This window comes from Gadus morhua, chromosome 7 (genome assembly GCF_902167405.1).
Source record: "Gadus morhua chromosome 7, gadMor3.0, whole genome shotgun sequence".
Lineage (NCBI taxonomy): Eukaryota > Metazoa > Chordata > Actinopteri > Gadiformes > Gadidae > Gadus > Gadus morhua.
The window spans coordinates 27,586,870-27,658,506 of record NC_044054.1 but is presented as its reverse complement, the minus strand read 5'-3'; the positions used below and the strand labels follow the sequence as shown (position 1 = coordinate 27,658,506).

The 71,637-nt window shown below is 41.7% G+C and overlaps 8 protein-coding genes across 11 annotated transcripts; all 8 read right to left on the bottom strand.

Annotated features, from left to right (window-relative positions):
• Positions 1–3,766: 3,766 nt before the first annotated feature.
• timd4 (T cell immunoglobulin and mucin domain containing 4) lies at positions 3,767–11,737 on the bottom strand. Its single transcript, XM_030359946.1, has 8 exons — positions 11,567–11,737; positions 8,558–8,736; positions 6,580–6,742; positions 6,103–6,183; positions 5,795–5,874; positions 5,215–5,326; positions 4,521–4,554; positions 3,767–4,251 (listed from the first exon to the last, which is right to left on the bottom strand). Exons 1-8 carry the CDS (start codon positions 11,640–11,642, stop codon positions 4,167–4,169), a joined length of 810 nt encoding a protein of 269 aa, XP_030215806.1. The 5' UTR covers positions 11,643–11,737; the 3' UTR covers positions 3,767–4,166.
• A 7,598-nt stretch (positions 11,738–19,335) lies between these two features.
• Positions 19,336–20,301, bottom strand: LOC115547118 (odorant receptor 131-2-like). The gene has a single exon (XM_030361086.1). The coding sequence runs from the start codon at positions 20,299–20,301 to the stop codon at positions 19,336–19,338; it is 966 nt and encodes a 321-aa protein (XP_030216946.1).
• Positions 20,302–22,235: 1,934 nt separating this feature from the next.
• Positions 22,236–23,186, bottom strand: LOC115547117 (odorant receptor 131-2-like). Its single transcript, XM_030361085.1, has one exon. The coding sequence runs from the start codon at positions 23,184–23,186 to the stop codon at positions 22,236–22,238; it is 951 nt and encodes a 316-aa protein (XP_030216945.1).
• Positions 23,187–28,832: 5,646 nt separating this feature from the next.
• On the bottom strand, positions 28,833–29,967 carry LOC115547116 (odorant receptor 131-2-like). Its single transcript, XM_030361084.1, has one exon. The coding sequence runs from the start codon at positions 29,805–29,807 to the stop codon at positions 28,833–28,835; it is 975 nt and encodes a 324-aa protein (XP_030216944.1). The 5' UTR covers positions 29,808–29,967.
• A 5,716-nt stretch (positions 29,968–35,683) lies between these two features.
• On the bottom strand, positions 35,684–36,841 carry LOC115547115 (odorant receptor 131-2-like). The gene has a single exon (XM_030361083.1). The coding sequence runs from the start codon at positions 36,839–36,841 to the stop codon at positions 35,813–35,815; it is 1,029 nt and encodes a 342-aa protein (XP_030216943.1). The 3' UTR covers positions 35,684–35,812.
• A 9,240-nt stretch (positions 36,842–46,081) lies between these two features.
• Positions 46,082–47,074, bottom strand: LOC115547114 (odorant receptor 131-2-like). Its single transcript, XM_030361081.1, has one exon. It carries the CDS (start codon positions 47,072–47,074, stop codon positions 46,082–46,084), a length of 993 nt encoding a protein of 330 aa, XP_030216941.1.
• Positions 47,075–59,885: 12,811 nt separating this feature from the next.
• On the bottom strand, positions 59,886–62,140 carry LOC115546849 (odorant receptor 131-2-like). The gene has a single exon (XM_030360624.1). The coding sequence runs from the start codon at positions 61,632–61,634 to the stop codon at positions 60,621–60,623; it is 1,014 nt and encodes a 337-aa protein (XP_030216484.1). The 5' UTR covers positions 61,635–62,140; the 3' UTR covers positions 59,886–60,620.
• A 187-nt stretch (positions 62,141–62,327) lies between these two features.
• On the bottom strand, positions 62,328–68,559 carry LOC115546850 (hepatitis A virus cellular receptor 1 homolog). Of its 4 annotated transcripts, none has more exons than XM_030360625.1 (8): positions 68,412–68,559; positions 67,931–68,030; positions 66,132–66,476; positions 65,813–65,887; positions 65,597–65,658; positions 65,346–65,430; positions 64,978–65,014; positions 62,328–63,847 (listed from the first exon to the last, which is right to left on the bottom strand). In XM_030360625.1, the coding sequence occupies exons 1-8, from the start codon at positions 68,466–68,468 to the stop codon at positions 63,760–63,762; spliced, it is 849 nt and encodes a 282-aa protein (XP_030216485.1). In that variant the 5' UTR covers positions 68,469–68,559; the 3' UTR covers positions 62,328–63,759. The 4 variants fall into 4 exon arrangements, with proteins under 4 accessions (XP_030216485.1, XP_030216486.1, XP_030216488.1 ...); XM_030360626.1 differs by having other exon boundaries at positions 65,597–65,655; XM_030360628.1 differs by having other exon boundaries at positions 67,931–68,034; positions 68,412–68,509.
• Positions 68,560–71,637: the final 3,078 nt, after the last annotated feature.

Here is a 71,637-nt window from a genome sequence, read left to right as displayed (position 1 = left end):
AGCTTACAGGAAGGGTTGCAGCAATCTTGCACAGTCTAAAGAGCGCAAAGGAAACTTCCCTGTTCTACTGTTCTATCCTCATTCATTGACAGCTGCTATAAGAACAGCAAGTCACGTAAGAAAAGAAGCAGCAGCACAGTGTTTGGGTTAGCCGCTCTAAGTTACCCGTGTAGAACGTTGCGTCAAATTAGTTCCGTAAAATTAGTAAAATCATAGTTATTTTATTTGGTCATCACAGGGGGGCCACAGGGGGGGCCAGGGACATGTCTAAAGGGGCACTGGCCCCTGTAGGACCCCGTGTAGAATCGCCATTGATGGCCCGTGTTGTAGCAATGTTCACTACCATGATAAAAGCACCCTGCAAATTCGTAGGCTGTGTTTGTACTCGGGGCATATCCGTCTAGGAAGAATGGTCCTTATTGAACCTCACCATGATTGAGAACATGGTGAATCTCCACAATCCAAACCAAAACTCCAGGCAGGTTGTCAGCCCGACATCTAGCCCAGAGTGCCATCCATTTAAATAAATAAATTAGAATCAGTTAAGTTACTATCTATTGCTTAATAAGGTAACAAAATGGTGATTTAGCTTATGGCGCACTTATGAAAGCCCTTGTGCAATAATATTAATTTTACTAGCCCTAACCCTAACCCTTAACTGGGTGCTGGTGGTTCCCCACATGTGTAAAATAATATAATAATTGCAAAGCAAACAATTTCTGTTCCCTCTTTCTTCATTTGTCACGTGAAGTCGTTCCCCATTTTGTTATACTATTCCATCATTGCCAGTAAGTTTTTTTTTATTATTATATCAATATTAATTTAAACAAAAATATAATTATATATAAAGAGAAAAGTCGACTCTCTCCAGCTTTCTATTAAATCCTGTTATTTGTTAGTTTTAATCTGACTGCACATTACTTTGAAAGGATGAACCTCAGTTTTGTGATTTAGACCTCACTTGGCCTCACTCCCAGAGGTCTACGGTGCAATGTTTTTTTTCACCACTGGGATGCTGACGGCGTTTCCAGCCTACATTTCTTTCCTTTGGCGGCCCTCAGTCAAATTTTGGGTTCCTAAATTGGCCCTCAGCTGTCAAAACTTTGAGAACCCCTGCCCTAGGGTCTTCGGTGGGGGTTTCAGTCCGTCTGTGCACGGCACCTTCTCAGGAAGCAGGTGCGCCTGCAGCCAGAGGGGGTGCCAATATGCCAATTCCCCATACAATGTTATGATAGGCCTACATCATAGAAAACCGCTTCGCGGCGCAGATGTTTTTTTGTTTTTTTTCTAACTGCTCGTTGCGCACCCAACGTGGCAAGAAAGAATGGCGCCCCGGGCGGTTCGGCTGTGCCCAGAGCCGCCCCTGGTCACTATGCAGGAGTGGAGAAGGCTATGTACCAATGCGTGGCTGGGTATAGATAACAATTTTACACTCATATTTTTTTTATCTTAACTGTTCTCTCATGTGAAAACAGGGACTGCTGCACAGCCTTAAAGGTCCTGAATGCTAGGCCTGATGTGGTTCTCTTGTGGGATTTTTTGGAAGGATGTGCTATAGTGGCCAAGGTGACTGGGAACTTCTCGTATAAAGAAGTACATTTTTGACACGTCAAATCTGTGTGAATCATTGGCAGGCTGTATTTTATCATTTAATATGTCTGTGCTAGTACTGTGCAAAAGTCCTGACAGTGCAATAAATAGGAGACTATTAATGACTCACCTGTTATATATTGTCTGGTCATGCTCTCTCTGCATCACGCTTTCCTGGACCAATGTCCGTTTTTGCCTTTTCAATTTGCCATAGACAGGACAACAAGGCCATTTAGTGGATCTCTGAGATGTTTTGGATTAAAAGTTCCGTTTGAACTGCATGCTACAAATCAAGACTTAAATTGCCAGACACATCCTAAGGTGTCTTCCAGAGAAATATCTATATTTAGGCTACATAAACAAGGGCACTGATTTATTATTCGCAGGTGCATGAATATCATAGCACCTCCGGCCACTCTGCCCATGCCATCACCAGCGCAGCGCTATCCACCTTATTTTATGAAAATGCTCATTTTGGACAATAGAGGGAGCCATATTCAAAGGAAAATATAAAATTTTAAGATGCCTGATTATCAAAACACAAATCAACCCTATATGTTGGTCTGCCATAAAATCGTCATAAAAGTGTGTGGCTAAAGTCGTGTTCGAGATGCATCGTTGAATTTTCTTTTGTCGCGACATTGGAAGAGTAGCAAGTTAGCTAACAACTACGAGTCTTCAAAGTTAAATTAATAATTGGTCTGCAGGTTTAGAGTTGTATAGTTGCTTTTAGTCGTTTTGTGAGTGGAATAAGTTTAATGCCAACTGCTTAAAATCAACCATTCACATGGATATGGTTGAAGTGGTTCTCCGGCCAAAATAAATGACATGCGGTTACGTAACCGCAGAATTCGTTTTAAATTTCACAGTTCGTAATCGGACACAATCATTTAGGCTACAATATTTCCTAGATACTAGATAGAACTAGAAGCAAAAAACCCAGAGCAGTCATGCAATGAAAAGTAGACTATGTATCCTTGTCTTAGCCATCAACTGATTTATTGTTTGTAACATTTATTTTCATCATGTGTGCTTTGAATACTATGGGGTCAGAACAGTCTCATCAATAATGAATGCTCAGAGAAGGATTCACAAATGTATTTTGTGGTTCCTTATAAATTACTCTCTTCTCACAAATACATTTAAATGCACACACAAATGGATATCGATCGGTATGTTTAAAGGTAAAATAAATCCATAAACAAAAATATGTTTCACAAACACATTTCTGATCCACACACAAATGTGTCTTGTTTTAAATAAATGTAATATAAATCCATAAATATATGAATAAAAAAAATATTTGCAATTTTCATAAAAAATGTATTTTGATGTTGTTACATTGATATAAAACTGTTAAACTTCAATTAACAAGACGTTTTTCATTTGTGAACTTGTTTGCATTTGTGTGTGAACTGGTACTTATATGTGGATTTTGAGACTCCTGACGCGGCTGGATTCACAAATGCATTTCTTTCAACAAGGAATTCTCTGTAGCCAATCAGCTGCCTTCTCTCGTTTTCAGCCAATCACATGACTGCAGGGAGCCTCCCGGTTCCCTCGGTCAAATGTCTATGGGAAATAACATGGGGTTTTTGAAAGATCGTACATAACAATCTCTAGGTGGTGAAGAAGTAAACGCTGCGTCACGTTTTGAACTACACACTTTTTCAATCTAGTTTCAACTGGGTTTTGGGATTGTCGGTGCCGTTAAAGTAGTAAACGATTATTAATGCTACTTTAACGGCACAGACAATCTAGACACCCAGTCACTGGAGTAATGTGATTGGCTGAAAACGAGGGAGGCATCTGATTGGCTACAGAGAGTTCCTTGTTGAAAAAAATGCATATGTGAATCCAGCCGTGATCCAGCCACGTCCGGAGTCTTAAAAATACAGGCCAGTTCACACACAAATGCAAAAGGGTTCACAAATGAAAAGCGTCATTTTTGATAAAATTACAAAAATATATATATATATATACATTTATGGATTTACATACCATTTATCTAAAACAAGACACATTTGTGTGCGGATCAGAAATGTGTTTGTGAAACGTATTTTTGTTTATGGATTTATTTTACATTTATACATACCGATATCCATTTGTGTGTGCATTGAAATGTATTTGTGAGAAGAGAGTAATTTATATGTAAATCACAAAATACATTTGCGAATCCTTTTCTGTGCTTTCATTATTAATGAGACTGTTCTGACCCCATAGAATACAAGCAGACTTTTTCCATTAGGAAACACTACAGGCAGATGCGTGACAAAGTTGGTATTTTGTGAATGGCGGCTCAACCCGCGAGTGTGTTAACCATGTGTTCACAGACTAGTGGGCACCAGGCGTCACAGTGTCTTGAACTTTGGCAACCGGCAACGGCACAAACTCAACTTCGCTTGACTATGTCATCACTGTCTCCTTCATTAACGCAGATATAAAAAAAGACAACATAAAATAGTGTTTTGAGCTATGCCTAAGATCTATACACACAGGATATGATCAGGTCAAACAGTCGATCAGAGCAGTACAAAATGTCGGGGATAAGCAATCTCAGAGCGTTGTCTCAGACCTCAGTCCAAGGTGTAGATGTTTTCTTGAATGGGCCTCCTCAGGCGTATCTCGTAGATGATGTGAGGGGGTTCCCTGGTTGAGAAACTGGAAGAGAAGAAGATGTTATACCAACCAGAGGAGCTCTACTACGGCCTCCGTGAACCATTACTCCATATCATTTACTACCAGCTACCACAGCTAATTATATTGTATAAATATATTATTTTGTATATTTTTTTGTAAATTTCACGATATTCTTAAAATTCTAAATTTGCCATCTGGGAATCAAGTTCACTGTATATTGATGTTTATCTCCACATTATCTTATCTGTGCAATTCAAAACTTTTGCAGATCACTGAGGGTATTTTCTCACCAGCCCTTCATTGAAGCTCTTCTATGGATTCCACCTGAGGAAAAAAAGATGCATACAAATATATCATGCAATTAAGGAGAATTTTGTTACAGACGATTTAAAGCTATTTCAACTATTATATTAGTTTTGGCATGTAAGTGTTAGAATAGAATATATGTTCCTTTTAACTTCACTTTCTAGTGAATGGCAGATACATGCTTTGTGCCATAGTCTTCCATTTGCTGCTGGAGAGCCGTTTAAAACCAGTTACAGAAGTGTCCTGTTGCTCTGTTGTAACCAACAGCGAGACAGATACTACGCAGATATGTTTACAATGAAGTGAATTAAGGTGTTAGGCGTAAAAAAATTATTGCGTTATTCGAAGAAGGTTTCCATTTAATTTGATATAATTTACAAGCTGTATTCATGTCTCATCTCTCATGCCATGTGTTTTCGGCGTTCTCTTAGTAATTTTTTCATTTAACAGGACATGTTTTTCCATGTGTTCAGCTTAACATTAAAGCTGGGGTTCATGTTTTTTTATTCGTCAGACTTCGACAGACGTCCAGCGGAATTTCTGTTTATTCCGATGTGATAATTTTGTGTAGTTGCTTGGGAATGCATTTTGCCTTCTTTTGGCCACTTGTTGAACTTAACATGTTCAGTGTGCACGTTGCAGTGTGTCTGTTGAGTAAAGTCACATGTAGGGACCTACATTTAAAGGCAAGGACAATCAGTGTTCCGGACACCAGGAGCAGCAGACAGAGGGAGAGGGAGAGCACGGGAACGTTGATCTGGAGAGACAGAGTGGGCACAGAGTCCTCCATCTAGCGGAGACAACATGGAGGAAACGGGAAGGGATTGAAACGAGGTACTACAAGCCGAACGACGTCGAGTGATGGAAATACATTTGCAGTTTGACGTTTGCATACCTTCTTTGTCGGTTAACGTTGCATGATTAGCAAGCACAAACACACAACACAACACACACGCACACACACACACACACACACACACACACACACACACACACACACACACACACACACACACACACACACACACACACACACACACACACACACACACACACACACACACACACACACACTTGACTCATCATAGCATCAGCTCTGTGAATATATAACACAGATGACAGAACAACGAGAGAACACACATTATTATTAAAGGATGCCCATCCCTTGTAGGAATGGAATGGACTTCTGTAGGTGTCTAACCTTTTATAGATCTGATATTATTATTATTATGATATTATACAATCTATTGTTACTCACAGTGATGGCTCCGGAATGCAGGGGGGTGGAGTTTCTTCTGAAGAGCTCGAGATGGGAGGACAAGATGTTCCTCCACGTTGCTGGAGCAATGGGACACAGAGGAACACCGCACACACGCACACACACACACACACACACACACACACAAACACACACACACACACACACACACACACACACACACACACACACACACACACACACACACACACACACACACACACACACACACACACACTTTTTTTTTAAATAAAATGTGTTACAAACATATTTAACCTTTGGCTCAACCCAACACATCATGGACTCACTGGTGGAAGCCCATGGGGCCGTCGTGACGCGTTCAGTCATGGCGGTGGTACTCGGTGTGGTGCTGGTGATTGACCCTGGTACTGAAGGGATGACAGACGTCATTTCATAAGTAAATAACGACCTGGTGTTCCTAGACAGCAATCCAAACATAAGGCTATTCCTTGATATGGAAATCAGCTGTCTTTAGTTGTAGTCTATTGTATAGTTACTTTGAATATTAGGTTGATTACATAGAAAACATATAAAGAAGTTGCACAGCAAATGGGGCGTTATGCACAAGGGATTATTGTTTTCCATTGCAACATACATATGAATCAAGTGCAAAATGTCATGGACTAAAATGTAACCTTTGAGGAATTATGCTAGTTGAAGACAATCTTCGAATATGTATATCTTTCTAGGGCATATACACAACAGAAATACACATCAGGAAACACATATTGATTCATCAGAGCTGCTGAGGTGCCTGCATGTACCTTTGACCACACGCAGGTTCATGACCACCTTTTTGTCGTTGAAGATCCCATTGATGTTGACCCTGCAGCAGTACGGGCCGCTGTCCGACCTCCTCACGTTCAGGATAGACAGGTCCATCTGTCCGTCCAGCACGTCTCCCGTTAACCTGTACCTGTCCGTCACCTGGGGGAAGCAGAGTCATGGTTGTACACGAGGCTGTGGGAAGTAGGGGTGCAGAGGGGTGCTGCAGCACCCTCTGGTGAACGGTAGAGCACCTGCACGATCACAACTATAATATATATTTAAAAAAAATTATGCATACCAAAATTTTGTTGGTCATGTTCTACATATTCTTATAATATTTTCATTTCAGTCAGAAGTGGCGGTTCCACATGTTCAGTCCGGCGGGAACGGTCTCACGTGAACACACCATAGGCCTTTGGAATACACACTTGAGCACACCCAGTGGCGTCAATAGGCTGTTTTATTCAGGGCTAAAGCCCCGGATCTTTTTTAATTAGCACCGAATCTAATTTTTGGGAAAAAAAATAAATAAAATAAGAAATCAATTCTTTTTTTTTTAGGCATCCCGAGAGCAGGTTTGGTTAAGCTTGGAACATCTGCAGTGTTTGGAGGGAACACATCTGTTCGGTGTGTTAAGCTGTGTTGGAAGCTTTTGGAACCACTCGGATGGTCCGATTCAACTTGCAAAGTCTGAGAGGGTTGGCGGGTGAGGATTGGCTACTCTGACAACCAGCGAATCAGCGCGCTGGATGGACTAGCGCCAAAAGTCTAGCACCATCCCATGTCAAGGAGACTTATTGCATCTCACACAAGCGCAGTACATTCTGTGTAGTTGGCAGTAGTATTCGCGGTATGTTTCAATGCAACTTTTCTGCCGAAGGGTCTGACGAGCGGCAAAGGAGACAGTGGTTGGATAAAGGCAGTTAATGTTGCTTTGAGTCGGGCAGTGTGCGTGGGCCCCTTAATGGGCCCACGCACCCAACTAAACAGTAGCGTGTAAAGTGTTGATTATGGTCCCACGGTCATGAAACACAAGGGGGTTTCGGACCCGTAACATCCTTGCGGACCCTCCTTACATCCACTGCAAGTGCCTGATGTGTGCCTCCCAAAAATTGTTACGTTCCGACCGTCGAGGTGACGCAGCAGCAAGGGCTGTGATTGGTCCTCTCACCAAAACCCGACGCAGAATCAAGACAGGTTCACGACTGCGTCGAAGCGTCTGCATGGTGCTTGCGTTGCGTGAACGTGGGACCATAATCAGCCTTTCAGTCTCCTTAAAGGTTGGGTATGGAATTCTCTTTTTTGGCCATTTTTGCAAAATTACTCGAAATCCTTATCATAACCCACTTACAGCCACTGAGTTAGAAGTACTGACATGAAAATTAAACAAGTCAATCATCTGTGGAACGGGCAGGGCTCGAAAAACTCCAGCCAATGATTTCCAGACCCACCGAGTGGCATTGGACAGTAAGTACATCAATCAAACGGTCGTACTACGCGACCCCTCCCCCCGTGCGACCCCTTCTTGCACGTACTCAAAGCTTGTGACCCAGAGCAAGCTTCTGTTTGTTGTTATCCTGCGGTAGCTACTGGAGCTAGCTAACTAGCTAATGGCTCGCTCTCGTGCATCTGTTCGCTCGTGCATGATTGCGCGTCCATGTACTTGGAATGGGTGGAGTCAGATTCAGCGTTGAAGGAGAGGGGGTAGGACCATTTGAGCTGTGGATTTTCAAAATCTGCTGGCGTTTCGCAAATCCCATACCCAACCTTTAACATCGGGAGGGGCTAGTCTCACACTGCGCTGATTCGCTGGTTGTGTGCTAGCAGCATCCAACTAATAAGAGCATCCAATGACTCCAATCCTCAAACGCCAACGCTCTCAGACTTTGCATGTTGAATCGGCATGTTAAACCTTTCAGATGTCCAACGGTTTGGCTAGTGTGTTCCACGCTTTATGGGTTAGCCAAGTTTCACCTTAGAGATAATGCCGGTCTCGTCGGTCTGGACCAGGATGTCGCTGCACCAGAAGGTTCCGCAGCTCCGCCCCCAGCACACGCGGCTCAGGCCGAAGCGCTTCACGGAGTACTGACAGGACAGCGAGGCCACACCCCCCTCTGACACTTTGAAGGAAGACACCAGTGGCGACCAGGGAGCTACAGGACGATTGATAAAGATTACCTTCATCAGCTAATGATCACTTATGATTGACGATTAGTAATCAAGCAGGCGCTTAACCCAAAGTGACTCAAAGTGAATTGTACATAATTCAGGAGCATATAGTCGTTAGGCATATTGTGCAAGGGTAATAATTACATTCATCATCATCATCCTTTGATCAGCTATGTAAATTAAGTCAGGTAATCACAGTTAGGGCCCTATCTTGCATCCGGCGCAAGTGACTTAGTCACTGGCGCATGTGTCGTTGCTAGTTTACAACTGGCGCAGAGCGTTCTTTTCCCACCACCGCCACTCGCCGGTAAATTAGGGATTGATCATGCGCCCCAAGGGGCGGTTCGGCGGAAGGAGGAGGCGTGTTCTGGCGCAAACGGTATTTTGCCGTTTCTGAATACCATTGCGCTACTGACCAGGAAATACCTGGTTTAAAGTCAGTGGCGCGTTGTTCAGATGCTATTTTAAGGGCGCATGCATACATGCGCATGCGATGCATACGGATTGCTTGTGCACCTCGCGCATACACTTTGCTTCTCCCATCTACCTAGCCGCACATTCTTTGTAAATTATTTGGGAAAGAACAGCTGATGCAGCGGTAATAAGTTGTACTTTTAAATCAATGCGTCTGCAAACACCGTACAGCAAACACATATTTTCTTGACAGAGACATCGTGTAGGCCTACATGCCCATAACTTTTAGGATTGATGAGTATTTGAACATTGTTTTACCGCGAGTGAGTGTTAAAAAGAATGAATGAATGCGGGCGCGCGTGTGTGCTCTGTTTAAACACACGCGAACTAAACACGTAACGCATAATACAATCAATGGCAATGTCTATTACCGCGGGGACACATGCATATTAGGATAGCATACAATACTGATAAGAAACAATGTTTATAATGTATTGCGTATATCATTAAATAGAACCACAGTTACCGCATATCATATGTTATGTCATATACGTTTTCTTTGCCGAAATTTATTTGAGGACTCAGTATTTCTGAAGTTGTGGAAGAAAACCCTTTATTCCATGTGTGAATTAGGCCATATTATTTGGCTATAAACTGAGCCTTTTGCAGTTTGAAATTCCTGTGCATCTGTCTCATCGGAGACTTCAGACGCGCTGTCAAAATACCAACTCGTCCCATTCAAATGCGCTCATGGCTCTTAAAGGGGATGGGAGCTGGCACTCTCATTGGTTTGTTGGACGTTACGCCCAAACCACACCTACGGGTAACTAGGCTGCTTCAGACCAACCCTTTTGACACTTGCGCCGCGACGCAAGTGTCATTTATCCGCCTGTAAAATAGCGATAGCGCCGTAGAACCGCCCACAAAGCTACTTGCGCTTTGCGCTTCCCACTTGCGTTTCAGACCGTTAAAATAGGGCCCTAAGTCTCAAAACAGTCACTCACCTCTGTAGACTCAAATGATACACAAATGTTAGTTTACTACTAGTGTCCCTACTAAGTCAGTAGGACAGGCCTTAGCAACTACCTCAACAGCTTTGAAGATCCAGCCTAGTTGAATGCTTTCTGGAGATCGTGGGATTTCCCAATCTTAATAAATAGCAACCCCTCCAAAAATATATTAAGCTAGTAATGCCGTGTTATGGGTAGAATCAATGGTGTAGTAGGCCTACTAATCATATAGGTACACTCTGGAGATTGGGGTTTGAACCCATGAACATTGAGCTGGGAGTAAACACACTGAGCACTACTACACTAAACCTACGCTGCCCGTCAGCATTATAATTAGAATGTTAATTAGGATTTATGATAATAATCATAGTTTCACTTTTATTAATTAAATTACCTACATGCGGAACGTCAGCAAATACTCAAAAGCTCATTGGGAGTCCATTAATTATGTAAAAATCTATTTGCTGTTTCCTCGACCCAGAAACATAGTAGGCCCATAATAATACATATAAGGCTAGGTTATTTAAGAAATGAAGGGTTTGCATCCTAAAAACCTAACAGTCTGTCTACTGTTTTTGTCATTTGTCTATGCTTTGCAGCGCCTTAAGAGGCTACTTCCTGATAGTTAGCTACTGTTAGCAAGGCCATCCAGCATTTGCATACGTCTTTGTGATGAACAAGCACCTGCAACCCAAACAGCTTTGAATCCCGGTACTGTGTGGGAATTTTGATTTGTGAGGTGCGCAAAATGCATCTTTGTGGTCACATGTGGCTTCCAAAATACATTGACCAGAGGAAAACACGATTTTAGCAGCAGCAGGTCTATTTAAGTCATTATATCTGCAACCCATGGCCTCTGTTTTTTGCACTACTGCTACTACTAATAGGCCTACTTCTATGACTGCTATTATAGATAGTAATAAAATGATAAGATGTTAACCTTTAGTGTTTGTGAGGCGGTTATGACAAACTCACCTACTGGGTAAGCTAAATGTGCTTAAAAATATTTGCATGATTCTATTAATTGTTAATAGGCCTCAAGGTATTTAGTATACTTCTAACTGCAAGAGTATGACCAAATCAGAGCCCTCTTACGAAAACAATGGAACATATCACAGACTAAAATGATAATGTATGGGGAGGGATAAACCGGTATCTAACTACGTAAATCATGAAATTATATTATTTGTTCAACCAGCTCAAGGGATGGACTGACTGGTCTAACTTAAAACCCTAAAGCATCCATCATATATTCCTAAACAACAAATCCAACAAAATAGATGGAAGAACTACCCTTCCCATCTAAAATCAGCTGCATAACCTAAGAAGAGTGCCCATACAGGCAAGCCTGCTTGCCCTACGTCACAATACAGTTAGGTAAATGTCTTGCCTGAGAGGAGGGTGAAGGTCGTCCAATGCAGGAGAGAACCAGCACACGTGGAGATGGCCATCCTGCCTACCTCCATCTGACTCAGTGTAGGTGTGTGTGCGTGGATGTGTCGTTGTGTGTAGGATTCGTCTTGGCGTGTAACACTGCCTTTCTGTGTGTGTGTGTGTGTGTGTGTGTTTTGTGTGTGTTGTTTGGTGGTCCCTGTGGGAGGAGCTATAGTGAACCGTATTGAAGAATGTCAATTGATACCATGACGTTTTTGTGTATTGAAAGAGTGTGTGTGTGTGTGTGTGCTCTTTCTACATATCTGATAGATAACATTATGGAAATAGATGGAGAGGCAGACTGAAACAATTTGAGAAAAGGATTGTAAATAGTAAAATAAAAGGTCTGTCCAAAATGGGGCCATATTTTATCTGGGCGCCATTCTATTTATATATATTTTTAGAACAGATGCAGCACAGATGAAAACATAAGCTGATCATGAACAAATCATATGAAATATTTCAGAATGCGAGTAAGAAAGATGCTTCTCTGAGACAGAAATGAGGGTAGAAGTCAGATGAGTGATGAAAAGGGGGGAAAAAAACAGTGAGGGGGTCATTTGGATTCATGTGGAGAATGTTGTGTTCCAGAGGGGTGGTCAGCGACGTCACCGTCGACCAGCATCGCTGTTGATAAAGAACCAACAGTGAGTTGGAGAAGGAAAAAAAACGAGAGAAAAGAGGAGAGCTGTGTGTGTGTGTGTATGTGTGTGTGTGTGTGTGTGTGTGTGTGTGTGTGTGTGTGTGTGTGTGTGTGTGTGTGTGTGTGTGTGTGTGTGTGTGTGTGTGAATGATTTCTGAGCCATGGACACAGACGAATTGTTCTCATGGTTTTCAGCTGTGTCTGTTAGAAAACTGGAGGGTCTGTCTGAACCATGTACTGTAAGCTACTTAGACCCCTTTTGTCCCAAATACTACGAACGGTTGAAGATGTGAAATAGGGCTTTAAGACGTACTTTTGACGTTTATATTAATGAAATGATAAGACAGTTACGACCAAATCTGTCACTGGCTACAGACAGTACACATAATATGCTTTACAATATTTGGATGATTGTTCTAACACATAGGCCTCTCAATGTAAGTTAAAGATTAACAAGACCAGAGGATACACACAAAAAGTGTGACATCACTGATTAAAATTACCATGATCAACAAAACTGACATTGTTCTATGGGGAAAACCAAATACAAAAAACAAATGATATGCATAAATTATAAAGGCAGAAACATAAGACCTACTCTCTTTTCAACACAAAACTGAAGATGAATAATAAAGTATGCAACCTTTTCCTTTAGAACAACTACACAAAGAAACAGAATTATAGAGGCCTTAGAGTCTAAGGCCTCAACGTCAAACATATTTCCATATGTCTAAGGCTTAGACATATGGAAATATGTTTGACGTTTGTTATTTATATAGGCCTACTACAATACCACAATACAATTTTTGTTAAGGAGTAGCTGCTTATTAATGTACTTTTGTATGAGACTACTTTTGTTAAATATTAAGATGCTGCTATTTAAATACTATATAAGATCTAGATAAAATATAAGGAAACTCATTCAAATGTCAATCTGATGCCTCTATAATCAAAGTATTGAGAGTTTTTTTCTCTTCCAGACAGTATGTTAAAGCTAAAGTGCTGGAAGGTGTCCTTGTCAAGGCAAGGCAAGGCAAGGCAACTTTATTTATATAGCACCATTCATACACAAGGCAGACTCAAAGTGCTTCACATATAAACATTGTCATACAATAAAATAAAATAATAGATAAGTAAAAGAAAACATATGCAAAGAAATGAGTAAAATAGAAAGTGCAATGTATTTAAGATCAGATCAACAGTCTCTCTGGTAACCGCGTCGGGACTCCAACCCGACCTAAAGGAACTTGGTACTTTCTCTGGGACTCCAACCCGGATTCTAGTAAACCTTATCCTTTCTCTCTGGTATCAGATCATGTATCTTTCTGGTAAAAGTAGAAAATTAACTAAACAAGGACTCTAACCCTTATACAAGTGCTCAGTGCTTTGTTTCATGAAATTTCTCAAGGCAGACTACTGGCATCAATGTAGAGCTGGGCGATTAATCGATTTTAATGGTAATTCGATTTGATGGTAAAATCGAAAAAAAATAAGTAATTTTTTTTTTGTAAAATGTCAATGTAATGGTTATAAATATGTGTTGCAGTAAAATGTTTAGATATAGTTGATGCAGTAAATAAGTAAAAAATGCTTAAAAATGCAAAACAAACTTTTCACTATTATTATCTGTTACCCATTGCTCCTCTCTTTTCAGGTATAATCGGATGCTGGTGAAATATGCTTTTGTTTATTCCCATGTTTATCGAAAAAATGCATCATTGTTTATTTGCTACAACATTATTCTGAAGAGCAAAATTAGGAAAGTTGTTGCAGTGTTTCTCATTTTGTTTATGTATTTATGTTTCAATGCTAGGGAAAATGCCGAGAGGGTTATAGCCGTGCATGGAATGTTTGAAAAAGTAGTTAGGTTGAACACGGAGGAGTCGCTCTGCCGTAGCGTGCTTGCTAGCAGCATCACACGAGCAGGCGTGTGGTAAGAAAGTGTCTGCCATTTCATGACAATGCGTGCTGGCGCTGTGTTAATTTAATGCGTAAAATATATGCCAATGTGTTATTGAATATGCTGGCACTGTATTCCGTTTAAGTGTCGTTAGAGTATTGTCAGTGTGTTTTAGCTGAAACAATGTTTTATCGAAAGATGTGTCATGGTGAAAAGCTTAAAATGTAGTATTTAGTACTCAAACAATGCACACTTTAATATGCTGTTTATTTACATGTTAAGTTGAAAGTTGTTTAAAGGAAAATTGCTAATGTGTATTGAGTTTTGCATATTGTGAAAATACCATTTTTATGAATAGTGTACAGGTATTTCTAATATTTGAAATTGCATGAAAAATTCACTGTTTATTGAACTTTGTGAACATCATTACAACTTTGGACTTCAACTGACAATACTGCATCCTCGTTGTTCTTTCTATACCCCCCTTACAGGGGCGTAACCAGTGGCGATTCTACGTCCAGTTACGCCCCGGGCAAGACTTCCTCCAAGGGGGGGGGGGGGGGGGGTTGTATCATGACCCTACGGACTTCAGTGTGGATTTCATTCCATCTGCCTTCTCAATGAGCAGGTGTGCGCCTGCAGCCAGAAGGGGCGCCAAAATACAAATTCCCCACACAATGTTATGTACTTCATTGAAAACCGCTGCGTAGCGCTTTTTTTTTTTTTTTACTGCTCGTGGCGCCCCCCACAAATATGGCGCCCCGGGCGGCTGCCTGGTTCGCCCGTGCCTAAAACCGCCACTGGGCATAACATTTGGAGGCCCCGCTGGGATGTTGCGATGCTACTGGTCACTCCCTGTCCCGTGCGAGCGACCTTTCCCCGTTTAAAGCCTCACCTCCAAACTGTCTTTGTCCCCTCATTCGACAACCAGCAAGGAAATGCTCGCTGCTGCCACACCTATAACAGTGCATGCCACCTGCTGGCGGTTGCTGTCGAGGCGTGCACAGGGGCTGATGCATGTACTCTCTGATTTGAGACACCTCAGCTTTAAGTTCTTTGAGCATAGCCATTTCAGACCTTATTTCCTCAAGCTGAGACAGAACATTAGGGGAGGTTTTAGAGTTTTGTGTAACAGGTATTTTTTTCCTTTTAGATTCCTTGTCCTTTTGTTTCTGTCTCTTTGTTTGTCTGATCCAGGGCCCAGTTCAGTCAGTGCATGCAGAGGTCCAGCAATGTGGGAGAAGTTCTTTATGTAGAAGCTCAGTAATGTAAATGTAAATGGATGAGCTACTGCCGCCCCCCCCCCAGTAATCCCATGACTAATCTCAGCTCTCCCACAGTACCTGTCCTCTTTGGTTCCTGTTGGTTTTCAGTTGAGGTAATGGGTAGGTAGGGAATTTATTTTATTTTTTTATTTTATTTTTTCCAGCGGCAGCGAATGATAGGTAGGTTGTTTTCATTTAAAAACGAGAAAAGTCGCTCATCCTTGTACAGAATGAAGAGGTGCTGTACAAAAACGTAATCATAGTTTGCATCATATTTTTTTTTTTTTTTTTTTTTTATAAAGCTCATAAAATAATTTGGGTCGCACATATATTGACAGGGTCGGTCGGAAACCGGAACCAAACAAAATTTATTTTTAGGCCTAATGCTCTCACGGCGAGGGTCCATTTGACTGCCCCCAGCCGACACTATGCGGCCCAAGCGGATCTTATGCTTGAAAACTTCACACTTGCTGGGATTCAGCTTTATTCCGTGCTGCCGAAGTCGCTGTAACACTGTCCTCACATCCTCTACGAGGTGATCCTCGAAAGATCTACTAAAGACCAGTGTCAGAACGGTGGTGGAAGGTCCTGGAACGTCTGAGCTGTCCAGTACTTTCTGCGCTCCTCTTATCAACGCACTATGCTTATTTTTTATTTTTTATTTATTATACAGGAAAGTATTAGAAGTAACAAAGTTACAATATAAAACGGGCCTGTTTCAGTAAAATAGCTGATTTCCAGCAGGTTCCTGTTCTGCAGCACATATACACATAACGGGGACATAGCACGTCAAACATCAGTAGGACAATCAAATGGACAGCAGACTGAGCATAGACAGTGATCTATATAAGTCAGTGTTTGCAAGTGTATGTGGTGAGGAGTAACAGTTTATATGCTTTTTTTTTTTTTTTTTTACTTCTCCAGCTCCTGGTTGAGCAGGTCACAGTTTGGACGCCCAGTCAGTGCTGGGGTCCTGCAGGTTCTGGGGGGAGGACCCTTCTGGCCACAGGCTTCGGGTTTGGTTTGAAAAAAATCCATCGCCCAGCCCTACATCAATCTAGAGCAGCCGCCCCCAAGCTAGCTCAGTTTGATCGATACCATATTTGTTTCAGAACAGTCGGAATAATAGTAGACCCTTTTCTCAAGAATTGCGTGTACACTGCCAGAAGTTGTAGACGATAGACAAGCTGTTTCCTCAGACCGTACTAGATACCAATTGGGTGTTATCTCATGCAATTTCTCTGAATTGGTGGGGAGATTTATTTTGGCACGGATGTGATTGGCAAAAATGTTATTCTTTGGAGCAATCTAATTGGCTAAATTAATTATTTTATCTAAAAATATATATTTCAGTAATCTGATTGGCAATTAGTAAAAAAGTAAATATATATCCTCTCTTGCAAACTATTCCGCTGCAAGCCTGCATAAAGTTGCCGATCCCTGCTCTATGCCAAACTGCTGCAACACCTCCCGCCCGAAGAAGCTCTGGTCTGTTGACCAGCTGACCACAAAAGTATTTTTTCTCTGTGAAAATAAGGACAGAGAGAAGCTGGGTTTTGGCTTGACATATAAAATATGGTATGGAGGACTGTTCCGATCAAATACATAATATATTAAACTCTGAACTAACCCTAACCCATATTTTTACAACTACAAAAATATGTGATAGGTTTTGAAAGGAAAAACAAAACAGAGACACATTGCGACAGTAGTATTGTAAAAGTTTTAGTTGTTTACAATTAAGGTGCAGTTGAGGCTTGTTGGATTGCTAATACCCAAGGCTGTAAGGATCCATGTCATAGGGGATCCATCAGAACTGTTGAACTTCTTTAACCTCTCCGCTTGAAGCTAATGGTGTGTTCTTTAAACCAGTCCCCTGCCAGCTCATTAGGACACATTAAATATTAAAATGCTTACCAAGGAGTTCACTATTGTATTGACAGAATAGATTGGCCTAGCTTTTGACGTCAATTTAATATGGTTTTAGTTGTCTGGGAAGTGGTGCTGTTATCAACCAACAGAAGTAACTGAAGAACTAAACAAGTTAAACTTTGTCTACAGCCGTACAGCTTGTTTTTATACATTAAAGTTGCAAAACATTTCAACAAGCTCGTAGCTTAAAGTAACCAGGACATATCTTTTGTCAATTCTTATCAATAGTGATATCAATAGTGATTTCAATAATGTTCTAAATAAAATAACTGATAAATGCTGGCCAACCCGTACCTCTCTCTTGCTGCAAGCCTAAATGCTCACTTTGAAAAGATCAAATGTGATTTGTGTTCTTCACTGTTATGATCAGATTTGTGGCACTTTTGCCTGAACGAGGCTTTTGTTTACAAGGATCTTATTTTCAACATTCCTAAATAGCCCTCCCACTCACCCATCCAGCCCGCAAGCTACGCTATTTGCATCACAGTTGCCAGTTTGAGTTTCTTTACTCCTAAAGTTCTTCCTTCTCAAACTGTAAAATGAGTAATGCTACATAATACCTAGTTGGCTGCCATACTCTGCAATGAAGTACTTCTACTGGGCTCATCTGAACAAGGAAACAGGGTGGTGGTGTTGGAAAACCCGTTTATAGCAAGTTTGTAGACAATAATGCATGACCTGGTGCTCCATGTTGCCATTCAGGAGATCTCACAGTGTGTGCATTGATGGCTGGTTTGCTGCACAATGAGGGTTCAATTCGCAAAAGGTGTGCAGCCTCACCGAGCCCCTGAGTCCAATCAGTCTGGTTCAGGCCAGGTGAGGCTGCTTAAACCAACTATCATCCACACACTCTCACATACCCCCAACACCACATTGGGGCTGGGAACATTCCCCAGCAGAAGCACATTTGATGTGCTGCTGGTCCATCGGGCTGCTCTCCGCAGATTTTTGCTATGTCCAAAGTTTCATATTCCAGTTTGTATCCGTTAGCAATGACACAAGGCCTACATGTTGATTCCTACCGATCTCCGTGGCAGGGAAGCAAATAAACTGTCCGGATGCTGAGGGCATCTCTCTGGTGTATTACAGGTCATGGGCCCATTGTGGTCTGTGAAAAGTAATATGAAACTAGTGGGAAGTGGAGCTTAGTACTTGCTGCAGTGGCATCCAAATATCTGTCAGTGATCAATAAAGCACAATCTTATCTTATCTTTATTAACTTGTTGAGAACTACATATTTGTGTTTGGAAATGCATTTGGATACTGCTGACCAAAACAAGCTTCTCTGCTGGCTGCACATAAGCTTACTACTGCGCATCTCTGGCTGGGTGATAAGGTTATTATGGGTGCCCATTTTTTAAACCCTGTTGAGTACCTATCATACATCTTTCAGCTCATGAAGGAATGACAATCCACACTTGTAGGATGCATGCAGATTACCTAGTGCAGCTTTAAAATGTGTTAAATTAATGACTGCGCTGATATTATCAAAATGTATTAAAGACAATTAAGAGTATACATTACAATTTCACTAAACAAATTAAAACAATGTATATGAAAATATACCATATAACAATATACAATGAGTGATATAACCTAAAATATAAAATTAAACAACCAACTATACTGTAGCTATAGTTTAACAAGCCATTTATATTCCAGTTAAAACATTTAGCAATTTCAAATCACATTTTTTTTCCAATCAATCTTTTTTCTCACACAAAAAACACAAAATAACATGTTTTAAACCTTTAACATTCAGACTTTTTACCATATATAAGAGTCAGAGGGGCACTTAAGCCGATGAGGGCAAAGGGGTCCCCTGTTTTCTGACGTCAATCCAAAACAATCGCCGCTTGTTAAAATCTGTTATCTCTAGTGCAAATAAACCTTTTTCAAATAAATATGAATTTTTTCACGTATCTAGACGTCTAGTTTTTGTTGTTGATTTCATGGTGATTACATCCTTGTTTTGACATCTATAGTTATGTGGGGGCCAAGCTTTCAAGCTGACCACAGAGCCCTTTCAAGAGGAGAGGTCTGATGGTTTGGTCTCTGAGCCCATAGATAAGAGCAGTGAAACACCTGGATAATAGATTAAAAAATACAAAAAAACTGTTGTAGAGACGAACCAAAGTGGTTCTGTCCACTACTCTTGCAAGGCTTAGGAGCATACTAGAGTAGATGGTAGAGATTAGAATCAGCACCAACTGAATCATATGAAGTAAAACAGTTTTTCCTGCCTTGCCAGCAGAGGCTTTGTCTCTCGAGGCTGACCTGGCTACCAACGTCACACCAACATAGGAAAGAATAGCTACCATTCCCCCGATTGCAAACACGAAAGCGTGAAATGTTTGATCAAATACAATCGACTGCGGGGCCAGGAACATTATCTCTTTCGAGCAGAAGTCTTTAGTGTCTGCATCCAAATTTACCCAACCAACAAGTATTAACCCTTTTATTAGAACATTGCCACCAGAGATGGTCCACACAACAGCGATGGCTGCTCCTGTGTTCCTGACGGTGACAAGGTCTGCATGTCTCATAGGAAAGCACACAGCCACATATCTCTCAAGGGACATCACTGCCAGAGTAAGAGGAGAGACGATGTCTTCTAAAACACCAAGGCTTATAAGCAAACCACAAACATACAATTTCAGCCTCAACCTGAAAGCAGCAAGTAAGTAGAGCAACAAACTTGTCACAAGAAAGGCAGTATCTGTGAAGAGAAGGTTAAACAACAGAATGTGACGGGACGTCTCACAAAAAACTGGCTTGCTCCTCAAGATGTACAACAGAACAAAGTTTATGTAGAGAAAAGTGCAGCATATCCCCACAGATAAAGTGCAGAACACAATCATCTGCTGTGAAGTTTGATACTCCACGGTACCACTAACATTGACCCTCAGATGTCCTGCACTCTGCATCACAGCTAAAAACCGGAAGGTCATTAAGGACAATGTTGAAAAGGACCAATAAGACAACAACAAAGTGGTCCCCAAACAATCCTATAGACACTCTGTTAAGTACGTAAAAGGAAGAAATATACATGCATACAATTGTTCTGAGTACAGAGTGGATAGTATAGTGGTGAATATTCTCGGAAACCCAGGGATGCTCTGACCATTTTCCTGCCAATTCTTCCAATATATCAGGTCTCTTTTCTTGACCGGCAGGTGATGCGATCATTTGACATCATCACAAGTGTAGGCATGGTGACAATGCCTACACTGGGGATGACGTCATGTGAACATGTGACTCCTTCACAAGCCACTCACATGTTTGAAAAACAACTGAGATGTTAAAGCAAGGGTAGAACATTTATTTTAGAAGCATTTTGTAATGCTTGTTCAAAGTATCCTTACATTATGACAGCACTCAATAAATTAAATGCACTGACGAAATTGCATGTGGCAGTCGCAGGCCTGTTACAAGCCCTTGTCAAATGTGTTGATGTGAGGGATCTCAGTATAAACAGATGGGATTTCTGGTTGGAATAAATGGAGAGTGGTAGTTATTTATTTTTTAATGTAATATAATTATACTAGGGCTATGTTTTTAAAATAATGTTTTTTAAATACATCGCAGATATTACACAATATTGTTGTTTGCGAATATCGCATTATTTGACATATTGAAAGGAGATAATAACCTTGTAAAATTCCTGCATTGAAGTAAGGACAAGGAAACTAGAGTTGGATGATTCCACAGTTTTCTGAGTCATTTCCCCGTCACCCTTAAAATGAAACATTAAAAAGTATTTTGTTGTGCAGGTCAACTGTTTGTTTTGCACTTGCACTAGGAAAGTTAAAAATGAACATTAAGCCAGCATTATTGAAGGCTTTTGGCAATGATTGTGTCAGAAATGTAGAATGCAGGTGGCTTTCTATCTTGACGTCAAAGTGTATTTTAGTAGTTTCCTCTCATTCCTTCCATTTTAACAAGCATAAACCATTTATATTCCAGTTAAAACATTTAGCACTTTGTAATCACATTTTCATTTCCAATCAATCTTTTTCTCTCACAAAATAACTTTTAAACCATTGACATTCTGCAATGCTTTGGGATGTCACTAGGTATTTGCATAACTAATCACTTTTTACCATACATAACTTTAGCGAATGTCATTAGTTATTTTCTCAATTGATGTTTACCAAGAGTCAGAGGGGCACTTTAGCTGGTGAGGGCAAAGGGGTCACCTGTGATCTGACCTGAAACCAAAACTAGTGCCGCTAGTTAAAAATCTGTCATCTCTAGAGCCAAATAGACCTTTATCAAATAAAGTTTAATCTTTTCATGTATCTAGACAAGATTTTTATTTATTTTTGTAGATTTCATGGTTTATTGTTTAATGTTTATTGTTTAAAAGGATCCCCATTAGCTGTCACCCAAGCGGGACAAGCTAGTCTTCCTGGGGTCCACGCAGAAAGACACAAAACATAACAATACACAAGACACAAACCGTAATTCAGTTAGCAATGATAATCTAAAAGCAGTAAATCATTATAGACATCATCAGAAATTATTCAGAAAAAGTTATTACATTCATGGGTATTATAATCATTATTGCATTCATTCAGTGTATGTCCATTGATCCCTACTCACACATTTGAAGAGTGCAATCTCAAATGGTGCTTGAAAGATACTTTGCTACTCAATTTAGGTATATTCAGTGGGCAATTATTCCAATGATTAATGGCATGATAAATAACTGTTCTCTTTAAAGCATTTGATTTTGGACTTGGTAAGATGATCTGGTCATCATTGGCTGACCTAGTAAAATGAGAATGAACCTGACTACATCTAACAATGTGGTAACATAAGAAAACGGGTTCAGAAAAAAAGACAAAGTGATTTGATTACATGGTTGTTTTGACATCAACAGTTATGTGGGGGCCAAGCATTCAAAATGACCACAAAGCCCTTTCAAGAGGAGAGGTTTGATGGATTTGTCTCTGAGCCCATAGATGAGAGCACTGAGACACCTTGGAAATAGATTCAAACACACAAAAAAACTGTTGTAGAGACGAATCAAAGTGGTTCTGTCCACTATTCTTGCAAAGCTCACAAGAAGGCTAGAGTAGATGGTAGCGATGAGAATCACAACCAACTGAATCATATGAAGTACAACTGTTTTTCCAGCCTTGCTGGCAGATGCTTTATCTGTCGAGGCTGACCTGGCTACCAACATCACACCAACATAGGAAAGAATTGTTAAAACTCCCCCAAATGCAAACACAAAAGCGCAAAATGCTTTATCAACTACACCGGACATCGGTGCCAGGAACATTGCCTCTTTCGAGCAGAAGTCGGTCATTTCCGCTTTTGGATCAAAATTACTTTTCCAACCAACAAGAATTAACCCTTTTATTAGAACATTGCCACCAGAGATGGTCCACACAACAGCGATGGCTGCTCCTGTGTTTCTGACGGTGGCAAGGTCTGTATGTCTCATAGGAAAGCATACAGCCACATATCTCTCAATAGACATCACTATCAGAGTAAGTGGAGAGATGATGTCTTCTAAAACACTGATGCTTGTAAGCAAACCACAAACATACATTCTCAACCTCAACCTGAAAGCAGCAAGTAAGTAGAGCAACAAACTATTCACAAGATAGGCAGTATCTGCGAAGATAAGGTTAAACAACAGAATGTGACGGGACGTCTCACAAAAAACTGGCTTGCTCCTCAAGATGTACAACAGAACACAGTTTATGTAGAGAAAAGTACAGCATATCCCCACAGATAAAGTGCAAAACACAATCATCTGTTGTGTAGATTGATACTCCACGCCACCACTAACGTTGACCCTCAAATGTCCGGCACTCTGCATCACAGCTAAAAACCGTAAGGTCATTAAGGACAATGTTACAAAGGACCAACAAGACGACAACCAAATGGTCCCCAAACAATCCTGTAGCCACTCTATGTTCAGTACGTAAAAGGAAGAAAAAAAATCCCTTCCACATGCATACATACAATTTTTCTGAGTACAGAGTGGATAGTACCGTGGTGAATATTCTCAGAAACCCAGGGATGGTCTGACCGTTTGCCTGCCAATTCTTCCAATATATCAGGTCTCTTTTCTATTGACCGGCAGGTGATGCGATCATTTGACATCATCACAAGTGTAGGCATAGTGACAATGCCTACACTGGGAATGATGTCATGTGAACATGTGACTCCTTCACAAACCACTCACATGTTTGAAAAAAAAAAACTGAGATGTTCAAGCAAGGGTAGAACATTTATTTTAGAAGCATTTTTGTAATGCTTGTTTTGAGTATCTTTACATCATGACAGCACTCAATTAATCAAATGCACTGACGAAATTGCCTGTGGCAGTCGCAGGCCTGTTACAAGCCCTTGTCAAATGTGTTGATGTGAGGGATCTCAGTATAAACAGATGGGATTTCTGGTGTGACAAAATGGAGAGTGGTACTTATTTATATTTAAATCTAATATAATTATACGAGGGCTATGTTTTTAAAATAGTGTTTTTTAAATACAATGCAGCTATGACACAATATTATTGTTTGCGAATATAGCATTATTTTACATATTGAAAGGAGATAATAACGTTGCATTGAAGTAAGGACAAGGAAACTAGAGATGGATGATTCCGCAGTTTTTAGAGTAATTTACCCGTCACCCTTAAAATAAAACATTCAAAAGTATTTTGTTGTACAGGTCAACTGTTTGTTTTCCCCTTGCCCTAGAAAAGTTTAAAATGAACATTAAGCCAGTATTATTAAAGGCTTTTGGCAATGATAATGTCAGAAATGTAGAGAAAATGTAGAATTCAGGTGGCTTTCTTTGTTGACGTCAAAGTGTATTTTAGTAGTTTCCTCTCATTCCTTCCATTTTAACAAGCATAAACCATTTATATTCCAGTTAAAACATTTAGCACTTTGTAATCACATTTTCATTTCCAATCAATCTTTTTCTTTCACAAAATAAATTTTAAACCATTGACATTCTGCAATGCTTTGGGATGTCACTAGGTATCTGCATAACTAATCACTTTTTACCATATATAACTAGCGAATGTCATTAGTTATTACTCTCAACCATCCACCGAGGAATCCTCTGACACTCTGCTCTCATCCTTCTCCTCCTCTTTGGACTCCCTCTGTCCCTTCCACTCCAGACCTGCGTGTTCCTAACCAACCCCTTCTTGGCTTTTCGAATCTCTGCGGACTTATAGAGCAGAGTTATGGGCAGCTGAGAGGAAATGGAAGAGATCAGACTGTCCTAATGATCTATCTCAATATATTCGCCTTCTCTCAGATTTCTCCTCCACTGTGTCAACAGCCAAATCTGCCTTCTACCGTACCAAAATCAACTACTCCGCCTCAAACCCCAGGAAACTGTTTTTCATGTTCTCTTCCCTCCTCAACCCTCCTTCCCCTCCACCTCCTTCCTACTTCTCTGCTGATGACTTTGTTACCTACTTTACCCAGAAGGTGAAGGACATTAGCTTCTCTTATCCTTGCCACCATCCTCCCTCCTCCCCTCCCCATCTCTGTTTTTACCCAATTTATCCCTCTCACCTCCGAAGAGGTCAACAGAATAATAACATCTAACCATGCCACCACTGGCCCCGTTGACACTATCCCTTCCTCACTCCTCCAGGACGTCTCGAGCGACTTCCTGCCATGTCTCACAGCGCTTATCAACTCCTCCCTCACTTCAGGCATTGTTCCAGCATCTTCCAAGACTGTCAGAATAAAGCCTCTCCTCAAAAAACCGACCCTTGACACCACCGACATTCAGAACTACAGACCGGTATCTCCTCTTTCATTCCTCCCTAAAACACTGGAACGCGCCATTGCAAACTAACTTTCCTCCTATCTGTCATCTAACCACCTGCTTGACCCTCACCAGTCCGGCTTCAAGAAGGCACACATCACTGAGACGGCTCTCCTAGCGGTGACTGAGTCCCTCCGTGCTGCCAGATTCTCATCCCTCTCATTAGTTCTCATTCTCCTCGACCTGTCCGCAGCATTTGCCACTCTTGCCGAACTTGGCATTGCTGAATCTGCCCTTTCCTGGTTCACATCCTACCTGACGATTCGCACCTATCAGGTAACATGGAATGGCTCCTTGTCCAAACCTTCTTCTGTTCTCCCTCTATACCAGATCTCTGGGCTCTGTAATTAAATTACACAGCTTTTCCTTTCACTGCTACGCAGACGACACTCAGCTATTTCTCTCTTTCCCCTCCTCTGACGAAACCTTGATTGCAATACGGATATCTGGGTGTCTGGCAGACGTCAGCACTTGGATGACTGCCCATCACCTGAGCCTAAACCTCGAAAAGACTGAGCTCCTCCTAATGCCAGGGAAAGATTGCCCACAAATGGACTTACTAGTCACCGTTGAGAACATCACTGTATCTCCTTCCCCAACTGCCAGGAACCTCGGTGTGGTACTGGACAATCAGTTATGCTGCACCGCAAACATCACCGCGGTGTCACGATCCTGCAGATTTGCACTTTACAACATCCGCAGGATCCGGCCCTTCCTCACAAGGATAGCAGCTCAGTTCCTAGTTCAAGTGCTGGTCATCTCCCGCCTCGACGAATGCAACTCGCTCCTGGCTGGACTCCCTGCCTCTGCGATTAAACCTTAGCAGCGTATCTGGAATGCGGCAGCGCGCCTCATGTCCAACCTACCTAAGTTCTCCCATGTGACCCCCCCTCTTCCGGGACCTCCACTGGCATCGCCAAGAGCAAGCAAAGGTCGATCAACAAAGTCACAACTCTTCTCTGTTTTGGGACCTCAGTGGTGGAACAAGCTCCCTGCCGATGTCAGGATCGCAGAATCGCTCACCAGCTTCCGAAGATGACTCAAAACTCACCTGTTCAGAGTTCACCTCGACTTTGCATAGCTATCCAGTCCCTTCCGGCCACCATTATATGTTGTACGTCCTGGCACTTAATGTACGTACTTATTGTACGCACTTAATCTACGTTGTACTTATTAATTGTGTAGCATCTGCAGTAGTTGCTATCATTGCTGTACACGGGGAATGGGTTAGCCTAGCGATTGTTAGTACTTGCACTTGGTTCTATGAACCTCTTTACTCTACCAACACGATATATTGTTTCACTTCTTATGACAAATGTACTTATTGTAAGTCGCTTTGGATAAAAACGTCTGCTAAATGCCCTTAATGTAAATGTATTTTCTTTATTCATGTTTACCAAGAGTCAGAGGGGCACTTTAGCTGGTGAGGGCAAGAGGGGTCACCTGTGATCTGACCTGAATCCAAAACAAGTGCAGCTAGTTAAAAATCTGTTGTCTTTAGAGCCTAATAGACCTTTTTCAAATAAAGATAAAACTTTTCATGTATCTAGACAAGGTTTTTATTTATTTTTGTAGGTTTCATGGTTCATTATTTTTTGTTTAAAAGGATCCCCATTAGCTGTCACCAAAGTGGGACGAGTTAGTATTCCTGGGGTCCACTCAGAAAGACAAAAAACATAACAATACACAAGACACAAATCGTAATTCAGTTAACAATGATAATCGAAAAGCAGTAAATCATTATAAACATGATCAGATATTATTCAGAAAAAGTTATACATTCATGGGTATTACAATCATTATTGCATTCAAACAGTGTATGTCCAGGGATAACTACCGTATTTTCCGGACTATACGTCGCTCCCGAGTATTAGTCACATCAGTCAAAAAATGCTCCATGACGAGGAAAAAAACATATATACGTCGCATCGGTGTATAAGTCGCATTTATTTTTAAACATTTAAACAGCGGCAGTTTCTGACACACCGTGGTCCGTGCTCTGATAGACAGATGGTTGCGTTGCATGAAGCGATAGCACCAAGACGACGCTGAAGTTGGCATCCGATTCGCAGCATCCGATTCGGCTTGAAAACCACTTAGAATCTTCAAATCGGTCCTGATTGAAAACCACTACACCTAGACTCTTCAAATTTGGACTACATTATCACAGTGAGGCTATACATTATGTAAAACATAGTTTCAGATTTGTGAAACCTTTACCCTATTTGTGAAAATGCAATACAGGCTTATTTGAATGCTTTTTTAGGGGTCCAGACCGCATTGCATTTTCACAAATAGGTTAAAGGTTTCACAAATCTGAAACTATGTTTTACATAATGTATAGCCTCACTGTGATAATTTAGTCCAGATTTGAAGAGTCTAGGTGTAGTGGTTTTTAATCAGGATCAGTTCTAATGCGGTCTGGACCCCTAAAAAGCATTAAAATGTGCCTTTATTGCATTTTCACAAATAGGGTAAAGGTTTCACAAATCTGAAACTATGTTTTACATAATGTATAGCCTCACTGTGTTAATTTATTCTAGATTTGAAGAGTCTAGGTGTAGTGGTTTTCAATCAGGACCCGTTCTAATGCAGTCTGGAGTGGACCCCTAAAAAGCATTAAAATGAGCCTGTATTGCATTTTCACAAATAGAAAAAAGGTTTCACAAATCTGTAACTATGTTTATTATAATGTATAGCCTCACTGTGATAATTTAGTCCAGATTTGAAGAGTCTAGGTGTAGTGGTTTTCAATCAAGACCGATTTAAAGTGGACCAGCTACTGAATCGGATGCTGCGAATCGGATGCCAACTTCAGCGTCGTAGCACCAAGATGGACCGCCAGCAAAATCAGTGATATTCATCTCCTTGGCAACTACCTGGGCATGGAGACGCAACTGCACCGTTGATAAGCCCCGGCCAGCAGCACGCTGTTCAATGACCCATCTGTGGACTCGTTCCTCCAGCTCTGGCCATCGGGCTTTCAGCCCCCGGTCAGCTTTCTTTGTTTTTTTCATCTCAATTAGAGTTTCCTCGGCTTTTCGCCGAGTTTTTCACTCACCCCAAACTTCCTTTCTGTTGCTCGATTGCCGTTTTCGGCTGCATAATCTGCAGTTTAAATTGTGCAGTATAGCTTTTTCTTTTTGGCGGCATTTTATTTTGTGTTCTCTTTTGTTTTGTCTACGGTCTAGTTTATTTATAATTTATTCGGTGGTGCAGTAGGCTTGCAGCGTTCAGTTGTAGGCCTAATGAATGACGGTGCCATCTTGCGGCCGAAGATTATGTAGCACAATTTTGGCATATAAATTGCTTCGAAATATAAGTCGCAGGGCAAGCCAAACTACAAAAAAACCGCGATTTATAGTCCGGAAAATACGGTACATAAAATGTTGAAATAGTGCATTCTCAAATGGTGCTTGAAAGATACTTTGCTATTCAACTTACATATATTCAGTTGGCAATTATTCCAATGATTGATGTCACGATAACTAACTGCTCTCTTTAAAGTAATTGATTTTGGACTTGGTAACATGATCTGGCCATCATCAGCTGATCTAATAAAATTAGTATGAACCTGACTGCATCTAACAAATTGGTTATATAAGAAAACGGGTTGAGAAGAGAAGGCAAGGTGATTGAGATTACATGGTTGTTTTGACATCAACAGTTATGTGGGGGCCAAGCATTCAAGATGACCACAGAGCCCTTTCAAGAGGAGAGGTCTGATGGTTTGGTCTCTGAGCCCATAGATAAGAGCAGTGAAACACCTGGATAATAGATTCAAAAACACAAAAAAACTGTTGTAGAGACGAATCAAAGTGGTTCTGTCCACTATTCTAGCAAGGCTTAGGAGAATACTAGAGTAGATGGTAGCGATGAGAATCAGCACCAATTGAATCATATGAAGTAAAACAGTTTTTCCAGCCTTGCCAGCAGAGGCTTTGTTTGTCGAGGCTGACCTGGCTACCAACGTCACACCAACATAGGAAAGAATAGCTACCATTCCCCCAAATACAAACACAACAGCACAAAATGCTTTATCCATTGCACTGGACATCGGTGCCACAAACAGTGCCTCTTTCGAGCAGAAGTCTTTCATTTCCACATTTAAATCAAAATAATCTTTCCAACCAACTAGTATTAACCCTCGTATTAGAGCATTGGCACCAGATATGGTCCACACAATAGCGATTGCTGCTCCTGTGTTTCTGACGGTGACAAGGCTTGCATGTCTCATAGGAAAGCACACAGCCACATATCTCTCAAGGGACATCACTGCCAGAGTAAGAGGTGAGACAATGTCTACGAAAACACTAAAGCTTACAAGCAAACCACAAACATCAAATTTCAGCCTCAACTTAAAAGCAGCAAGTAAGTAGAGCAACAAACTTGTCACAAGAAAGGCAGTATCTGTGAAGAGAAGGTTAAACAACAGAATGTGACGGGAAGTCTCAAAAAAAACTGGCTTGCTCCTCAAGATGTACAACAGAACACAGTTTATGTAGAAAAAAGTACAGCATATCCCAACACACAAAGTGCAGAACACAATCATCTGCTGTGAAGTTTGATACTCCACGCTACCACTAACATTGACCCTCAAATGTCCGGCACTCTGCATCACAGCTAAAAACCGGAAGGTCATTAAGGACAATGTTACAAAGGACCAACAAGACGACAACCAAATGGTCCCAAAACAATCCTATAACCACTCTGTTCTGTACGTAAAAGGAAGAAAAAAAATCCCTTACGCATACATACAAACTATTGTTCTGAGTACAGAGTGGATAGTACAGTGGTGATTATTCTCGTAAGCCCAGGGATGCTCTGAGTGTTTTCCTGCCAAGTCTCCTAATATATCAGGTCTCTCTTCCATTGACCGGCAGGTGATGCGATCATTTGACATCATCACCACTGTAGGCATGGTGAAAATGCCTACACTGGGGATGATGTCATGTGCACATGTGTGACTTCTTCACAAACTACTCGTATGTTTGAAAAAAACTGATATATTAAAGCAAGGGTAGAACATTTATTTTATAAGCATTTTTTGTTGAAAGTGTGTTTACATTATGACAGCAGTCAATAAATCAAATGCACTGACAAAATTGCCTGTGGCAGTCGCAGGCCTGTTAACAGCCCTTGTCCAATGTGTTGATGTAAGGGATCTCACTATAAACAGATTGGATTTCTGGTTATACAAATGGAGAGTGGCAGTTATTTATTTTTAAATCTATTTTATAATTATTGAGTATTTTGTTCGACAGCTTAACCGTCTGTTTTGCACTTGCGCTTGAAACGTAAAAAATGAACATCACGCCATCGTTATTAAAGGCTTTGGAATTGATTGTGCCTTTGTTCATTAGGGGGATTATTTGTTTATCAACACGGCGGATGCGCATGCAGAATGATCCCAAAAAGAAAATTTGTTTGACCGGTTGCCATGGTTATCTCCGTGTGGTTAATTTGCAGTTGCGGTGTTGTCAGCTTACTGTTACATGAAACTGTAATCAGAAAAAGCGGTTATATGCAGTGGTGTAGTCTACGTGATACGCAGGTATACGCCGTATACCCACTAGGAACGCACCAGGATTTGCGTATACCCACTTAAAAATATGTACGGATACGTATCAATCGTCTTGTGACAGATCTTTCACTTCTGTGTTTATTTTTCACAAATATTGGTTGGGTATAACTGCAATAAAATACTTTAAGCAAGGGAAGTTATCTCCTATATTCACACATTCATAAAATTCCCCCTGCGCGCTCGCGCTCTGCCCTGTCTCTGTTACGAAGCGCGAAGCTGCCCCTGCATCTCTGCACGTTAGTAGGCGGGCCGAGCCCCTCCTTCTCGCGTGTGTGTGCGTGTGTGTGTGTGTGTGTGTGTGTGTGTGTGTGTGTGTGTGTGTGTGTGTGTGTGTGTGTGTGTGTGTGTGTCCAGTCCTCCCATATTAATGTGTAAACCACATAACAAGTAGTCAACAGTAGACAATGTTTTAATCCCACAATATCTCCTTGTTACTTTTAGATGAGAACCCCTGGCCAGCCTTTCGGACTGGGTGTCAGGCTAGGGAATTTAAAAACAGGCATCCTTGGTAAGAGTGGAGGGAAAAAAAGTTAGGTAAATGTCAGCCAACATACAGTTGGTATACACAATTGAAATTCATAATGTTAATCACTATGCAAATGAGAGTATAGCTAATTCATGGTCATTTTTAAGGTGCAGTAATTTCACACTTTTACACAATTCAATTACTGTATGGTATGTTAGATAACAACAGTAAGAGCTCAAATTAGAGCAATTGAAAGAGTGAAACATTAGTCTCCTGTCATCTCCTTCTCATGCACTGGTTAGCCATGGATGTAAACAGTTCATTAAATTATTTTGAGTAGATTTTGTCCTTGTTTAGCATGTGCTATTGCTACTATAGATATACAAAGGACAACTGGTCATTTTTGTGTTCTATTTGTTAATACTGTTATTAAAACTGATAGACCTACTCAGCTTTCCATGATTGTTGATAATCGTTATACTCTTAAATCAGCGAGTTGTAGACCCCTGCGTTGGTGAGTGTGGTGCGACACCCCATAAGCGTACCGGTGGGACGGGTTTGTACGAGGCTGGGAGGGAATCATCACAGTATACCCACTACAATAAAATAGACTACACCACTGTCCACACCAGTGGATCATCCTCGGCTGGAATGGATGGCAGAGACATGTAGACCTTGACTTCCTCCTTCACTGTATCTTCTGGGATGGCTGGAACTGAACCCTCTTCAGATCTCTGCTGCCGTGTTGAGGTCATTTTTTTCAGCAACCCAGCCAGGCCTTTCCCTCCTCATGCTGCTGTGGAGGTCCTGCGGTCCTGCGTCAGCTTCAAGGCCGCCTGAACACAGCTGTCAACTACATCATCCACAGGGTCATCTAAAAAGTTAGTTTTGAACCTGGGGTCATTGAAACAAGCCATCTGCATGACACCCTTTGCTTTCTCTGTGTACCGCTTGTTTGGGTCTTCTCTGATTACCTGTTTCATCTGCTTGGTCAGGGGCCAGGCTGGTTCCTCATCATTTTCCTCAAGGATATCACCAGTGATGGTCAATCTGTAAATTTGCTCAGAGGTTCAAGGAGCTGACAGAGTTGCTCCATAACAGCTGTGTCAGCATCCTTGGGCATCAGATGCCAAACTCCCCTTTCCGCAGCCAGTGTTGCACAGACTGCCTGCTGCTGGCTGAGGAAACGCTCAAGCATATTGTATGTAGATCCCCAACGGGTCAAAACATCATGGATGAGCGCCTTCTGTGGCAAGTTGATGGCAGCTTGCTTTTCTGTCAGTCCTCTCTTTCTCTTCCAGCTCCGTGAGAAGCCCTGGACCAGGTGACGACAGGCCCCGACTGCTGTTTCAACTCTCTGAATTTTCAGACCCTTTGAGATGGCCAGGTTCAAATTGTGACTGAAGCATCCAAGCCACAGATCTGGAAACTGTTCGAAGGCCTTGATCATATTGGTTTCATTATCTGTGGTTATGGAGACCAGATCTGTCTTGTTTATCTCCCACTCCTCCAACATATTTTCAACAAACTTTAATATTTTGAGCGCAGAAATGGGTTTCTAAGCAGTGTGATTCCAGTTGCCAGTCTGGGGTGAGATAATGAATTGTTAAGATGATGTATGGTAGACCACTCCCTCTTTCACTGGTCCAGAGCTCAGTAGTTGCAGCCAAGAATTCACCCTGAGCCAAACTTTTCTTAACATCAGCTTTGACTGTGTTGTACAACTTTGGTATTTCAGTCTTCGAAAAACAATTGCGAGAATGCACTTTGTAAAGAGGCACGGCAACCAGTGTTGTGCCTGAATGCGTTCATTGAACGATAGTTCATGAACTCCTTAATATTTTGGGCGAACGTGAACTGAAAGTACTGTATTACTGCCTGATGAACGTTACTGTGAACTCGTCATTCTGGTGTCTGTGAACGGCATGCTCATTCGGTTTAACTTCGTTCAATAGGGGGATTATTTGTTTATCAACACGGCGGATGCGCAAGCAGAATGATCGCAAAAAGAAAATTTGTTTGACCGGTTGCCATGGTTATCTCCGCGTGGTTAATTTGCAGTTGCGGTGTTGTCTGCTTACTATTACATTAAACTGTAATCAGAAAAAGCGGTTATATGCTATAGACCCGAGAGTATCTGTGGTATAAAGGCTGGGACGAATTTTGAGTAATAAATATGTACAATCCATAACGTTAGCTCTCTGGCTCGATCAGCGGGCTAGAATACCTCCTAGAATCATTGCTTGTTGGCCGGAAACGAAAAGGGGGGCTGTTTACATTTGGTTGTAGTCTTTTCGTTTGGGTCTCCGTCTCAACAGTAGGGCTAGAACCGAGCAAAAAGACTACAACCAAACGTGAACACCCCCCCTTTCTGTTTCCGGACAACGAGTAATGAGTCTTCCAACAGAAATCAATGGGATTTACAAAATGCACAAAATGTGCAATAAAACATGATAGACACTGTATTTCGCTCCGATACTTGATTCAACCACTCTATTTCATCCTAAACAAACCAGAAAGGGGGCTCAATGTTCAAAATACCGGAAAAAAAATAATAGCTCGCAGCAACATTGTGGAGGTGGGGCGGCGTCTGGCCTGCAGGGGGAGTATGGAGCACCGGGTCTGCTGGGGTGATGGGGTCTGATTGCGGACAGGTGCCTGCAATCTGACCCAATCAGGAAGTGTGTATTTATGTGCCTGCTTGTCTTTCAGTCAAGGGTTGGAGAGAGAGAAGGAAGACGCTCTCTGCGAGCCCGAGAGAGCGTCGTAAGAGCACGATACGGAAGGAAAGAACGTTTTGTTCATTTGACATTGTGTTTGTTTGCTCCGAAGGAGAAATAAACGGGAGTTCGCTCCATTTTCACTTGAGAACTGTGTCCTGACTCGTCTGAACCCGTTACAAACATATTGAAAAAAAGAACTGTGAACTCAGTGTTCATTTTTGGAACTTTGAACTTAGTTCAAAATTTGGAATTATGAACGTTTGAACATACTGAACTAGTTCATTGTAACTAGTTCAGTAGGTTCATTTTAAAATTTGTGAACTAAACTTTGAACTAGTTCACGAAGAAAGTGAACTTTCCCAACACCGACGACAACCTTCATCATCCTTAGAAAGCCAGGCCTCTCAACCATCCGGAAAGGGATCATGTATTTTGGCATGCAATAGGCGATTGCTGCAGTCAAGTCTTGAGCATTTTTGGATGCAGGCGCATAAGCAGACGGTGCTTGCTCAAGTGTCTGTGTCACTGATAAACCAGAAGCAGTACTTCGTTGCCTCACTGTCTATCCTCTCTGTAAAAGAAAATGAATAACCATGTCATTATGGTTATTAATTATTATCATCATTAGGCTAACATTCATATCAATATATATACGATTTTGCCCATAGTTGTTTTTATTGATAAATCAAAAGAAGACGATTGGCTAGAAATTCATTATCTTACAGGGCAAATCATGTTTCATGTTTTCAAAGACACGTGGTTCAGACCGTCAATGTGACTGAGTAAATTTAAGCTATCCAACTTCGCTAGAATTGAACCATTTACTGAACTTGGACAAATATAAATTATGCAATCTTATAGAAATCAGGAAACGCATGCAATAAAATACTGTAATCTACTACTGTTTAATAAACGTGGGCATCCGTCTAGCTCTTAGGCTAAGGTTAAAAAAAAAGTGTCCTGTCAAAGATCAATCAAAGATGAGCTTGAAACATTTTAAAAAAATTGATATAACCTAACAGGTAACATTAAACCACTATACCGTAGCTATTGTTTAAGAAGCATAAACCAGTTTTTATTTTTAATTTCCAATCACAATAAATTACTTTAAACCATTGACATGCTGCAATGCTTTGGGATAGCACAAGGTACTTGCATAACTTTTTACTTTTGACAATATATAACTTTAGCGAATGTCATTTGTTATTTTCTTAATTTATGTTACAAGAGTCAGAGGGGCACTTTAGCTGGTGAGTGCAAGAGGGGTCATCTGTGATCTGACCTGAATCCAAAACAAGTGCAGCTAGTTAAAAATCGTTTGTCTCTAGGGCAAAATAGACCTTTTTCAAATAAATATAAATCTATCTAGACAAGGTTTCTATTTATTTTTGTAGGTTTCATGGTTTATTATTTATTGTTTAAAAGGATCCCCATTGGCTGTCACCAAAGTGGGACGAGCTAGTCTTCCTGGGGACCACACAGAAAGACAAAAAACATAGCAATACACAGGACACAAATCGTAATTCAGTTAAAAATGATAATCGAAAAGCAGTAAAAATCATCAGATATTATTCAGAAAAAGTTATAAATTCATGGGTCATACAATCACTAATAGCATTCATACAGTGTATGTCCAGTGATCCCAACTCAAAATATTTAAATAGTGCATTCTCAAAATTGCTTAAAAGATACTTTGCTATTCAATTTACAGTGGGTAATTATTCCAATGATGATTAATTTCACGATAAATAGCAGTTCTCTTTAAAGTATTTGATTTTGGACTTGGTAACATGATCTGGCCATCATCAGCTGATCTAATGAAAATTAGAATTAATCTGACTACATCTAACTATTTGGTTATATTGGAAAACGGGTTAAGAAGTTAAGACAAGGTGATTGAGATTCCATGGTTGTTTTGACATCAACAGATTTGTGGGGCCCAAGCATTCATGATGACCACAGAGCCCTTTCAAGAGGAGAGGTCTGATGGTTTTGTCTCTGAGCCCATAGATAGGAGCACTGAAACACCTGGATAATAGATTCAAAACCACAAAAAAACTGTTGTAGAGACTAATCAAAGTGGTTCTGTCCACTATTCTAGCAAGGCTTAGGAGAATACTAGAGTTGATGGTAGCGATGAGGATCAGCACCAACTGAATCATATGAAGTAAAACAGTTTTTCCAGCCTTGCCAGCAGAGGCTTTCTCTGTCGAGGCTGACCTGGCTACCAACGTCACACCAACATAGGAAAGAATAGCTACCATTCCCCCGAATGCAAACACAACAGCACAAAATGCTTTATCCATTGCACTGGACATCGGTGCCACAAACAGTGCCTCTTTCGAGCAGAAGTCTTTCATTTCCACATTTAAATCAAAATAATCTTTCCAACCAACTAGTATTAACCCTCGTATTAGAGCATTGGCACCAGATATGGTCCACACAATAGCGATTGCTGCTCCTGTGTTTCTGACGGTGACAAGGCTTGCATGTCTCATAGGAAAGCACACAGCCACATATCTCTCAAGGGACATCACTGCCAGAGTAAGAGGTGAGACAATGTCTACGAAAACACTAAAGCTTACAAGCAAACCACAAACATCAAATTTCAGCCTCAACTTAAAAGCAGCAAGTAAGTAGAGCAACAAACTTGTCACAAGAAAGGCAGTATCTGTGAAGAGAAGGTTAAATAACAGAATGTGACGGGACGTCTCACAAAAAACTGGCTTGCTCCTCAAGATGTACATCAGAACACAGTTTATGTAGAGAAAAGTACAGCCTATCCCCACAGATAAAGTGCAGAACACAATCATCTGCTGTGAAGTTTGATACTCCACGCTACCACTAACATTGACCCTCAAATGTCCTGCACTCTGCATCACAGCTAAAAACCGGAAGGTCATTAAGGACAGTGTAACAAAGGACCAATAAGACGACAACAAAATGGTCCCCAAACAATCCTGTAGCCACTCTATGTTAAGTACGTAAAAGGAAGAAAAAAACTTCCACATACATTTGTTCTGAGTACAGAGTGGATAGTATAGTGGTGATTATTCTCGTAAACCCAGAGATGCTCTGAGTGTTTGCTTGCCAAGTCTCCCAATATATCAGGTCCCTTTTCCATTGACCGGTAGGTCATGCGATCATTTGACATCAACACCACTGTAGGCATGGTGACAATGCCTACACTGGGGATGATGTCATGTGCACTTGTGTGACTTCTTCACGAGCTAGGGAAGAACATTTATTTTAGAAGCATTTTTTGTTATGCTTGTTGAAAGTATCTTTCAACAAAATTGCCGGTGGCAGCCGCAGGCCTGTTACAAGCCCTTGTCAAATGTGTTGGAGGGATCTCAGTATAAACAGATGGGATTTCTGGTTGGACAAAATCGAGAGTGGCAGTTACTTATTTTTATATCTATAATATAATCAATCTCGTCAATCTCGTTCTTTCGGTCATCATCCATAAAGCGAACGCAATACCGCCTCCGCTGCTCCGTTTCTCCGGCCAATCCCACGCTCCATCACTCACACGCACCCTCACTCGTGAACAAGACGAGATATTTGAACTCCTTCACTTGGGCACAGGACTCATTTCCTACCCGGAGCAGGCAATCCACTGGTTTCCTGCTAAGAGTCATGGCCTCAGATTTAGCGGTGCTCATCCTCATCCCAGCCGCTCACACTCGGCTGCCAGCCGATTCAGTGAGTGCTGAAGGTCACAGGCCGATGATGCCATCAGGACCACATCATCTGCAAGAAGCCGTGATGAGATCCCCAGACCACCGAACTGCCACCACGGCTACGCCTCGATAACCATTCCATGAATACGAAACTGACTGGCTGCCAAGAACGCGGACACAGCTCTCGCTTTGGTATTACAGAGATTGGACGGCTCTGAGGAGTGCCCCCCTCACCCCATACAGGGTGGCAGTAGCTCAGGAGGTAGATCGGGTTGCAGTGGCGGTTTCAGGCACGGGCGAACCAGGCAGCTGCCCGGGGCGCCATATTTGTGGGGGGCGCCAAATCACATGGGGCGCGCCACGAGCAGTAAAAAAATACCCCCCCCCCCCCCCCCCCGGAGGAAGTCTTGCCCGGGGCGTAACGCGTAGAACCGCCACTGGCGGGTTGGCTGGTAACCGCAGGGTTGCTAGTTCAATCCCTGGCTCCGAGTGTCGAGGTCTCCCTGAGCAAGGCACCTAAGCCTAACTGCTCCCGACTAGCTGGCTGTCGCCTTTGCATGGCTGACTCCGCCGTCGGTGTGTGAATCTGTGTATGAATGGGTGATTGTGAGGCAATATTGTAAAGCGCTTTGGGTGGCCACTGGTTACAGAAAAAGCGCTAAATAAATACTCCAGCAGCACCTCCCACAGTTCCTCCTGAGCTCTGCCTCCATCATAGAGGGCTAGGGTTAGTCGGAATCAGGAGTTCCTCAAAGTGTTCGACTACCTCCTCAGTTGAGGTCAACAGATTTGATGGTTCCCTGTTTCTCCCTCCTGAGGTGCCGGATGGTCTTCCAGAAATACTTTGATGCCGACCCAATGTCCTTCTCCATGGCCTCTCCGAACTTCTCCCACACCCGCTGCTTAGCTTCCGACACAGCAGCCCTTCAAGCCTGTCGGTACCCTGCAACTGCCTCAGGATAATTTATCCCGGAAGGCCTCCTTCTTCAGTCGGACGGCTTCCCTGACCACCGGGGGACACCACGGTGTCCGCGGGTTACCGCCCCTTGAGGAACCTAAGAACAAAATGAAACTACCAAAATGGTAAATTTGTTGAAACAAAGTAAGTGACTCTTCTTCAGTAACAGTATTTTAAGAATTGTCATCAGTGCACATGTGTCGTGTATGTTCACTTGGCCTCATTGCGTGTACCCTTAAAACAATAAAATCTAGCAGCATAGTATTAAATTAAAGGTCCTATGACGTGCCACCAGTTGTGAGTGTGATTAGCAAGCCGTTTTGAAAATCTGCCCCTTATGACATCACAAGTGGGCGTGTCCACCTCGATGTTTGACGTGATACACATCACACTCACTCACACTCACTAACCTGCTGGCATGTCATGGGACCTTTAAAGTTGATTCAAGAAACAGCAGGAGAGTTTTCCAAAAACGTTAATACATTTTTGTTTGTTTTGATGCAAGTAGTCTACTCATTTATATATTTTTAACCTATTCACGTGAGAAAATAATGAATAGGCTTATGAATAAGCTATATTATGGTGTTTATTGAAACTTTCCCCTAATGGGATTCTTCTGGGCATTTTTTTCTTTACTCAGGACATATTCGCTTTCAGCCATATCTCAGTTTATTATGTCGCTGCCCTCCTCTGGCGCATGTTGTACAGTCCGTTGCTTCCGCAGGCTGACACCAGCAGCATGGACGCATTGTGTAATTAAGACACTGCTTATTTATCGCTAATCGCAAAAAATAAGAAAAACGGTTACACAGTATCGTCAAAAATCCATACCCTAGCGCAAATCACACCGGTGTACTTTCTATACGGTTCATACCGTAAATTCCTAGTCCAACCCCCATCCAGGAGTACAGTACCAGAGCAAAGACTGTGCATAGAGGTAAGCCTCACCAGATCTAATTGGTAGCGCCCCACCTCCCTCACATGCTCCGGTTCCTTTCCCCACAGTGAGGTGACGTTCCACGTCCCCAAAGTCAGCTTCTGTCGCATGGGTCTGGTCCGTCGAGACCCCTGACCCCGACCCCAGTAGGTCTTCCTGCAGGTGGTGGGCCCACAGGACGAAGTAGGGTGGGGGGGCGCCACGTTGCTTGTTCGGGCTGTGCCCGGCCGGGCTCCGTGGCAAACCCGGAAACCGGGCGCTCGCCGACGAGCCCTCCGTCTGGGCCTGGCTCCAGACGGGGGCCCCAGTCTCTCCTCCTCTTTTTTTTTAATTCCTTGGGGTCTCGCTGAACTATTATTAGTCTGGCCCCTCACCTGAGACAACTCTGTCATGGGAGACCCAGGAGCACAAGGCTCCAGACAGCACAGTCCTCAGGTTCACGGGGACACGCAAACCTCTCCACCCCGATAAGGTGACGGTTCTGTAGTGACATTCGTAGGAACCTGTATGTAAGGAGGCGGGGGAAGGTTTAGGGAGACACACACGGTAATATTAACAAGCTTAGAATAAAGTACCCGAGGCTACACCGGCTACATGAGTGTCCCTGTATGTTAAACCTGCACAGCACATAAACAATCCTGTTACATTGTGTCAGAAGTGCTAAACTCCGTCACAAGCAACGTCGGAGTTCCTGAAATATGTTTTTTGGAAAATATTGACGGACTATTGTGCAGCGTAAATCCCATTCAGGGATGAGATAGGCTAAGCTATCAGTTAGAAACTTGGGGAGCAGAGAGCCAGGAAGAAGGAGAGGGACAGCGTTGTGCGAGCCTGCAAAATGAATGCAAACCCGGAGAATATCAAGTTAATTCACTTGTTTACACCATGGGTGAGAAAGCGGATGACATTTTTTGCACACTGAGCTTAAGCAGAGCAGACCCAAAAGATGTACATCATAGTAAGAAATGCTTTTGAAAAATACTTGCAAACATAATGTTATATATGAACGGGCTCGATTTAACAAACGATGCCAAGAGCCAGGGGAATCGGCTGAATCATTCATATCTGCAGTTTATAAACTAACAGAACACTGTCAATTTTACACTTCAGGAGGAAATGATTTGGGACAGATTAGTGGTAGGCTTGAGAGACAATGGTATTTCAGAGAAGCTGCAGATGGACAGTGAACTAACACTGGCAAAAACTGTCCTAAGAATAAGACAACATGGAGAAAAAAAAACAGCAAACGACTGCGCGACACAACTAACAAAGACCAGAGAGAAGCCAAAGTTGACACATGGAAATACAAGACAAAGTTTCACAGACAAAGTCAGACAGGAAAAAGTACATACAGCCAGACTCAAATGGAGTTAAAAAAAAAAGAGCTGTGGCCGGTTCTGGAAAAACACAAGCACATTCCCTGAATAACTGTTCTGCAAGGGAAGCAGAGTGCAGAAAATGCCAAAACAATGACATTATGCCATTGTATGCAGATCAGGCAGAGTTGATGGAATTCATGAGCCAGATGAGATATGAAGAAGTCCATCAACAAGTATTTAAATGAAAATGAAGCTGTTTTCCTGGGAGCAGTGACAGCATGTGAGCAGCAATTATGGAAAATGACGCTGAAGTTAAATGGGCAACAAACCACCTTTAAGCTGGACACTGGTGCAGAGGTGACAGCCATTTTGCCTACAATCTACTCTGAAAAAACAGCATTGCATACTAACCAGAGCGGCGATTCCACTATGTGGACCTAGCAACAACCCACTAAAAGTGAGAGGTCAGTTTAATGGCACCCTAACATTCAAAGAGCGGACCACAACTCAACCTGTGTTTGTTATAGACAGGTTAGCCACATCTCTGCTTGGCCTTCCAGCAATCAAAGCACTGCAGTTGCTGCGACAAGTTGACGGTGTTCAGGAGCTGTCAGCAGACTTCAGGAGCCAGTACCCTAACGTTTTTACAGGTTTGGGACGCCTGGAAGGGTAGTACAAAATTAAGCTGAAGGAGGGAGCCAAGCCCTGTCACTGCCACGTCGGGTACCACTATGGCAAAGTTTAAAAGGAATCCAATGAATGGAAAGAAATGGGAGTGATTGCATGGGGAAGGTTTCAGGAGCACCAGTGTTTACAGAACTCGATGCAACTGCAGGATTCTGGCAGGTACCCCTGCACCCAGACTCAGTCTGACTAACCACATTTATTACACCTTTTGTGAGGTACTGTTTCAAAAGATTGCCTTTTGGGATCTCATCAGCACCGGAGCACTTCCAAAGGCGGCTGATACAGGTGCTGGCAGGACTAGGGATTGTCTGTCATGAAGATGACATTCTCGTCTTTGGGACTTCTCATGAACAAGACGACCACAGGCTGCACCAAGTGTTGGGGCAACTCCAGAAGGAGGGGTTGACACTCGACAAATGCTAGTTTGCTATGGATCGGTTCACAATCCTGCATCACGTTGTCAGCGCACTGAGCATGGAAGCAGACCCAAGTAAAATCAAGGCAATCACAGAAATGCCCACACCTAAAGATGTTGCTGATGTCAGAAGATTTTGGGCACAGTTAACTATGTGGGAAGTTTTCGCCCCGTATCGCTGAGCTCACACAGCCGATAAGAGACCTGCACAAAGCAGACAATGACTTGGGCTGGGGGAGCGTACAGCAACGGGCATTCGAGGAGCTGCGTCGAGAATTGAGCTCACCCTCTGTCCTAGCCCAGTACTGCCCGAACAGAGACACAAAAGTTGCAGCAGATGCTCGGAGGGGTTTTGTCTCAGAAGCAACCATCAGGGAACTGGCGTCCAGTTGCCTTCATCTCACGCAGCATGAGAGAAGCAGAGCTTTGATACGCCAAGATTGAAGCGCTGGCACTGACCTGTGTGTGATTCACACCATATCTAGATGAGATGGTATTTCTCATCCAGACATACCACAAACCCCTCATCTCCCTACTGAGCAGCAGAGCCCTTAACGATTTGCTCCCCCGCGCGTTCTGAGATTCAGACTGCGACTACTCCACTTCACGTACAGGATTGAACACACGCCGGGGAAAAATATTGTCACAGCAGATGCACTTTCCAGGGCTGCTATCCAAACCCCGCCTGCAGAGGAGGAAATGCACCTGGAGACAGATGTCAGGTTGTACATCAACAACATAGTGGGAAACTTACCTGCATCAGAGGAAAGACTCCAGCAGTACTGGCAGTCTACTAATGAAGGGCAAAAGTCTTGTCATCACTGTTACTATGCAAGAGGAGATGCTCAACAAGATTCATGATGGTCACCAAGGAATGACAAAATGTATTGCCAGGGCACAGCAGTCTGTATGGTGGCCGGGTCTGACCAAACACATAAAACGGAAAGTGGAAAACTGTGATATGTGCAAAGGAAATGCAGAACGCACCAGAACCACTGCTGATGACGCCATTACCTGCTAGACCATGACAGCGCGTTGCAGCAGATATTGTTCAGTGGAAGAGCGCAATGTACCTTGTGGTAATTGAATACTTCTATTGCTACATTGAAGTAGCTGACCTCACCTCCACTACCTCCACTACTTTAAAGGAGAAGTTGAAGCCCATATTCGCACGCCATGGAGTCCCGGAGATTGTCGTCATCGACAACGGCCCCCAGTTCTCTGCAACTGAGTTTGCAGACTTCGCCAGGGAGTACGACTTCAGCCACGTGACCAGCAGTCCCCGCTATCCGCGGAGCAACGGGGAAGCTGAAAGAGCTGTGCGGACGGGGAAATCTCTCCTGGCAAAGGGAGAGGATCCACACAAGGCACTCATGGCTTACAGGCAGTGGCGGTTTTAGGTGCGGGCGAACCAGGCAGCCGCCCAGGGCGCCATATTTGTGGGGGGCGGCAAATCACATGGGTGGCGCCACGAGCAGTAAAAAAATAAAACGCGCTGCGTAACGCTTTTCAATGAGGTACATAACATTGTGTGGGGAATTGGTATTTTGGCGCCCCCCCTGGCTGCAGGCGCACACCTGCTCGTTGAGAAGGTGCCGTGCACAGACGGAATAAAAAAAAACACTGAAGTCCGTAGGGTCATGATACAACCCCCCCCCCCCCCCCCCCCCCCCCCCCCCCCCCCCCCCCCCCTGCATAATCCCTGCACAGCTACGGGGTATCAGGAGCTAACAGAATGATAATTATAATTATGTGTTCCGTGATCTTGATTTTGGTTGAAGGATGTAATGCCACACAAGTGGGTTTGTCTCAGAGGTTTATAGTGTTGAAAATAAATGTTTATAGTGATGAAGATATATGTTATACTGGAGAGTATGTTTACTGTTAATTAATAATATTCAAAGTAAACAAAATAAATGCTGGTACTTCACTAAAAGGGGGAGATGTAGTGACGTAGGAACCTGTATGTAAGGAGGCGGGGGAAGGTTTAGGGATACACAGACGGTAATGTAAACAAGCTTGAAAAGTACCCGAGGCTACACCGGCTACACAAGTGTCTCTGTATGTTAAACCTGCACATTATATCAACAATCCTGTTAGGGTTAGGGGGGGAGGTTAGGGGAGGTTAAAATTACATAAAAAGTACATTAAAAGTACATAAAAATATATACCTTTTGGGCAGATCCAATCATTTTAAAACTTCAACAGACACCCACCTCCAAGGGAGTGAATGTTTGTCAATTGGGCAGTTCCAGACCTTCTGTACAAATTAAATGAAGTACGATGGTCTGGTAGGACCAGGCTAAGTGACCCCCCAGTTTCAGCTCAAATTTTGCATTATGAATATTAACTAATATGTTTATCGGTATGTTTTGAGTTTATGAGCAATTGTTACTGTTCGGGGGGTTATAGATTTGGTCAAACTAACCCTTAATGGGAGGTAGTATTGTCATACTACAAAGGATACTGTGGCAACCGGCCCCAAACCCCCACGCCAGTCGGCCAGAGGGAGAGGTGGTGGATGGCGTGTACCGCCGATATCCACCAGCCGGAGCCAGAGAGCAGCCCTTGCGTAACCTCAATCAACGCAATGGAGAACACCTGCGGCAGAAGACCAGGTACCCTTTAAAAGGCCATTTTTTGTTCTCCCAGGCAGGGAGTCCGGGAGTCCATGCGGAGCCGAATACTTCCAGGACCCGCTACGGACAGGAGGACTCTTGGATTTAAGAGACTTTCCCCTGCGGCCAGGGCCGTAGCACCAAATCCTGGGCCCCTATACTATAGGTACTGATGGGCCCCCCTGCGCGGAGCGATTGTTGAGGGGGGGTCCGGAGCGATTGTTGAGGGGAGGTCCGGAGCGATTGTTGGGGGGGGGGGGGGGCGGACTGGCCGAAGTGTAAACAAAATTTTTTTTTTTTTTGGTCATGGGCCCCCCCTCTGCCTTGGGCCCCCCCACAACTGTCCCCTTTGTCCCCGCAGTCCGACGGCCCTGCCAGCGGCCACGAGAGGACCCGCACGCCAGGACGACGCGATCACCGGGACGGCATCACCGACGGGATTGACCCCCCCACTCCAGGGACGAGACCGGCCCGGCTGGAGAGACAATTCCCCTGGACTCCACCGTGGCTCACGGAGTCACGCGTATGATTTTTGGTTTTCCCATGTTGAGCACCGAACCTGCAGGTTTTTTCCCCATTATTTAATGAATAAACGCCCTCCCGGGCTTTGAACGGGTCTTGGCGTGTGTTGATTTCGGCGTGAGAGAGAGACATTCCTGGGGCCGGGTCGCCACAATACTTACTCGTACCAGGTTCCATACATCCATTGATTCAACCAGCAGTTATACATAGATACTTATGACCTATTAGCCTATTACAATTTACATTGGTTTCAGTTCATGAGGGAATGACAATCCTAACTTAAGAACGCAAAGACTACCTATAGTGCAGCTTTAAAGTGTGTTCAATTAATAACTCTGCTCTGATATATCACAATTTATTGAAGATAACTACAAATTTAAATAACAATATAACTATAAACCAATAAAAAACATCTACATGAAAATATAGCAATAAACATAAACAGATATTTACATTGAAAGAGATAAACAGAAACCTTTTGTATGGCTGTATTCACATTAAAGTAGAGCTAAAAACATAATAAAATGATTTATATTAATTAACATAACATTAAACCACCAACTATATTATAGCTATAGTTTAATAGTTATACATTTATATTAAAGTAAAAACATTTAGCACTTTCACATTCTCACATTCTCATTTCAAATCAATATTTCTGTCCCACAACATAACACTTCAGCTCAAGTTTTAAATCAAAGACATTCTGCAATGCTTAGGGAAATCCCTATGTGTTTGCATAACGTCCATGACATCATCTTTTGACCATATGTCACTTTAGCGACTGTGTTTACTTATTTCCTTAATTAATGTTTTAAGAGTCAGAGGGGTATAATAGCTTGTGAGTGTGAAGAGGTCACCTGTAAACTGACCTGAATCCAAAACATGTGCAGCTAGCTAAAAAATAATTATCTCCAGAGAAAAATATTTTTTTCAAAACATTAATGACTTTAAAAAAATATTAATCTTTTCACATATCGATCATTTAGTTTTCTTTGTACATTTCATGGGACAGGACAATCCTTAATCATTGTTTGCTCATCCACAGATTTGGGGGCCAAGCATTTGATATTACCACAGAGCCTTTTCAAGAGGAGAGGTCTGATGGACTTGTCTCTGAGCCCATAGATAAGAGCACTGAGACACCTGGGAAATAGATTCAAACACACAAAAAAACTGTTGTAGAGACGAATCAAAGTGGTTCTGTCCACTATTCTTGCAAAGCTCACGAGAATGCTAGAGTAGATGGTAGCGATTAGAATCACAACCAACTGAATCATATGAAGTATAACTGTTTTTCCAGCCTTGCTGGCAGATGCTTTATCTGTCGAGGCTGACCTGGCTACCAACGTCACACCAACATAGGAAAGAATAGTTACAAGTCCCCCAAATGCAAACACAAAAGCGCAAAATGCTTTATCAACTACACTGGACATCGGTGCCAGGAACATTGCCTCTTTCGAGCAGAAGTCTTCCATTTCCGCTTTTGGATCAAAATTACTTTTCCAATCAACAAGAATTAACCCTCGCATTAGAACATTGCCACCAGAGATGGTCCACACAACAGAGATGGCTGCTCCTGTGTTTCTGACGGTGGCAAGGTCTGTATGTCTCATAGGAAAGCATACAGCCACATATCTCTCAATGGACATCACTATCAGAGTAAGTGGAGAGATGATGTCTTCTAAAACACTGATGCTTGTAAGCAAACCACAAACATACAATTTTAGCCTCAGCCTGCAAACAGCTAGTATGTAGAATAACAAACTTGTCACAAGATAGGCAGTATCTGCGAAGAGAAGGTTAAACAACAGAATGTAACGGGACGTCTCACAAAAAACTGGCTTGCTCCTCAAGGTGTACAACAGAACACAGTTCACGTAGATAAAAGAGCAGCATAGCACCACAGATAAAGTACAGAACACAATCATCTCCTGTGAGGCTTGATACTCCACGCTACCACTAACATTAACTCTCAAATGTCCTGCACTCTGCATTGCAGCTAAAAAATGTAAGGTCATTAAGGACAATGTTACAAAGGACTATTAAAATGACCATATGGTCCCCAGACAATCCAATAATCACTCTATGTTAAACACATAAGAGACAGACATGGTTCCATAGTACTAATACAAATATTATTTCCACATTCATGCAACACAATGGTACAGAGTGGACCGTATAGTGCTGGATATTCTCGGCGGGCCAGGGATGGTTTGACCATTTGCTGTTTAAGTTTTCCCATATATCAGGTCTCTTTTCTCTTACCAGCAGGTGATGTCATCATTCAACATCATCCCCAGTGTAGGCATGGCGGCGACAATGCCTACACTGGGGATGATGTCACGCTAACATCAACATGTGATCCCACCTTCACAAGCCACTGTTAATCACATTTTTGGGCACAGAAATGTTAAAGCTAGGGTAGACATTTATGATTATTTTATGACAGCAAACAATAATCCAAGTGTTATGCCCCTCTACACCCCACTGGCCTTGCCCATGGGGATGCTTTTGGTCATGGGACTGCCGGCTGGTCGTGCCACCTCTCTGGGATTTGTCTTGTCTTTATGTTTTGGACTTTGCTGTATATCTTAATGTCGTGTCCTTTTCATATGTTTATGTAAATAAATCCCACTGGTTGGGTTTTTGTAAAAGGTGTCCTTTGATATTTGGGGTCAAGGGTGGTTTGTTGTTAGCCGCAGTAGGACCAACTAGAGGTGGGGCGTAACACCAAGGGAAAGGAAATTAACGTAGCTGTCGCACACAGTTACAAGCCATTTTTAAATGTAGTTTTATGAGGGATCTCAATCTAAACAGAAGGGATCTTTGAGAGTGGCGCATATTTATTGTAATATCCAAGATATTTTTTAACAAGGTTTTTTAGTACATGAAGATGTCAATGTTATTCTTTGCAAATGTAGTACTCTTTTACACAAATTCTCTTAAACAATCACAAAAGGCAAATCAATTAAGGGAATAATTCAACCTAGAAATATAAAATTCAATGGTCTGTTAATTTCAAATGTTATTTTTGTGGATGGTAATCAGTTGAAAGACTGAAGGTTGCTCCAAAGTTGGGCTGAACGATTTGGGGAAATAACATAATTGCGATTATTTCGAGCAATATGGCGATTGCGATTTATTATGCGATTTTTTTTTTTAAAGTTCTTTGTTATGAATTATTCACTAAACAAGCTCTTTCTATATTATGCCAAACACAAAACTGGAAGCAGTCAATATATAAACTGCTCTTTCCTTTAGGCCAGGCCTATGTGTTGAGATGAACTGATGCAGGAATTGATATCAGAACATCTTTATTTAACTGTGGCAGAACGATCGCCACAGCTGAGAGATGAACTCGGGGCCTCGACTGGACAACCTCAGAGAGATGTCAGACCAAGGCCGACCGGGGCTTGGCAAGGGGTGGAGAAGGTCGCAACGGGATCTGGTGGATGTCTTGTTCTGTGCGCAGGTTCGAAACAGGCAGCAAGGCATGAGTGAGTGTCCGCATTAATTGTGGGCCGCCAGAAAGTTTCCCGCAGAAGGTTTTGGCGTGTGTTTGACGCATGGGCACGAGGTGAGACAGATGAACTGTTGCACGTGCTCAGCGGGAGACGGGGAGAAGAATCGATATGTCATCTTCTATATAATGTAGAAAAAATGGTAGAGCGTGTAGCTGGGCAAGAGGGGATCCAGGTAGGAGATCTATGGCACAATCATAGACGACAGGTCAGGGCGGTCAGCCAGGCACAGAGGCTCAGAAGCGGCGGGGGCACCAGCAGTAAGGCTAATCAAATTCAAACCGACGTCACGATGTAGTAGAACGCGATTTGCAAATCGCAAAGGCTTCATTTTTTTTTATTTCTTTTATTTGTTGCTGTTAGTGACTGGAGATCAGTAAGATCCTTATTTATTTTTCTTTTCCAATTCAATAGCTAAATAAAGATGTCATATCAATTCATGGATCAATTCATCTCAACACATAGAAAGAGCAGTTTATATTTTGACTGTTTCCAATTTTGTGTTGGTCCTACTATAGAATGATTTATTGCTTGTTTAGTGAATCATACAGAACATAAGCAAAAAAATATATAAAAAACATGATAAATCGCATCGCAATATTGGTCCAAATAATTCATCATTATTTCCCCAAATCGTTCAGCCATAACCAGCAGTCACGAGACAGTGTGACTGGCAGTAGGTGCTCCAGGCGGTGATGCGCCCAAACCCTGAGTCCGACCAAATCATGGGTACCCTTATATCACGGGGTACCCTCATATCACGGGGTACACGGACAGTCAATGATCTGCAGTGACAAGTAACCCCACAGCAGGAGGACGGCCAAGCGGTCAAAACAAGCGAGCAGCTCTCCATTGTGGGGCCTTCGCCTCGATGGGAAAATCAAGCAACTCAGACTCTGTCAAGCTGCTACAACACCTCCTGCCCGATGAAGCCCTCATACGCCCTGGAGTCTTGAAGACAACGAGAGGAAGAGAGTGGTTACGCCACAAGAGGGCCGACTCAAGCAATGAGATGGAGCAGACCCAGACCTAGTACTGAAGTGAAATGAAAATTGAGCGGAAGTAGGTAGGTGGGCGGTGCCAGGCTATTGTTTTACTGCAGGGCCTGCAAATTTCATGGGCGAGATGGACAGACACACAAGAAGTGTCAGACCAGCTGCAAGGGGTCTGGCTGGACATAATGAGTAACCGTAGAGTAACACTGACAAAGGGTTAAAGTTCATAGACATACCAAGAAGATTAAAACAAAATGGCAATGAAGAGCCAGTAACTCTATTTCTGACTTAAAGTAGAGCATTGAATGAGTAAGGTGGACTGTTCCTCTCAAATACTCATATGTTCAATATATTAATCTTCTGAACATAGGCTACAACTGATACATTACATTTGTGATTGATTTTTTATTACTCACAAATGTATACCTTTGTGCCGTTGTGAGATGGTGGTCTGTAAAGAAAAAACGAATAAAACAAAGGGTTGTTTAAACCTAAAGTGTAGCTGATGCTCTTGGGATTGCTAATACCCTGGCGAGTGACAATCCATTAGGGATCCATCAGAATGGAGGAAGTTCTTTATCCTCTGAGCTAATGGTGTGTTCTTTAAACCAGTCCCCTGCCAGCTCATTTGGACACATTAAATATTAAAATGCTTACCAAGGAGTTCACTCATGTTTTGACTTAGTAATTAGGCCTACATGTTGATGATGATGTTGACAATTATATGTGGTTCCTGTGGATAGGGAAATGGACCAGTTACCAACCAACAGAAGTAACTACAGTAGTACTCAACAACTTGAACTTTGTTTATAGTAGTGTAAGTTCAGTTTTAACAGACTAAAGTTGCAAAAAATGTAAACTAACTCGTAGCTTAAAGTAACCATGCAGCACATATTTACATTTATAATTACATTCAGGGTATTTAGCAGACGCTTTTATCCAAAGCGACTTGTAATAAGTACGTTTGTCATAAGAAGTGAAACAATCTATCACTGTCGGTACAGTAAAGATGTTCATAGAACCAAGTGCAAGTACTAAAAATCGCTAGCCTAACCAATTCCCCTTGTACAGCAGTCATAGCAGCTACTGCAGATGCTACACAATTAAGTTCTATGAATAAGTGCAATGTAAATTAGGTGCGTACAATAAGTGCGTACATTAAAGGTTGTATAGGTGATTTGCTTTTTTGGCCATTTTTGCAAAATTACTTGAAATCCTTATCATAACCCACTTACAGTCACTGAGTTAGAAGTACTGACATGAAAATTAAACAAGTCAATCATCTGTGGAACGGGCAGGGCTCGAAAAACCCCAGCCAATCATTTCCATTGCCACCGAGTTGCATTGGACAGTAAGTACGTCAATCAAACGGTCGTACTGCACTCCCCCTCCCCCGCGCCCCGCGCGCGACCCCTTCGTGCAGTACTCGTGACCCAGAGCTCGTGACCCAGAGCAAGCTCCTGTTTGTTGTTATCCTGCGGTAGCTACTGGAACTAGTTAATCCACATTTGGACCTAGCAGTAGAAGACAATTTCCATGGCAGACAAGACGCCACCATCCCCACCACCACCACCACCACCAGCAAAGAGAAGGAAAACTCTTTTTCAGAGAGTAATTGATAATAAAAACGCTGAAAGAGAAAAACTGAAATCAAGAATAATCATAGGCGCTGCTTTCGAACGTTGGCGGCAACTGAAGGACGAGAAGGGTCTAAAAACCGATGCTTGTGTGGCGGTTGACCTAGTTTCAAAGTTTATACCGTTTATACTCGGTAATACCGGTGTGGAGACGAGTGTATTACTCGGTGTGAAAATGTCCACACCGCGGCAACCCTAGTGAAAACCAGGACTTCCAATACAATTATATGAAACAAACATACATTTTCTAAAAATAGTAATGATTTATGTGACCGTTTAATGTTTATAACATCTGGTCCAACCATTGCAGCGAGAACGTATTCTCAGCAGGGGGTGCTGGGAAAAAAAAAACTCAGCCTGCACTAGACTCGCAACTCGTTACATTGATAAAAAAAGATGTATAGCAGCGCAGCTCAATTACACCAGTGCATGCGCGGACAGTTGAAAATCGATCGTTCACATCCAGCTGCTCACAGAACAAGTTTAGCGCACCACCGCTACCCTCACACTTTTTCATATAACCTTTTTTCAGCACTAGGTCATATGAGCATTAAATAAATGCTGCGTCTCAAAATGCCTTGGACAGCAGCGAGGATGACTCGCTTTGCCACGGGCCGAAACAGTTCGGAGCGACCACAGCCAGAGCGAACACAGCGGGGCAGAGGAGTGTCAGGAATAGTCTTTGGTGTACACATCAGTACGGCCTATTTGCACTACTGTTTAGTGGCAATGCAGTGTTTTATTCGATGCCTTTTTATTTTCGTATATTATTTCAATGAATACAATTTATTTATTCATAAAAAACGGATCTGGTCTTCAAATCTTTTTTCCAAATATAGGTCGTCTTACAATGGGGTTTGTGTTTATATTCGGACCAATACGGTACAGCGGGCGCTCACATGACGTTAAGCATTTCCTGGTGCATAATGTGACGCTTCAGAAACTAAAATCCCGTTTCTCCCCGTTGACACGACAACACATAACCGGCGTTTTCAGAAATCTCCACTTTGGCCGGAGTTTTTAGAAATGATTGTTTTCTGTGATAAGACAGGGCCTCGGACAGGGGGTGTTGCAGCACCCCCAGCACTCCTACTTCCCGCGGTACTGGGTGCAACTTACAGCTGAATGTAGTGCCATGTTGTTAAACGAAAACCTACGCTAGCCTGGCTCGCTCTCGCGCATCTCTGTTCGCGCTCGTGCATGATTGCGCGTCCAGGTACTTGGAATGGGTGGAGTCAGAGTCAGCGTTGAAGGAGAGGGGGTAGGACCATTTGAGTTGTGTATTTTCAAAATCTGCTGGCGTTTCGCAAATCACCTACCCAACCTTTAAGTGCCAGGACATACAACATACAATGGTGGCCGGCAGGGGCGTTGCTAGACCTAGAGTTTTACTGGGGCACAGGCCCCCAACTGCCAACATTTTTTTTTTACGTGTGCACAATATGAAATAGATGGATACAGAAGGTTATGTACGAGCTTCAAAATCATTGTCACTGTCATACTGTAGGCTATATTAAAGCACTGGTAAAGGTAAAGACGCAAAGATGGATTCATGAGTACCGTACAATTATATTTATTTAAACACATACACATCTCAAAGATTTACAAATAAGGTAACTGACAAATAAACAAAAAGTCTCTTTATGACCTTCACCTCTTTATCAGGAGAAGTCTACACATCTATATTTATTTAGAAGCTGTGTGGAAACAGCATAATTTTGCCAGAACGACATGTACTAAAAAGGCAAGAAACAAGGTTTAAAACTAATAGAATTTCTGACTTAAGGTGAGGTGGCTCATTGCCACCAATCAACCTGGAAAATGTTATAGAACCATCAAAGCTCTTAAATTAAACTAAATAAGGCCATACACTACTGCATAGGGCCTTTTTAAATGATAATTTTTTCACTATTAAGCTGTATCGCCGCGCCTTCATGGTGGCAAAGCGGTCAATAACGTGGCTTTGACTCACTTTGCATAGTTGCTCCTTTTCAATGGACAAAAGAGAAAGTTGGTGAAGCCTTCCTTGCCCCATGGTTGACCTAAGCCAGGTGTGGAGCCTTCTCGACACACTGAAAGATCGCTCACAACTACAACTGTTTACAGGAATTGTGAGTGCAATGATCTGAATTATCTGTGTCAGTGTTGGGAACATTGTTGGATCCAGTATGTTAAAAACACCCTGTATATCCATAATTTCCTTTTTTGTGTTAAGGAAGTTTTTGTCCACTAAAACTTCAAGTTTTGAATACAGACAATTTTTCATTCATTATTCATTTTCCGCGTGTGTGCGTGCACGCATGGTGTGTGTGTGTGTGTGTGTGTGTGTGTGTGTGTGTGTGTGTGTGTGTGTGTGTGTGTGTGTGTGTGTGTGTGTGTGCTATAAAACTACAGGCTACAGACGCTCAGTATTGAAAAACTGGTGCTAATTATATGGGCAACATTCTTTAACAGCAATCAAGTTGTCATTGTTTGTGTCAAACAAGTTGTGAATTTGTTGTAACGTTAAAAAAGGAGATGACTTACTCTGGGCTGTTTCCAGCTCCCGTGGTTTCCAACGAAACATGATCAACAAAAAAACAAGGAATTGAAAGCTACTTACAATATACCTAGGTTACATTAATTTCCCCTGATGGCAGCAATGTTCCGCTTTCAGCTGGAATTCACGGTACATCAAAACCACACGTCTTCTTTAGATTTCAGTTCCCTTTATTTATTCACACAGTTCAGCAGCGGCATTTATTCAGAATCAGAGCCCAAATTAAAGCTGCATTTAGGGCGACTATCACTACCCAGCAGAAAAATAGATGCACTATAAATGGTTTTGTATAGCAGTCACGAACATGAGCATAGTTGTGGAAATGCTGGTGTTAGAAAACAAAGTTGACGGGAATAATCTACTGTACAAATGTAGATTATTCATCACAAGAATTTTAATTCAGAAATCGAATAGGCTAATTAACTCTGAATTGTGAGATAAAATTCAGCATTCTGATAATAAAGTCAGAATACTTGGATAAAAAGTAGTTCACTAGTCGTAGCGTGCAAATAAATTGCAGTGTCAGAATTCTGAGAATTTTGTCAGCATTCAGATTTCTCAGAATTCTCTTACGCTGCAAATTAAAGCGCTACTACTAGCAAACTAGTTTCAGCGTGACTGGAGAGAACTTCCTTAAATTAACCTTTAATGCTAGATTTGCATCAACGCTATTGTGTGAATTAGTATGGTTCTCTTTCATGGAAGCCGGAAGTGGGAGATTCCTTATTTTTTTTACCATCATTGTTTTATTAACAAATTTCTCCTACAGGGGATTGATAAAGTTCTATCTAGACTATTGAACAGAAAGAAACACTTGGTCATAGTTTACACACTTTACCACTGAAACATTCAGAAGAGTCACGTGGACGAATCCGTAAATAACTGATTTTTTTCATTGGTTGTTGCGTTAAATCTTACCCAGATACAGTAGGGGTATTTTCTGATTGGCTTTTATGTAGCCCCTTTCGTTTTTTGATTGGCTGGTAAGAGGCAGGCTCGACTGAAGACTCCAGAGGCAGCAGGTGATGCACTTGATGAATCCTGCCGATTCCATAGCGAGAGCGGCGCTTCTGCAGATGAATTTAATAATGATCAATGGAATTTTACTGGGGCACTGGAGACTTTTACTGGGGCACGTGCCCCAGTAAAAAGGGGCTGACGACGCCTCTGGTGGCCGGAAGGGGCTGGGTAGCTATGCAGAGTCGAGGTGAACAGGTGTGTTTTGCGTCTTTTGGGGAAGCTGGTGTCGTGAGCGACTCTGTGATCCTGACATCGGCAGGGAGCTCGTTCCACCACTGGGGTCCCAAAACAGAAAAGTTGTGACTTTGTTGATCGACCTTTGCTAGCTCTTAGCGGTGGCGGTACCAGACGTCCAGCTGAGGTAGTTGAGCGGTGGGATCGAGCTTGGGTGTGTGTCTTGACCGATGCTTGGAGGTAGGCAGACATATCTGTAGTCAATGCTTATCAATAGTTATTTAAATAATGTTATCAATAAAATCACATCCTATTACTCATAAATTGGCCAGCCAGTACCTCTCTCTTGTGTTTCATCACACTGCAAACCTAAATGCTCATCTTGAAAAGATCAAATGTGATGTCTTGTGCACACATCGGATTTGGGCCACATTGACTTGCAGGGCCCTATCTTGCATTCAGTGCAATTGACTTTCTACACCACTGCATGTATCTTTGCTAGTTTGCACCTGGCACAAAGCCGATATTCCCCCACAGCAAACCTGCGCTACTAAACTTGCGCCCTGAGAGGTGTGTCGGCGAAAAGCAGAGGTGTGTTCTGGCGCAAATGATACATGCATGGTGCTATCATCCAGATCGATAAAGCAGCTGCGCAACTGACCGACAAGTGCACTAGCGGATAGCGCAGTTGGTGTTGCTATTTTGACGTGCCATGGCAGGTCGCAACTGCAAAAAAATTGCCCATAGGGGCTGCATGAATGAAAACTGTAGTAGGCTATGCCATGTGTTAAAATAATAATAATAACAATGATAAACTCGAGCAAAGTAGGCTATATCCCAGCCTTCCAAAACAAAATCTCGTTTAGGGTAAATTTGGGAAAGAACAGCTGATAAAGTGGTAATACGTTTTATTTAAATCAATGCATCTGCAAACACCGTACAGCAAACACACATTTTCTTTACACAGACATCGTGTACAAGCCAATAACTTTTAGGATTGATGAGTTTTTGATCGTGAGAAAACAATGTTTTACCGCAAGGGAGTGTTAAAAAGAATGAATGAATGCAGGCGCGCGTGTGTGCATCCATCTATTTAAACACACGCAAACTAAACACGTAACACATAATACAGTCCATGGCAATGTACATTAACGGGGGGACACATGCATATTAGGCAATTTGCATGACGACTCAATATTTCGGAAGTTGTAGAAGAAAACGCTATTCCATGTGTGAATTAGGGCATATAATTTGGCCATAAACTGAGCCATTTGAAGTTTGAAATTTGGTGGTCATGCATCTGTCTCATCGGAGACTGTTAATGTGCTGTTAAAATATCAACTCTTCAGGTTCAAATGCACTCATGGCTCCTAAAGGGGATGGGAGATAGCACTCTCAGTGGTTTATTGCACGTTACGCCCAAACCACACATTGGTAATCAGGCTACTTCAGGGCAACCCTTTTTAGATTTGCGTCGGGCGCAAGAGTCATTTATCCGCCTTAACTTGAAGATATAATAAACATTCATAAATCCTGGAGGGAGTTGGGTTGGCAGCAGTGGCACAAGGAGACAATAAAAAGTCAGAAAATAATATTACAATATTTTAATTTATTTTACCTAGCTTTACATCTAACTGTAGAATAATTGAAACAGCTAAACTTTGTTTATAGTAGAATAATAAATAAAGCCTGCCACACACATAAAGATAATCGGGCTGATTTTGCCCCGATTTTCCCCCTTCCGATCACGGACAGACATCGCCCGATTATCTTAAGCTCTTAAGATTATTTTATAAGATTCTCTTGTAGTGTGTGGTGTGTTAAGAGTGAAATTCGGCCGACAATCGGCTCCGAAATCAGTCGGCGCCGATAATCGTAAGTATTAAACATGTTCAATATTTACGATTATCGGCGGAGAACGTTGTGGTGTCAAATCGTCTTGTGTGGGGGGGAAGCCGACAATCGGGAGTCTCCAACGTGACGTAATATTGAATTTAACCAATAAAGATCGAGCTGACTGAACACGGAATTATAACGAGCTATCTCCATGGCTACGATATCCCTGAATACCACCAATATGGCGAAGACAGTTAAAGTTAAGGGATTTTTCAGTTAGGATTAATCCCAAAACCACCATCATGCAGTCGGCATCGAGCTGGTCCTCCATGAGTTTACACCGGTTTACACTCGCTCTTCTTCACTTCTTCTTGTAGTTAGTTCAATGACTATTTTTGGAGTGACTGCCCCCACAGGTCAGTCAGAGTACTACGTCAGATCACGTTTGTTCACGCGAGATTTCTTGCTTGAGGGACAAGATTCTAGTGCGTCTGAAGACAAATCTTTATGTGTGTGGTGTGCTGTGTTTGGAATATCGCAGGACACCACACACAATACGATCAAAACTGTTAATGTAATGTTAATGTGTGGGGTCTCTCACAGATAAAAAATCGGTTGAGATTTATAAAATCTTTATGTGTGTGGCAGGCTTAACATTGAATGACCAGAGCCTCCACAGGAAATAGATTTGGCCCTGGCCCTTCTTGTAAACAGTCTCTTTGCTCTGTCTTTATAATATTTAAAGACGATCCATTTGGATACTGCTGATCACAACAATCTTCTCAGTTCTCATAAGCTTACTGCTGTGTAATTCTGTCTAGATGATTAAGTTTCTTAGATAACGGTGCCCATGTTTTACAGCCCATATTATTATACATCGATGGACTCACCTACCAGTTAATGAAAAACCTTATCACATAAGAGGCCACAAAGACCGGTCAGGGATAAAGAGGGAAACAGCATTAAAACAAAGGACGGACAACTACACAGATGGGCAGAACACTTTGAGGAACTGCTCAATAGACACCCACCAGTAAACCCACCAGATATCCAACCAGCACAGACCGACCTCCCCATCAGCTGTGACATACCCAGCAGAGAGGAGGTCAGGAAAGCAATACAGCAGCTGAAGAGTGGGAAAGCAACTGGGCCAGATAGCATCCCGGCAGAAGCCCTAAAGGCAGACGTTGGTATCACGGTGAGCATGCTGCATCCACTCTTCAAAAGGATCTGGGAAGAAGAAGAGATACCATCAGACTGGAAAAAGGGCCTTATTAACATGCTCCCAAAGAAAGGAGACCTGGGAAACTGCAACAACTATAGAGGGATCACCCTACTCTCTGTGCCAGGCAAAGTGCTAAATAGAGTCATCCTGGACAGAATGAAGGATGCAGTTGACCACCAACTGAGGGACGAGCAAGCAGGATTTAGAAAGAATAGGTCCTGTGTCGACCAGATTGCCACTCTTCGCATTATCATAGAGCAGTCACTAGAGTGGAACTCCCCACTCTATGTCAACTTTGTCGACTACGAGAAGGCATTCGACAGTGTACATAGAGAGACCGCATGGAAGTTATTGAGACACCATGCAGTGCCCACTAAGCTAGTGAACATCATTGAAAAACGCTATTCTGGAATGACCTGTAGAGTGATACATGATGGACAGCTCACAGAACAGTTCCAGATCAAGACTGGGGTCAGACAGGGTTGTCTTCTATCCCCATTCCTGTTTTTACTAGCCATTGACTGGATCATGAGAACAACAACAGAACAAAGGAAGAACAGAATCCGATGGACATTATGGACACAACTGGATGACTTCGATTTCGCAGATGACCTGGCACTACTGTCACATAGCTACCACCAGATGCAAGACAAGATCAATACACTCATAGAGACTTCCTCACAAGTAGGACTTAACATCCATGAGGGAAAAACAAAAAACATAAGGATAAATACAACTACTACGGAACCGACCACCCTTGGTGACACCATGTTAGAAGAGGTAGAGTCCTTCACCTACTTGGGGAGTATCATCAGCAGTCAGGGTGGTACAGATGCAGATGTGATAGCTAGGATAGGTAAGGCAAGGACATCATTTCTACTTCTCAAGAACATCTGGAACTCTAGAGAGACACGGGAAACGACTAAAATCAGAATCTTTAACTCCAACGTAAAATCCGTCCTGCTCTATGGGGCAGAGACATGGAGAATCAATACGATTCTGAAACAAGATTCAGATTCTTCTGAAACAAATGTCTCAGAAGAATCCTGAAAATCTACTGGCCGAACAAGATCAGCAACAACGATCTGTGGACAAGAACAAAACAACCCCCAGCAGCAGACGAAATTGGACGAAGAAGATGGAGATGGATCGGGCACACATTACGCAAACCAGTGTCAAACACCACCAGACAGGCTCTGACCTGGAACCCTCAAGGGAAGAGAAGCAGAGGACGTCCTAAAAACACCTGGCGCCGGGACCTCCAGGCAGACACCAAGAGACTGGGAGGCACCTGGTCGCAGATAGAAAAGCACGCCAGTGACCGTGAACTCTGGAGGTCCCTTGTCGACGGCCTATACCCCAGCAGGGGTGCTACAGGGCACTAACTAACTGTTATCACATAATATAATATAATAATAAATACTAATAATATGTTAGCCTACAAAAGGGGTTGGTTTAAGTTCGTAATATAATGACAATCGTCCAAACACGAAAGCTGCGACTACCTACCGCAGATTAAATAAATAAATATCTCTGCTTTATAAACAAATTTTATTGAAGATGATTACCAATATACATTACAACAGAACTATATACAAAGTAAAACAGTGTACTTGAAAAAGTGGCCATCCAGAAAAACGTATAATTACGTTAAAAGAGATGCACAGAATAATTGTGTATATGTCTCTCTTTACATTAGTGTAGTGGTAAAAACAAAATAAAATGATTGAAAACAGATAACAGATAAAATTAAACAATAGTTTAACGGTCATAAACCATTTATATTATACATAGATATTATAATATATATATAATATATATTATTATAGATAATATATAAATATATATTGTTATTAGGGCTGTCAAACGATTAAAAAGTTTAATCACATAGTATTGGTGAGTTAATTTACGATTAATCACTTTTTTTTTAAAATCCAATCCAATTGAAGTTAAATGAGATTATCAAATGGAATGACACATTATCATCATACCAAATGTACTTGATAAAGAAAAACTAGACCAAGTGATCTTGAGGGTGATATATTGACTCAGTCACTCAGTGTGGGTTGAATATCAAACTTACAGAACACCACCGATTAGGGAATTGCAAACAGGCAGTTACTTAGTAGAATTGTAAACCAACAGGTAATACAAGTGTAGTTCAATTCAAATAAGTAGCACCACAGATTTGGGAATTGTAAGCAGCCTGTCACTTACTTCAATTGTAGGGTTAGGGTTATCAAATTAAAATAAGATTGCGTTATAGTGTTAATAGCACGCTCATTTTAACAGCACTTATTATTATATGTATTACAGTTACAACATTTAGCACTTTCAGAACACATTTTTATTTTATCAATCTTTTCGTGTCACAAAACAACAATTTACAGCAAGTTTTTAAACCAATGACATTCTTATATGCTTTGGGATAACCCTAGGTGTTTGCATAACTTCCATGATACAGACTTTCAACCATATGACTCTTTAGCGAAATTATTATTTGACAACTTTTCAAATAAATTATGACTTTCAAAAAAAAGTTTAGATTTCAAGGAACAAGACATTGACTAAATCCATGTTTGGACATCCACAGTTATGTAGGGGCCAAGCATTTAAGTTGACCACAGAGTCTTTTCAAGAGGACAGGTCTGATGGTTTTGTCTCTGAGCCCATAGATAAGAGCACTGAGACACCTGGGAAATATATTCAAACACACATAAAAACTGTTGTAGAGACGGATCAGAGTTGTTCTATCCACTGTTCTTGCAAAGCTAAGGAGGATGCTAGAGTAGATAGTAGCGATAAGAATCAGCACCAACTGAATCATGTGAAGTAAAACTGTTTTTCCGGCCTTGCTGGCAGTAGCTTTTTCTGTCGAGGCTGACCTGGCTACCAACGTCACACCAACATAGGAAAGAATAGTTACAAATCCCCCAAATGCAAACACAAAAATGGAAAATGCTTTATCAACTTGACTGGAAATCGGTGCCAGGAACATTGCCTCTTTCGAGCAGAAGTCTTTCATTTCCACATTCAGATCTAAATCATTTTTCCAACCAATAAGTATTAACACTCGCATTAAAACATTGCCCCCAGAGATGGTCCACACAAGCGCGATGGCTGCTCCTGTGTTTCTGACGGTGGCAAGGTCTGTATGTCTCATAGGAAAGCACACAGCCACATATCTCTCAATGGACATCACTGCTAGAGTAAGAGGAGAGATTATGTCTTCTAAAACGCCGATGCTTGTAAGCAAACCACAAACATACAATTTCAGCCTCAACCTGCAAGCAGCCAGTATGTAAAGTAACAAACTTGTCACAAGATAGGCAGTATCTGCGAAGAGAAGGTTAAACAACAGAATGTAACGGGACGTCTCACGAAAAACTGGCTTGCTCCTCAAGGTGTACAACAGAACACAGTTCACGTAGATAAAAGAGCAGCTTAGCCCCACAGATAATGTGCAGAACACAATCATCTCCTGTGACGCCTGATACTCCACGCTACCACTAACATTAACCCTCAAAAATCCTTCACTCTGCATAGCGGCTAAAACAGTAAGGTCCCTAAGGACAATGTTACAAAGGACGAATAAAACGACAACCATTTAGTTCCAAGACAATCTTCATAGCGACCCTATGTTACCCAATGTAAAAGACGTTCAATAAAAAAAAATAAAGAAATCACTTCCGATTACATACAGACAATGGTTCTGAGTACAGAGTGGACCGTATAGTGGTGAATATTCTCGGAGGCTAAGGGATGGTCCGACCTTCTGCCTGCTCCGTCTTCCTATATATCAGGTCTCTTTAGTAATATCGGTAGGTGGTGTCATCATCACCAGTGTAGTCATGGTTTCAAGTCCTACCTAATAACATCTGAGACCAACGTCATGACTTTACTGTCACTCATATATTTAAAAAACAACTTAAGAACCAAAATATTAAAGCTAGGGTAGGGCATTTATTTTCGAAGCATTTCTTGTCATATTGCTGTAATTATGTTTACACTGTGACAACAATCAATAATTCTAATGCTTATACAAAAAAGGCAGTGGTAGTGGCAGGCCTGTTACAAGCCGGTCTGATTGGATGGCCTATCTGTCTGTCTACCAACCTACCTTATTTCAAACTATGCATGCAAATCTATGAAATAAACACATTAAAATACAGGAACATACTTGAACTATTATGTCCAATTATATGTGAAACAATTACAGACACACATATAGTTCTGAGTCATACAAATGCATGTGTGAAATGGTGCCATGCATAATAGTGCAACTTTTAATTGAAACAAATTTGAAACAAGGACCTTTATTATATAAACATCAAAAGTTAACTCTGATTTATATTGAGTTAAAGTCCTTAAATTCACTCATACAATAAGGTATTGTACGTTTACATGCAGAAGAATAAAACCAATAATATGCAGAGTCCAATATGAAAGAGTGGCTGAATCCATGATATAGTGTAATATATGAATGCAAAACTCAATGTTCACAATATCATGGCAACGTCTGCTAGCAAATGGCTCGCCATCTTCTTTGGCATCCCTTTTCCTGTCCAAAGAGATCACGACTTTATGTGTGGTGATAATAAATGCTGATATTTTAATACAATCCACCAACTTTTAATTTGTATATGCACAATCAACATTATGAAATGCATTACATACAAATACAGATTGTATTTGATGCTGAAACCAGATTGTATTCTTTCTAGTTTAGTCCGAAGTGGGTCAGGATGGGTCATAGTTGAGAAGTAGCTGAGAGTCAGTTCAACAACAAAAATCTGTCCGGCTGTGAAGACACAGTGCTACGCACTGTTTTACCTGGTAATCTCAGACTTTTTACCTTTTTATTTTTTACATATACTCATTTTGACTAGTTATATATTAATGTGAAATATAAATGTTGTTTTAAAGTTAATTATTCCTTTTGAATTGTATTTATCATTGCCTTTGATACTGCATCTCCTATGTTCAACTTCATATTGGACCAATTCACTTGATGGTGTGACGGTGTGAAAATAGGGAACGTTGTTGTTGAAAGTATACTATATGATTCAGCTGGCAAGAGTGATATTAATAAAAAACAGTCACAACAAAAATCACCTTTTAAGCATTTTCCTGGCCCTTCAAAATAAACTTTCTTTCATTATTAGAACACATGTTTGCGTCTCAGTTTGAAAACAAAAGGTTAAATATAAATACATATAAAACATATCTATGTATCTAAATATCTAAAATATCTTAAAATGTTAAAACTATTTTTTATCTTGCTAAATGTAGCTTTTGTGTTAAGATACAATGACGGTTTTATGCATCTTGTCTGGTTGCATGACACATTTAGGTGCAACGTTTCAAAATGTGTGATCTCTGGGTAGACATATCTAGCACAGTCCTTAGACTTAGGACTGACATCCGCCTTGACTGTTTTGTGTCAGTGTCCCCCCCCGGCAGCGATTCTCAACTTTATTCGGGGTGAGGCACCACAGTACCAGAAGTTAAAGGCACACCAACTCAAAGTTGTAGGGAATAATTATAAAAAATTACACACATTATTATTTGGATATTATATAAACAAGGTTACGAGCGATTTTGATGATATTTCAGACACAGCTGAGCAGACTGTACAAAAGAATCACACGGATACAGGTTCATACAGACTGGACAGCATAGCAATGACTATATTAATAACCTACGGATTATGTATCAAATCACACAAAATGTCATTGAAAGGTCTGATAGGGGTTGACTTCATCCATCTGGTAGATGTTCTCCTCTCTGTTGGTAGGTTCAGGAACAGACAGCGAGTTTCTAAAAGCAGTGGAGGCAGACGAGAGGGGAGAACAGTGTGTTAGAAAGAGTTCACAGTTTAGTTTTCATTTGGTCTTTTTTGCGTGCTGTTTGCTTGAAGTACAAAAGTAAAGCTTGGACTGTGGATTTCGTACAATAACGTGGTAATGCGAAGTGCGACATATGTATGAATCACTCGTAGTCATAGAGATATCTGCCCTAATGGTTCAGAAGTATGACATTTAAGCACAACCTTTCCATCGTTTGCCGTGCAGCGTCTTGTAAATGTCGTTCACCAAAAACCACATTGACCAATACTTGTGAAGTCAACATACATAGTTCCTCAGAATGTACAAATGCCAGGCAGATCTGTAAATGCTCAAATATATTTTACTGCAGAAAGCACCCAAGCAGAAAATCAATGCTCAAAAACCGTTAGCCACTCATTTCACTCATCATTTTGTGAGGTGTATAGCATGTGGTAAATGCGCTGAAAATTATTTTCAGTGTGAGCATGAGTCAGGGGTTCGCATACGAATGACATTTAGCACCTAACCCGAAACCACAGCGTTAAAATGTAGGCGGCACTAATATGAAGAAAGCAATCAAGCAATGTTTCTTCCTTCTGTTCAAGTTTTTGATAACCCTTTACATGCATCACCCATTATTTACCATAAGTAAATGCAATAATAAGCATTTACTAACAATTACTTTACAGTTAATTAATGGATTGTTAATGGTCTAGAAATAATTAGTTTAGAGGTCTCCAAAATGTTTGGTACCACTGTGACCACAGGGGGCGCTATAAGTCGTGCTCAAACCTATAATGCGGCCCAGGAACTTGACACTTACCATGCTCACTCATTAGCCTCACTGGTATTAGCATGTTGGAACATTGAATATAGAATATTGCATACACGATGAGTTGGCATGCAACCACACACATATTCTTCAGAAAATGCACATGTCTAGTTGACTAATGGAGTTTATGTTTACTAATGGTGTTCATGTAGGTGATAAGATAACCCTAACCCACTAATATAACAATGCTTGCTAATAACTAGATATTAACATGAATTGGAATTCTTCAAATTTAAATCAACCAAAAATTCATTACCTAATGTGTTCATTTTAAACAATCCGTTACTTACATCTGGGAAGATTTGCTGAATTTTCCCGATCTCTTTACTGATGAGACGCATGAGAATGAGAATCAAAAGAGAAACAAAAATTTTATAGATTCAGCACTACACAAAAAATACGGAAAATGTCGGGTAATGCGTTAAATGTTCACGTCGCCAAACGAATAAGTCACTTGTTCATACACTTTTGAGTAATAACACAGATATAAATACATGCAATAACAAATACAAAGCAGGTTAGCTCAGACCAAAGTTAGCAATCGCCACATTGAAGTATATATTATATGTATGCATCGATACTTTTATATATTGTGCATAGTAACATAACAGTTTTTACAATGGCCACAAAAATCATATTTAGCAAACCTGTAACTTACTAAAGTAGACAGCAACACCCAGCACTGCACTGGAAGCGATGATCAGAACACATGCAATCGGCACATAAAATTGGCCACTACTTCCCTGTGATGGCAAATGACAATGACAAAGCAAGAACCACACGTTTGTTCGGTTAAACATCGATTTCGTGACAGATAAATGTATTGACTTGCTGCTAACCCATTGTGTTGCTTCCTCCATTTGCTGAATTAAATGGGCTTCATGGTCAGGGTATAGCGTTCCTTATCACCTGAACAGCGTTGAGAACCATTTCAGGAGTGTTCCAGTACCCTGTGGCATTGATGTGAGCTGCTAAAAGAGTACATGAACGGTGTTATTCGAAAACGTTTGATATAGATTCATATGTTCCTGAACCTTGCATGTCATCTTTTCCCTATGTTATTCGATCACCATATTTGAATATGGTATCTTAGGTATAATGTGTAAAGGTTTTTTGGAGGGGTACCTTGTGTGTACTTCAATGTGGTCTGTTCTGTGGAGGTGACATTATCCAATGTCCTCTTTGGTTTTGGCTTAGTATCTTTGCCAATACACAATTAAAGATTGGGTTAGATATATAGGCCTAGTATCAGGAGTAACAACGAACAACACCTAATGCCAAAAAGTGATTTGAAGTCTGATGAACAAACTGTGTCCAATTGTCACTGTATTTTAATTTTGAAGCGGGCCCTTTGTATCTATTACAGTAGCCTTTTGTTTAGGTAATTTATGCTAGTACAGTAGCTGTATGCTGTCTGTTAACAGATCTTATTCCATAATCTCACCTTTCTGAACTTTCAATTGAAAGTGATGTTTAAGGTCATTTAACCATCCCGCTATTTCCACTCTGCATCCGTATTGTCCAGAGTCCATCTCACTGACGTTTAATATCGTCATGGAAACATCTCCCTTTCTCAGGTCACCCAGGAGCTGGTACCTGCTTGACACCTGTGAGTCTTTTCTGACTGTTGCACCGTCAGTGGCGATCAGCTGATTGCTACATTTCGAGGCTGGTATAGCACCTTGTTCCCAGCATGTTGAACTTAGACCATTTGCTCGGACATCATATTTACACGGCAGAGTCACATTATAGCCCACAGTGGCGAGCACTACCAGGTCACATTCAGCAGCTGTAAAGTAACAGAAGATAAAAAGAGGAGACACATTATTATGTGACCTTTGACCTTATCCAAGTGATAGAGGAGGTAATAGCCCTTAATGAAGTCTTAAGCTGAATCGGAATACTTAGTACATACTATTTCTGTTCAGTGTCTACTACTTGACCGTACTACACTTGACAGTGTAGTACGGTCTACAGCTATGCGTAGAACGCCTCTGAACGCTTCCGAACACCACCGAAACTCCAACGGATGTTTGGAGATGACGTATCTCCCCTCAGATGCTGGCAAATTTACCTTGATGAGTTACCTGTTTTCCGTCTTGTCATCGTTGCTATTCAATTAAAAATGTTATTAACTTAAAGGAACATTTAATACTTGTACTTACACTCTTGACTGCATTCTATATAGCAGTCAAGTATGAGTATTCGGATTCAGCCCTAGTCTTAATATGACCTTTATTCTATCCAATTTTCCAATGCATAACCACTCATTATTGCTATTGGTTTGAGGATAGTCCTGTTACAGTTTGGTTACCTACTAACACTTCATTGCTGAGAGTTTTCACATAATGATTAAAACTTATTTTTTGATGCGCGTTGTGCTGTCAATGCAAACGAAGTGAATGTCACATGTATCGGGCCCAATTCCATATTGCTTCTTTCTTTGGGCTCAACAGCTATTGCTCGGGCTCCAAGCTCGAGCATTACCATCGAGCATTAGGAAAGAACTTTTGGAATGGTGCCAGGTTTTTTTTCCTACATGAATCTCGGCTAGCAATACCTCGACTAGCAAATGCTCTCACCTAGGAAGCATTGATGAGTTGTTTGCATGATAAGAAAAGGAAGCAAACGTTCCGACTTTAGGAGTTAACGGATCCAGATATGCAGAACTGAATCCACAGTATTTTGACCAATCACGACACGTCCGTGTTCATGAAAATATATCTCCCCGTAAACATATCCATAAAGGAAGGTGATTGTATGCATTTAACGCATTCCCTAACACTGTGTCATGATTGGTCGAAATACTCTGAATCCGGTTCAGGATTTCTGGATCGGACGACTCAAACACACTACCTAAAGTCCAGATGTGGAGGATGGAGCTTTTATTTTCAAAGTTTTACTATTGTGCAGGACCCTCATCTGTCTTGAGAGACTATCTTAAGTGTGGAATTGTGTGTGAGCCACACAGTATTGAACCCCATATTTTGACGGCTGTGCTTAAACTACTTCTCTTGTCAATAAGAATTGGAACAAATAACCTTCAAACAAAACGCCTAGATTTGAACAATACTATGTTCAATTTAATATTGTACCCAACCCAACCCTTTCCCAAGGTAAAAAAGACTCAATCTCAATTGGATTTCTGTTTAATACTACTAAAGGATATATTTTAGTTGAGCCATAGTGACTCTTTATAGGAAGTCTATCACATGTAGCATTTGAAATGTGAGAAGTCATTACCTGATAACAGACACAGCAAGAGCAGGTGTCCTGATCCAGACACGGCCGTCATTATGTTGGGCTCTAATGCTAATACAACCTCCCAGTTGCACTCACATCCCTCACAACATTAGTTATGTCATAGGATGAGTCATTAGAGTGACACACACACACACACACACACACACACACACACACACACACACACACACACACACACACACACACACACACACACACACACACATACACACACACACACACACACACACACACACACACACACACACACACACACACACACACACACACACACACACACACACACACACACACACACAGACATAAGCATACCGTTTTACTTAATTTTCCAGATTACAAAACATTTGATTGAAAATAAAATAAGATATTTGTAAATTATTCATGAATATTGTTGATTCCTGTTGTCTACGCAATATAAAATACTTTTATGAGGCAAAACAAAGCACACCATTTTACTTACTTTTAAATGTAGCCGTCCGACCCTAATGTCCCCACTGTTCTTGTGACAGTGACACATATCGACCCCTTTCGCAATAAGAACACTGCCTTAAGTCCTGGTACTTCCTGTCTTAAAACCTCATTCGGATTTCGTCTCAGTGTGTAAGTGTGAGGTGCTTAGAACTTCCTGTTCAGTTTGTTCCTCTATTTATGTTTCACTTCGCTTCAAACTCGCTTCACACACAAACAATTCACGAGGTGAATGGAGGGACAGTGTTAGGGCCTGTAGAATCTCTTGTGGTTCTATCATAAATCCTAACCCTAGATTAATATCTCAAGTCTGACGGCAGACGAGATCAAATCTGGCGGATTGAGGCGTTCTGCTTTTTTTCCGCTCAATGTTAGTTTAGACCAATCATGTTGCAGGAGTAAGGTGCCCAGATTTCTGAAATGAAAGCAGGGACATTTGTTGTTAAGGTACGAAATATTAGATTATTGTTGTTTCTGAAATGAAATAAAAAGTGAAATAGTTTCATTTTGCCCACTCTTATCATAGTAAATGTAGTACTGTAGTAAAATAATGGTTTACAACACTGTGTTTTAAACCAGCCCAAAACAGAGCCAAAGTATGCTGCTCGAATAAGGAATCATGCTATGTTGTATCAGGCATGCCTGCTTATGGCCCACAGTCAGATTCCAGTGCCCTCTGCATATCTGTATGGCCGGGGGCAATGCACCGTAGATCATATCATCATATTGTTGACCGACTGACTCCGCCTGGAATGGAGTGTATGGACCTCGGTGTGGCCAATAGGTCCCTGGTTTGCGTTACAGCCTGTCAAATAGACACGAGACTCAACACCAACTGTCTCGAAATTATTGAGCAAGCCAGAACCTTTGGCATTTACATTTTTTTTCATAAATATTTTTTCGCTATTTTATATTAAAAAAGGAAAAAAACGGGGATGCAGGAAGTGTGTAATTGCTGGTACCAAGTTTTTTGCTCGGGTGACTGCAGCACGTAAGCAACACAAGCTGGAATCTGTAACGTCAACGTGACTCAGCAACATCCCAGCAGGTTACAGCTGGCTTGATTGTATTAAACATTGAAATCATGTAATTACTTTCACAAAGCTTTATCTTTTAGCATAGAAAAATAAGAATGGTCACCTGATATTGTTTGAAAAAAGGGGTTGACTGTTTATATTGCAATCCATTATCAAGAGACGTGCACATTGTTGGTTGATAGATCACCCCCTTTTGATGTAATAACACATTTTGTTAATTGCGCAGAAGCATACATTGTAAACCTTTTGCAACATTGTTGCATGGTGTGTGTGCATGGATTTGGGCAAACCATGCAGAAGCATGTGGAGGCTTTCAGCGTCAGCAGAGCCGTTTCTCTAGACTCCATGACTGAATCAGGCAGGAGAAAGGTGCCAGGCCCTTCCTAAAGGTTGAGGGCAGGAGGAAGACTTAATTAGAGATGAAACCATAGGCTTCCCAGTTGCAAGCTGATGATGCCCTCACTATGACCGTTGCGGTATTATCCAAAACATGTTAGTTAAGGCCGCGTCAATACACATGGGATGAAAGAATGCAAGTCCAACATTCTCAAATTAATCATTTATCAAAGTAACAGTGAAATTAAGTGATTTTGTTGAACATTTCTCCGTTCAAAAATACATATACTTTCAATATGTTAGTTGTCCTGATGGCCGTATGTGAACATTCGTCAACCCCACAGAGAGACACAGAGGGGGAGAGAGAGGGAATGGTTGTGTATTGGCAAATTTGGCATCTCTATGTTTTACAGAGTCAGTGGAAAGTGAGATTGGTCATCGTTGTCACTTCCTCTTTTGAAGGAAAAAGACTGCCGTCCTCATGATAGTGACAAGCAATGATGGGTTCCTGATAGACCTGATAAATATGTTCCCAAATCGTCACTAAAACTAACTGCTTTCCTTTCCATCGTGACAATTTTTTTGTTTTGTTATTGTGTTAAAATTAGTTTTAACTAAAAGGTAAAAGACAAAGATACCACGAAAAATGTAACAAACTTGTTTTACTGTGTAAACTGAAATTGTTGATCAAGCATGCCGAAAAACACTCACACTGTAACACAGCCTCATTAACAGACAAAGACCGCGTTCAAGCATACGCACAAACATACACACACACACACACACACACACACACACACACACACACACACACTACAATGAGTTGTCTTCTTGGTCAGATATAATCCGTCGTCCGAATACAGAGTCTCTGGTGTGACATCATCAATCCTGAGGTACAAAAAGCATCAGACATTTCAGTAATTGTTCTTGTGACAATGTGTGTGTGTGTGTGTGTGTGTGTGTGTATGTGCGTGCCTGCATTTTTTGTCTATATGTACTCTGTACGTGGCTGCATTGTATATGGCTGTATTACTGTGTGTGTGTGTGTGTACATGTATTTGTGTATGTGTGTCTACTTGTATTTGTGCAAGTCAGCACTGTGCGTATGTGTGAGTGTGTCTATGTGTATTTGTGAGCACTCTGAGTATGTGTCATGGGTGCAGAAGTGGTTGTACATGTTGTGACAGTGTGAATGTGAATTTGTGCATGTGGGCATGGGCGTCTGTGTTTCCAGGCATTTGTTCATCTGAGTGGGTGGGTGCACTGTTTGCCTGTAGGTGCATGTGTGCGTGGGTGTATTTGTGCTTGTGACTGTGTGAGCATGTGACTGAGGGTGTCTGAGTTGGTATGTTAGTCTCTGTGTGTGTGTGTGTGTGTGTGTGTGTGTGTGTGTGTGTGTGTGTGTGTGTGTGTGTGTGTGTGTGTGTGTGTGTGTGTGTGTGTGTGTGTGTGTGTGTGTGTGTGTGTGTGTGTGTGTGTGTATGTGTGTGTGTGTGTACTGAAGATGATGAAGGACAGTCTGAGTGTGTTTCCTGTGAAGCCCCATAGGCTGCTCTGCTGGAGGTCTGACTGCTGCAGGACACAAAGAACAAAACTAATTACTACACACTCGTCTCCCATTGATTACATATCAATGCATTACTTTTTCATTTTTTGGTTGACATATGTTCAACACCAGAAGCATTGCCCAATGTGTAATACAGATGGGATCTAAGAGTTATAGGTCTGATTTGGATGTAAACATTACCTCATGACTAATCCATCTGACTTGGATGCGTATGTCCAGAGGCGCCGCATCCCCCCCCCCCGTCAACAATCGCTCCACCCCCCCCCCTCAACAATCCT

Coding starts and splice junctions, on each gene's coding strand:
- timd4 (XM_030359946.1), bottom strand. CDS start 11,642: ATGGAGGTAGGCAGGATGGCCATCTCCACGTGTGCTGGTTCTCTCCTG. Junction 6,743..8,557: donor AGACCGGCATTATCTCTAAG/GTGAAACTTGGC, acceptor TGCTTCCCCCAG/GTGACGGACAGGTACAGGTT. Junction 6,184..6,579: donor GAACCTGCGTGTGGTCAAAG/GTACATGCAGGC, acceptor TCATCCCTTCAG/TACCAGGGTCAATCACCAGC.
- LOC115547118 (XM_030361086.1), bottom strand. CDS start 20,301: ATGACCTTCCGGTTTTTAGCTGTGATGCAGAGTGCAGGACATCTGAGG.
- LOC115547117 (XM_030361085.1), bottom strand. CDS start 23,186: ATGCAGAGTGCCGGACATTTGAGGGTCAACGTTAGTGGTGGCGTGGAG.
- LOC115547116 (XM_030361084.1), bottom strand. CDS start 29,807: ATGACCTTCCGGTTTTTAGCTGTGATGCAGAGTGCCGGACATTTGAGG.
- LOC115547115 (XM_030361083.1), bottom strand. CDS start 36,841: ATGACCTTCCGGTTTTTAGCTGTGATGCAGAGTGCAGGACATTTGAGG.
- LOC115547114 (XM_030361081.1), bottom strand. CDS start 47,074: ATGCAGAGTGCAGGACATTTGAGAGTTAATGTTAGTGGTAGCGTGGAG.
- LOC115546849 (XM_030360624.1), bottom strand. CDS start 61,634: ATGGTTGTCGTTTTATTCGTCCTTTGTAACATTGTCCTTAGGGACCTT.
- LOC115546850 (XM_030360625.1), bottom strand. CDS start 68,468: ATGTGTCACTGTCACAAGAACAGTGGGGACATTAGGGTCGGACGGCTA. Junction 65,431..65,596: donor TGGTTCTCAACGCTGTTCAG/GTGATAAGGAAC, acceptor TTGCCATCACAG/GGAAGTAGTGGCCAATTTTA. Junction 65,015..65,345: donor GGGTGTTGCTGTCTACTTTA/GTAAGTTACAGG, acceptor GCGTCTCATCAG/TAAAGAGATCGGGAAAATTC.